The following is a 70313-nucleotide window of genomic DNA, read 5'->3' as shown; positions in this document are numbered from 1 at the left end:
CTGTTGCCTGTACCTGAGGTGAGGTCAGGCATCCTGAACTGCTGGCGGTCTTCAATGTCAGCCTCCACAGGCTCAGACTCTCTGTCTACATCCACCTCTCACTAGCTCAAAGTCACCTGCTGGGGGCGCCACCAACGCATCCAGAACCTAGTCGTCACGTGTCCAGCTTGTGGCCTCACGGGGAGGAGGGGCAATGTCACATTTCCTAGTCGGCTGCCCCACCCTCGCCTGCTGGGCTGCGCCTGCGGCTTCATGGCCGCCCCCACTTCCGGCCCAGGCCCCTTGGGATCGCTGCTGCTTCTACTCCTGCTGGCTACCCCAACTTGGGTCGCATCGATCAGTCACCCACACGCTAAAAGCCAGGAAAATTCATTGAGCAGTGATGTGGGTAGGTCCCCATCCCAGAGTCTGGGTGGTGGTCCTTTCTCCCCGGGTGGAACCTGGGCCCAAAGACCCGGCCTGGCCCCTCCCCACTCACCTACACGTTATCCCCTCCCCCATCCGTGGCCCGCCCCTCCCGTGGTGTGGCCTTGGCGCCCACTCTGCATTTGTTCCTCTCCTCAGCCTGTGGACAGCCAGTTCTGCAGGGCAAGATCGTGGGTGGAATGCCAGCCCCCTTGCAGAAATGGCCGTGGCAGGTCAGCCTGCATTACTCTGGCCTACACGTCTGCGGTGGCTCCATCCTCAATGCCTACTGGGTGCTGACAGCAGCGCACTGCTTTAACAGGTGAGAGGTGCTGGAGCTTTTAGGGGTGACAGCGCAGAGACACAGGGAAAGAGAAGCCTGGACCTTGTGTCCGGGGCGTGGACGGCTACATCAAGCCCTATCCACCATGGCTGATACACTCATTCCCCTGACCCCAAGCTCCGAGCTGCTTCCCATGGACAAGCATAGATGTATCCACCCTGGCTAGTGACAAGGCCAGTACCTAGGCCTGTCCTCTTCAGCATAGCCCTTCTCCACAGACTAGGCTACATCCTTACATCCCTGGGACTCTGGTCCCCATTTACTGACCCCACCCCAGGTTTACCCTCATCCAGCAAGGTCCCCCACACCAGAGGCAGCGTTCTCCACAGTGAGCACAGAGCTTTCTCTGGGCAGATGTCCCTGTTTCCTGAGCCTCATCCGGTCAGGCCCACAGCTGTGGTGTATAGGGGCTCATCAGTTTTTCAGGAAGAGGCAAGAGAGGGCCTCACGTGTGTGGCTATCTGGCTCTAATAGGCACAAACACCTAATGGTCCCCAAGCCTCCATCAGCCCAAGTCAGGACCTCTTTGAGGTCAGACAGTCAGATTGATCTGCACTGGGCTGCAGGCAGGCCCAGGCTTTTCAATCTGGCAGCAGCCCATCGGTGGGCTGATGATACAGTGGGGCTGCAGGCAGTTGGCCTCTATCCTGGTCGGCAGGGAGAAGAGGATTGAGACCTTTGATGTGTACGTGGGCATCAGCAACCTCGACATGGCCACCAGATACACGCAGTGGTTTGAGCTTAACCAGGTGATCAGGCACCCCACGCATGCGCTGTTTCACCCTGCTGGAGGGGACGTGGCGCTCGTGCAGTTGAAGAGCCCCATCGTCTTCTCCGATGCCGTGCTCCCAATTTGCTTGCCACCTTCCAACCTGAACCTCAGCAATTTGTCTTGCTGGACTACCGGATGGGGACTGGCTACCCAGGAAGGTATGAGCTAAGCAGGGTCTCCTAGAAGTCGAGCATAGACTGGGTGTCCCTGACATCAGGGAAGGCGTGGAGGAGAACGACTTGAATCAAAAGATGCAGACTCTAAGGAAATAATCCGCTGCACATAAAAAAAAAAAAAAAAAAAAAAAAAAAACAGCTACCAGAGATGGAAATTCCGTGATGGGGTTTATGGCAGACTTGGGGGAGAATCAGTGACCTCAGAGATAGATAAGTAGAAATTATCTGTACTGAAACAGCAGCAACAAAATATGTGTGAAAGGGGAGCAGAATGATATGAAAAAGAAACTCCCAGGAGTGTGTGAACTGGTCTTCCCTCTGTGGATGGGGCTTCCTTGGGGGTGGTGCTTCCCTGGGTGGGCCAGGCCTCTCTCTTGGTGTTGGGTGGCTCTTGTACGTGGATAGGACTCCTCTTGGGGTGGGGAGTCCTTTCTGATTTGTCCTCTATTGACCAAGAACCCAAGACTATCTCTGGCTCCTGTCCTCCAGGAGCTAAGACTTTGCCGGACTCAGACAGGCACCCTCACCTGGCAGCTCCTTTCCCTTCTCCTCACAGGTGACAGTGTGAAACAGCTACAGGAAATCCAGTTACCACTGATCCCCAAGCTCCAGTGCCAGCTGCTCTATGGATTTACATCTTACTTCCTGCCAGAAATGTTCTGTGCTGGGGACATCAAGAATGTGAAGAATGTGTGTGAGGTATGTCTCTTCTGGATCCGAGCTGGGCTCTGGTGTAGGTAGGGGGACTGTTGGGGTGGCTGTATCCAGGCAGACAGTGTGTGACCACCACACACACTCACACACTTGTGTCAGACCTCCGTGCTGAGGCTCTGGGCTCTGTAACAGCCAGAGAGGGGACTATATGTGTGGGTTTTTTTGGGGGGGGGGCGGGGGGTCGCGAGCCACTCACTCTGCACCTGAGGGCCATACCTGGACTAGTAGATCACAGAAAGCCTCTCTTCCTTCACAGGGTGACTCCGGCGGCCCACTGGTATGTAAGCTGAACCAGACCTGGCTGCAGATTGGAATAGTGAGCTGGGGCCGCGGATGCATCCAGCCCCTGTACCCAGGGGTGTATGCCAATGTCTCCTACTTTTTGAATTGGATCCGTTATCATGTGGAGAACACACCCACTCCTCCTCAGCTGCATCCCTCCTTCTCTTCATCCCCAAGAGCCATCCTTAGCATTTTTGTGAACATGCTGGCTAGCCTGTTGGTGTTGTGAGGACGGAGACACCCACCCGCTGGGGCGGCCTCGTACCCTGTTCCTATCCTCTGAAGCTCTCCAACCCTCCCCCAGGCACCTTGTGCCCTGAAACCAGGACACTTGTCCCAGACTCTTAAGTCTGTAAAAGGCTGAGCAAAAGAAATGGAGAGGGTCAGAGATGGACCAGGAGGGAGAGTTGAGGGACAGCTGGGGTGAGCCAAGAGCTTGGGCTCTACCCAGTCAAACTTATTAAACATTTGTGAAACAAGTGCCTCAGAACTGCTAACCTCGCCTTCCTCTCCAGCCTCATTACAGACCCTTCACTGTGCAATGGGTAGGAGTCCACACATAGAAAGTAGGCCGCTCAGACACTATCAGGCAGTCTCCCACCGTGTGAAAAGAGAGGGGCTGGAGAGATGGCTCAGTGGTTAAGAGCATGGGGCTGCTCTTGTAGACGACCCAGGTTCAATTCCCAGCATTCCCATGGCAGCTCCACAACCGTCTGTAACTCCAGTTTCAGGGATCCAGTGCCCATTTCTGGCCTCCACAGGCACCAGACCCAAGGCACGCGTGAGTTACACAGATATACATGTGGATGAAACATCCATACACATAAAATATCATGAAGTTTAGGGGAGTGGGGAGAGAAAGGTACAAAACAAACTGAGCTTTTCTAGACATGGACCTGGACAGACCTGTGGGCACAGCCCATGGAAGAGGATTTAGTTGATTGCGTTTAAAGATTGTCAAAAAAGAGTTTTGGAACATGGAAATATCCTAAGTGGAAAAGCAGAAAATATGAGCTGAGAATGAGCGGATACAGGGAAGAGGCCAAAAGGCAATGTATAGAAATGAATGAGCAGAAAGCCCCACAGTACCAAGTCTGATGTCTGCAGGACCTGGGCCCCCAGATTCTGTCAGCCTCAGATAGAAAATATCCCCCCGAATTTCATCTCTGCTGAACGTGGACAGACTCCCCAAGCAATGCAGCTTCACAATGATTGGCATAGCAGCTCCACCGTGTCAGGGGTTCTAAGTCACCTAGAGATGGTTTGTAAACATGGAGGAACGATAGTGGTATATGCCTGTAAGTCTGGCACTCGGGATGCTGAAACAGGAGGGTGATAAGCTTGAGGCCAGCCTGGCCTACATAGAAAGACCCTGTCTAAAGTGGAAAGGTACTTGTAGGTTCTACGGAAAGCACATTCTTTTACGAGTATGTGGCAGAGTTCTGCTACCGACCCTGCAGAGATGCCAAGCAACCACTGACTTTCAAAATGTGGCTTTTTATTTGTTTGTTTTGAGGGACAGGGTTTCTCTGTGTAACAGCTCTGGCTGTCCTTGAACTTGCTTTGTAGACCAGGCTGGCCTTGAACTCACAAAGATCTGCCTGCTTCTGTCTCCTGAGTGCTGGGGTTAAAAGCATACCCCACCACCTCATAGCAAAATGTTGCTTTTTGGAGAAAAAAAAAAAAAAGTCAAAAAGTAGGAGGAGAGCAATTATTAACTTAAGATAGAACCTGAAAACCAAAGTCCACAAAAGAAAAGACGTGGAGAATACCTGCTGAAATAGAGGATGTGTAAGAGCTCAAAGAAGGTATTATATGTAATTCTATGCAAATAAATAATAAAAATGTACTTTTATTTAAAAAAAAAAAAACTAGCCCCAGCAGAGAAAGAAGGTTAAAACAGACCAGATTCCATAAACAAATGGAGATGTTTTAGAAAGTGACACCTACCCCCGCTTAGTAGAAGTCCCTGGGGACAGATTTGCTTAGGAGATGTCCTAACCTTCAGTACGGAGATGGTCCAGCACTGCTTGGACTGCTGGGAGCTCAGGTAAGAGCAGCATCCCACTTGCTGCCAGGAGCAGCTTTGGATGAAGATGCACGAACATAACCCAGTGTACAGACAAAAACTCTAACGAGGGGCAGGTGAGATGGTTCCGTGTGGAAAGGTGCTTGCCACCAAGCCTAAAGACCTGAGTTCAATCCCAGGGACCTTCAGGGTGGAGCCAACTGACTCCCACAAAGTCTCCTTTAACCTCTACGTGTGCCATTTAGCACAGGAGCGCGCGCACACACACACATACACACACACACACACACACACACACACACACACACACAAGTAAACAATAAATGTAATGAAAAATAAATAAAACCCTACGGCAAGATTAACAAATAGACCCCTACTTTACTTTTCAAAACAGTGCGCTACAATCAAATAGGACCTAATCTATCATGTGAGATTGATTAAATGTTAGGCTGGGCACTGGTAGCACATGCCTTTAATTCCAGCACTCAGGAGGCTGAGGCAGGAGGATCTATGTGAGTTCAAGGCCAGCCTGGTCTACAGAGCTAGTTCTAGGACAGCCAGGGCTACACAGAGAAACCCTGTCTTGCAAAAAAAAAAAAAAAGTTAGGAAACACATACACATAGCTAAAATTCACCATATCAATTGTTCTGCTGTGGAGACTTCCAGTGAGAAAGCTTTTGACAAATTCAAAAGCCATTTCCAGTTTTAAAGCCAGGCAGGATTATATGGATAGGAAGATGTGTGCTTGGATCCCTCAGTCTCAACCTGGCAGAGTGGCATTAGACACACCCTAAGGCCCGAAATACAGGGAGGCTGGAGCGTCCCCACTCTGCTCCCAAGTCTGTCACCACAGCCACACAGAGGACTCATCCCAGGAAACAGAAGGAACGGTTTGAGTCATCCTTTGTAGGAAAGTGAGAGTTTACCATGGGCACCAGCCACTTGTGAAGAGAAACACTTCAGAAGTGGCTGTGCCTCGGTAGGAAGCACAGGCTGGCAGGGAAGACTAGAACAAGACTCCACGCCTGGAGTCCTAGCCAGCACGTGGAAACAGAGAGGAATCTCTTAAACGCTGCTACAGATGGAGTGTCTCACAAAGAATATGTGTTTCTTTGGCTCACAGTCTAGAGCATGGTGTTAGTACCATACCGTGGTGGATGACACCCTATCACGGCACAGCAGCATTCCAGACAGTGCTGCCCACCAGTCACCCCCTCCTTAACCCACAAATCTAGAAGTTCACGAGTGATTAATCCACCATGAGACCTGTTCCTCAGCATCCAGGCACCTCTACATGTAACTGACATATGGCTTAGGAATTCACTGTCTGATACCTGGGTATGGAGGTCGGTCATAGCTAAGCCCCAGCACCCCTAAAACAGCAAAGAATCAAAGAAAAAGTAGACTTGAGGCTATGGGTGTAGATGCCTATATACTTGCCTAACATGTATGAAGCCTAGGGCTGGATCCCCAGCACCATATAAACCAGGTGTGTTGCCATACACCTCAGTACTTGGAAGATGGAGACAGAAGGGTCAGGAGTTCAAGGTCACCTGTGGCTTAAATTTTTTTGACACAGGTATTGTCTCAAAAAAAAAAAAAAAAAAAATGTAGGTTCTGCCGGGCAGTGGTGGCACGCACCTTTAATTCCAGCACTTGGGAGGCAGACAGGCGAATCTCTGTGAGTTCAAGGCCAGCCTGGGCTACAGAGCGAGTTCCAGGACAGGCTCCAAAAGCAAAACAGAGAAACCCTGTCTCGAAAAAAAAAAAAAAAAATGTAGGTTTTAGGTCGCTCCCTAACGCCGGCACCACCTCTCTCTTGCAGAGCTCCGGCTGAAGGAGAAGGGGGGTAAGTAAGGAGGTGCCCATACCATGGCTTGTACAAAGCAGACTGCCCGCGAATCCACCGGTGGTAAAGCACCCAGGAAACAACTGGCTACTAAAGCCGCTCGCAAGAGTGCGCCCTCTACTGGAGGGGTGAAGAAACCTCATCGTTACAGGCCTGGTACTGTGGCACTCGGTGAAATCAGACGTTATCAGAAGTCCACTGAACTTCCGATTCGCAAGCTCCCCTTCCAGCGTCTGGTGCGAGAAATTGCTCAGGACTTCACAACAGATCTGCGCTCCCAGAGAGCAGCTATTGGTGCTTTGCAGGAGGCAAGTGAGGCCTATCTGGTTGGCCTTTTTGAAGATACCAACCTGTGTGCTATCCATGCCAAACGTGTAACAATTATGCCAAAAGATATCCAGCTAGCACGCTGCATACGTGGAGAACGTGCTTAAGAGTCCACTATGAGGGGAAACATTTCATTCTCAAAATTTTTTTTTCCTCTTCTTCCTGTTATCAGTAGTTCTGAATGTTAGATATTTTTTCCCATGGGGTCAAAAGGTACCTAAGTATATGATTGTGAGTGGAAAAATAGGGGACAGAAATAAGGCATTGGCAGTTTTTCCATTTTCATGGAATTTTTTAATATAAATGCAAGATGTAAAGCATTAATGCAAGCAAAATGTTTCAGTGAACACATTTCAACAGTTCAACCATATAATAATTATAAATAAACCTGTTAAAATTTTCTGGAAAAAAAATGTAGGTTTTAATAGATGATAATATAGTTTATATTCTCAGCTAGGGTAACATGAAGTAAAGTGGGATTTCTTTTGTGTTTTTGGACCTAGACAAGTTGATTTCAATGCTTACATCAAATCACAAGTAAGCAAATGTGCTCAAAATAAATTCAACGTGAAAGCCAGTGACATAGGTCTATCGTAGTGGTGCAGTGGTAGGCACACACACCCTGCAATCAACAAGCCACAAAAGGTGGATAATTCATGTCTGTCCAAAAACAGACCAAAGCCTGAGTGGATAGAGCCTGGAGCGCAGTACTTCAGTGTGTAAATAAAAGTGAGCACGGGCCAGGCAGTGGTGGCGCACGCCTGTAATCCCAGTACTCAGGAGGCAGAGGCAGGTGGATCTCTGTGAGTTCAAGGCCAGCCTGGTCTACAGAGCTAGTCCAGGACAGGCTCCAAAGCTACAGAGAAACCCTGTCTTGACAAAGTCCTCCCCCCCCAAAAAAAAAGTGAGCATGGTGGTATAAGCTTGTACTCCCATCACTCGGAAGGCTGAGGCAGAAGGATCATGAGTTTGAGGTAAGTTTGGGTTATATTATAATATCCTTTAAGAGAAAACAAAAATCATAAATACTGTAAAAGGTTTCAGAAAATTGCCACATGCCAGGTAGTCACACTGGAAAGATAAGAAATAACTAGGGTGGCTGGCTTCTGTTGTCCTAGGTCTCACATCCTGGCATAAAACTGCAAGGAGGTTTCATGGTGGTCTCAGCGGTGTTCACATCATTTCAGTCTATAAAATTTACATCCATTCTGGCAGCGATTGTTTAAGACCAACCGAGAGCACATGGGTTTCTTTTCCCAGCCTGTCCTTCAAAATTCAGGTCCAGCAGGAACCACACAGGTTCCAACTCAGGAGAGGGACTATGGGAGTGTTCAGCAGTCACACTGAGAGCCTGCCCAGTATGGTGCTGACCATGTAGTGTGTGCAGGGTGGACACTCCCCCACCCCCCCATGTCTGGATGTAATGACAGAGCCAGAGCTCTTTCCAGTCCTTGTATGTACCAGGCCTCTCCAGGAGATGAAGGGCTGAGGCAGATGCATGCTCTAAGCAATCCAATTAGGACTCTGCTGTCATCCCTAAGTTCGTAGTTTCTACTGAAACCACACACAGAGTTTCTGCAGTCATTCATACCGGCTTGCCTGAAATGGTAATATTTAAGGGGCAAAGAGGGTTCCCACACCAAGTCTGTGACCATCATGTAGGATAATGGAGGGAATGTTTAAAATGCGTATTACGAGCAATCATTTTGGTGTATGTGTGTGCACGTGTACGTGTTTGTGAGGAGGTGTTCGTATGCGCACATGCATGTGCAGGCACAAGACAACCTCAAGTGTCACACCACGGGAACTAAACCCTTTGTCCTTTTGCTTTTGTTCGTTAGTTTTTAATGCGTATGAGTGTGTTGTCTGCATGTATGTGTGTGCACCACTGTGCATGCCTCGTGACTGCAGAGGCCAGAAGAGGGCGTCAGAGCCTCTGTGACTGGAGTCAAAGATGGCTGTGAGTAGTGGAGATGGAGCCCAGGCCCTCTGAAAGAGCAGCCAGTACTTTCAGCCAAGGAGCCATCCCTTCAGCTCCGCGTCACAGGGTCTTTCACTGGCCTGGAACTCACCCAGTCAGCTAGTCTAGCTTGCCGGCCATCTCCAGGGATCCTTCTGTTTCTGTCTCCCCAGAGCTGGGATTCAAGCACATGCCATCATGCTGGCTTATTTTACATGGTCCTGGAGATCAAACACAGGTCCTCAGGCTTACATTGCAAGTACTTTTTTTTTTTTTAATTCATTTAATTGCCTTCCAGTTTATCTACTGTTTTAGAGATCCAATTATTCTATGTATTTTTTAAATTTCCCAGTTGTCATAATACGATGTGCTGTTTCCGTCATGCAGACCCTGAGCAAACTGAGCATATATCTCCTCCCCCTCAAGCCGGGTGGGCCCCCACCTTTCTTCTCCAATCCCTCAGCCTGTTGTGTTTGTACATGAAAACGCTCATGGCACATTAGGGCTGCTGATGCATGCATTTTCCAAGCTACTGAACATGCCTCCTCATTTGTAGCTCCCAATTTGTGGTTTTCCTCCTAAGACACCAGAGCCTGCTGCTTCCTGGCATCCTGACATCTCCTGCCACAAGGGGGCAGTTCTCTGGCACCCAAGAGTGAGACTTCCCTGGACCCTAGGCCACATGAACTGGCTCCTGTGAGGGCTCCTCCAACCCCACCCCAGAGTGTTTGGAGCAGGGACCTACTCAGGAAGAGGCTCAGTTGTGATGCCTCGCTTGGCTTGGGTGCTGAGGTTGCTGGTGGAGATGGCAGATCGTAACCAGACACTCATCAGCATCTCATTTGTTCTGAGCACTGCAGAGTGAGATCGGGTGTCCCGAAGGCCCAGACCCCAAAGTCACAGGATCGTCCATACTGGGGATGCCATGAGCCGCTTCACACACCAGCCTGGCCTGTGTTCTGCTTTCTCTCCTCCACTGTCCAGAAGGGTGCATGTAGATCATGGACCTAATCTTGGGAGAAGTAGTTGTGATGTCTGACTTGGGGTGTTGAGATTGGTAGTGGGAAGTTGGGGGTGGATCCTGGTGCATGAATCATTGAGTGAAGGTTCAAGAGCCAGAAGGGCCCATCTTCCCCAATCCCATTGCCTTTGAAATCCCCCCAGCTCCGACTCCTCAGGAATCCAAGAGTGATTCAAGAAATAAAGTGTAAGTACCATGAAATGCCATATTATTAGAATTAAGGGGGGCTTGACATCTTTTGGGGGGAGAGTTTCGAGACAGCATTTCTCTGTGTAGCCCTGCCTTCCTGGAACTTGATTTGGAGACCAGGCTGGCCTCGAACTCACAGAGATCCACCTACCTCTGCTACCTGAGTGCTGGGATTAAAGGCGTGCACCACGACCCGGCAGCGTCTCAATTATTAAAACAACAAAAGAAGCATTGGACAAAAGCCAACATCCTTTTCTGATTAAAAGAAAAAAAGCATGTAATAGACTGGGAGTAAAATAGAACATACTCACCACAATAAAGGGTATGTTTGAAAAGCCCACAGCTGGTTCCATGCATAATGGGAAAACAGACAACTTTTCCCTGAGATCAACAATACAGGAATGTGAGATTTCCCCACAGCACTCAGCATCCTACCGAGAGTCCTACCCAGAGCAAGCCGGCAAGAAAAAGGAATGGCAGCCCAGTTGCAACAGGAGAAGGAGCGCTTTCTGTATGGCATGGTTCTGTGCTGCGGACATTTCTAAGACACACACACACACACACACACACACACACACACACACACACGCCTCAAAAAGTTGCAGGATACAAAATCAATCACACTTATAAACATCAGCCTTCAACAGCCCCAAAAGGAAATAAAGAACACCAGATAGAGGTCCAGGACAAGTGCCCAGGGCCCACCCACAGAATCAAAGCCATGGTGTCAAGGCCACAGAGTCAAGCCCACATTTCTGGCCTGCTTCCTGGTACACATGGCTGAGCAACCACGGGCAGAGTCTGGAAGGTCTCGAGCAGCCAGGAAAGCACGCAGGAGGATAGTGAGCTAGGCTCAGTCAAGTCTGTGGCTCCAAGTCTGCGTTCTACTTCCAATCAGCACTGTATACCGTTGGTCCTTAGTGCTCTCTGGGGATGAAGGTTACTGGGACCTTCAGGATGGCCAGAGAAGATCCCTAGCTTCGGAGAGATGAAGAGATACGTAGCAGCCCCTCATCACATGCCTTGTGCCCTGCCCGCCCTCTAAGAAAGGGGCCTTATTGCTAAGAAAGACTGGCTTGGGGGGGGGGGCGCGGCGGCGGCGGGCGGCGGGGGGGGGGGTGGGGGGGGGGAGAGGTTGGGACTTAAGCCCCAGGGATGGGTGGAGGCTATGCTTGGAAAATCCAAACAGCCTAGTCCCAAGCTGGCCTCTCGGGCAGGATGGGTTTTTCCTCCCCTCTCCTCTAGCTGGAAGAGGAGACACTGAGTGCATGAGTCGGGGTAGCCTACAATCCAGAAAAGGAAAGCAGAAGACTCATATGGGAAGTGCCAGGGATGGACAGGTACCTGACCTTCTGTGTGACCAATCCACACAGTCACTGATGAGAACACTGGATAGGAGTGAAGAAAAGCCCAGGAGGTGGCTGGGCAGGGCAGGATACCCCTATGTCATAGAAAGTCGCCCCAGTCACTGGAACAAATTATATACTTCTAAGTGGGCTGAGGCTCCCTCTCCAGCCCCCCTCCCCCCACCCCACCTCCGGCTTTCTCCTACATAACCTCCCCCCACATCTTCGCTCCTCAGCATTTCCCTCCCGGGTCCTTCCCTCCCTAGCCCACCACCCCTGCAGCCCTCCCTAGCACTCCCCTCCCAAGCCTCAACCCCTCCTCCCTAGGCTGTGGGGCCGCCAAGCCTCTCAGCTCCTAAGTGGGGCTCTTGGTCCTTTATGAGTCTCCCACCCCATAAAAGAGATCACAGCTGAGCAGCCCAGAACCTCTGGAAGCAGCCGAGCCAACCACAGCCTTGCAAGCCGGGCCTAGGGAGGGCATAGTGGAAGAAGAGGCTGTCTCGGAGTGGGAAAGGGATACTCCTCCTTCAGACTCCGGTGGCCCTGGCTACTGAGGGGCCTGTTTGGCCTTGTCTTATTCCCCATTGGTCTCTGGGCCCCGAGCCTTCCTCTGCTGGGGCAGAGTGAGTAGGCAGGAGACCAGGCACTGGACAGGCCCCAGCAGGCCCAGCCTTTCCCTGGACATCCGGGGGATCAGACAGGGGTTGGTTTACAACAAACGCCTCCTGATTAATAAAAGTTTGATGGAAATTTCATATGTTGACCAGGGTCCTAAACATTTTCCAGGCATGTCTGGCAGAGGCCAAGCCGCCTGTTTATGTTCACAATGAGAACATTTTTTCCAGTGAGGTCCACAGTGATTGTCTCCTTCAGAACCAGCTTGGGGGACAGACACACTTGGAGTGGGACTCTGGGTTGCTGCTACTGCCCAGGCCCACCCCCTCGAATGGTGACAATCTGATCCCTCCCCAGAAGTAGAAGCCAAGCCCTTCCCCACAGTGGGAGCCTTAGGCCAGATTCTTCTCATTCATCGTCCCTTCCTCACAAAGTTTTCAAATGCCTCCATCTCCACAGAGGGGGGCTTCCTGATGCATGGTCCACAGGTGCACAGCCTTGCAGGAGCTGCTTGTATGGAGCATCAGAGAGGGCCCCTACCTTTCCCATGGAGTGGGAATTGGACTGTGGCCTTTTCCCACTGTGAATGGGACCAACCCTCCCCGCCCCAACCCCTGCTCAGCCTGGATTGGTAGTCTCACTGGGAGGGTAAGAGCACACCAACATGTGTGTGCACAGTGAATGTCTGGGGCAGTATTTGGACTGGAAGAATGGGAGCCAAGCAGGGGTTCCCAACTGTATTAAGCACCATATGCTGGGACTTCTAGAGGAAAGAGACAGCAAATGCCATCCTACCAGAGGTACACCAGGAGGACAGGGCCTTGCTAAGTCCCCCAAAGCACCCCAGACCGCTGGTTCCCGATCCTAGGGCAGCCTCAGAGAGCAACCGTGTGCAGAACTCATGGTTGTGTCTATCTAGCCAGGTTCTAAGGCTTCTACTGCCATGGGGGTCCGGTTTGGAGGTGGCAGCGACGGTACAGTGTGCCAGCTGGGGCTCAGCCTGCCCTGCGGCTACACCAGGCCACCGTGTGTGGTCCTTGTGGGAGACTCTCATTTATTTTTCTTTCTTTTTTTCTCTTTCCCCCCTTCCTTTTTAATAAAATGCATCAGAGCAGAAGCCAGACACAACCTCCATCCAGTGTCCTTATAAAATGTGTGTGCCTCTGTGTGTGTGTGTGTGTGTGTGTATGCATGTGCATGCAAGTGCATGTGTTCATGGCTTGCTTCAGGCAATAACAGGTAGTTCACCTACACCAGTGTCCACCTACACCAGTGTCCACCTACGCCACTGTCCACCTATGCCAGTGTCCACCTACGCCAGTGTCCACCTACGCCAGTGTCCACCTACGCCAGTGTCCACCACACTACACTACAACCCCACGTCCCTGTGTAACTATCTCTCTGAGGACAGAGTAGAGACGGGGGCCAGACCCAGAGCCCAAGCAAGCTCAATCTTGAGGACGGTGGACAGCTTCAGGTTTGAGTTCTCCCTGTTGTCCTACTATGGGCTCTAGAAGACTCTGCCCCTCCTCAGCTCCCCCACAAGGCTCGCAGTGTGCAACTCCCAGCCACAGCTTGCCGGAACCCTGCACCTTTACTCTGTGTTCCCTCACATTATTTTGCTTTCCTTAAAGAGTTTATCTCTGCCACACGCCCCACACTGACCACACAGACACAACTTCTACAAAACCCCTGTGAGCAGGCCCTGCCTAGCCTCTCCCCAGGCCCTTGGGTACCCTCTCCTCACTGTTTGGTGGCACCAAACTTGGCAGACATCAGCACAGGGCCTAGATGTCCTAGGCCCAAGATGGCACCTGCCTAGCGTAAGCTTCCAGCTGGCTTCCCCTCCCAATCCCTTCATACACCCCACACTGAGATGTGGTGTTGCTATCAGTGAGATCCTTTCCTCACTCACTCACAGACTTGTGCCCTTTCCTGGGCCTGGGCTCTGTGTAAGCAGCATACAGGTTGGGAAGCAGAGCATTCTGGGAATGGCAGCCTATGAAGCACCTTCATACTTCATCCCTTCCCTCCTGTAGGCCCCTCCTTTAGCAGCTCTGAAGAGGCTGTTACACACACACACACACACACACACACACACACACACACACACACACACACACACACAGGAAGCAGAGGCAGGGGGACTGGGATTAGGGCTACTCCCCTAGTGACATCTTCAGCAGTGGCAGCATCTGGGAAGGCAGGTGTGGCGAGCTGGAATCCTGGAGGTCAGTGACTTGGAGGTGGAAGGGACGAGGGAGCAGGGACAAGAGAGGGGACTTTAGGGGGAGACCACCCGTGTCCCACTCTACAGCTGGGGGGTTCTCCCAGCAGGTGCAGTCACTAATGCTCCCCACAGTATTGGCCTAGGCTATCCTTGCGACAGGCCCCGAGGTCGGCTTCCAGGCTATGTCCTAAGATGTCCTCGGCAGGAGAGGTCCCCATCCTCCTCACCACTGTGTCCTGCCTGAGATCAGGACCAGGCTTAGAAGCCAAGAAGTTTTATCTTGGAGACTTTGACTTGCCTGGAGGCAGGGGTGGCCTGTGGAATCCACAGAGTGAGGCAGAATTGAGGTATGGCTCTTGCACTCAGCTTCTTCTTGCGAATAACCAACTATCGTAGTGTGGAGAGACCCCATGCAGAAAGACACCCAGACAGACGCACCCTGCCTCCATAGATAGTCACCAGCCATGGTCCTCTCCCCAAGACAGTTCTTCCAGTTCCATCTGACTCTTAGAGGTTTGCTGACTTGGTCAAACAGCTAGTCATCCCTGAACCCTAGCCCACGAGGATCATGGGAGAAGCAACGGCTTGTGATTGTGGAGTAATGATTATGCAGTGTTGGGTTGAACCTCTCAGGTTCATGAGGTCATGATGCAACAGAATACACATTCTTAAGGGTTCTGGGGAACGGTTCTCAGCAGACCTGGAGGGGACCCGATAAGCCTTTCCATAGTGAGTTGTCCCAGACCTGTGTGACAGATGTGCACATGTGTGTCTAGGCAGATGTGCACATGTGTGGCTACAAAGGATGGATGGCAGCCTTGCTGCCCCTGGGGCCCAGAGTTTCACGTGTGGGACCCCATTAGATTCTGACTGAACTTGTTCCTGAGCCAGGATGCAAGGTCACTGCTTCCACCACAGAGAGGATCAGGACCTGGCTTTGAACCCATGTCAGGAGTCTCTGTGACCCTACCTGTGGCACCACATGAGCCCTAACCAGGGGCCTCAGCCAGAGAAGCAGGACCCAGAGGCCAACTGCATTGTTTCTGTAGGTAGGAGAAGTCAGGAAAGCTGGTGAGCCCTGGCCCACTTCATAAAGGGTCCCTTGTCCCCACAGGGCCTGTCCTGGGGAGGCTGAAAGTCCAGCGACACCAATCCACCCCAGTCTACCTTCTAGGTAACTGGAGAGGTCATTGCTCTCCCCCAACCTCCAGCTTATCTGTGACTGAGCCCACCAAACAGCAGAGACGGCCCCTGTGTGCCCATGGGCACCGAGAGCCAGCGAGGAGAGCCCAGCTCCATTTGCTCCCTCAGTTCATGGGTAGAGCAGAGATGCTCCTTGTGGCTGTTTGAGAATGGCCCCCATAGGCTCGTATATTTGAATGCTTGGTCCCTAGTAGAGGACTGTTTAGGAAGGATCAGGAGGTGTGGTCTTGTTGGAGGAGGTGAGTCCCTGGGAAGGGGCTTTGAGGTTTCAAAAGATCACTCAGGCCCAGTCTCTCTCTCTGCCTCCAACTTGTGGGTCAGATGTAAACTCTCAGCTACTGCTGCTGCCTTGTTTCTGGGCATGGCAGTCGTGGGCCGACCCTCTGAAACTGTAAGCAAGCCCTCAATTAAATGCTTTCTTTTATAAGTTGCCTTGGTCATGGCGTCTCTTCACAACAATAGGAAAGTAACTAAGACATTCCTGGAACTTTGAATGATGCCACCTACTTGTCTGACCAGGGAGAAAGACCTCCGCTCCCAGGAGGACAAAAGGGCAGGGACAGGTAAGGCAGGTGAAGGAAAGTCCTGACTCAGCAGGCACCAGGCAGGGAGAGTGCGCCACAGGGAACAGTGCATTCATGAGCACACTGACCTACACAAGTGTGTCTGAGAGTACAAGCGCATATTCATGCATGTAAACAGCACATGTGTGCACACACAAACCTGCTTGTGCACATAAGCATACACATATATGCACATAAGCATACATCTACACACAGGATCCTCCCCAGTCACACATATGAGTACACTTCAATGAGCATACTCATGCACACACACATAAGCACATATCTGTACACACAAACCTGTTTTTTCGTACATAAGCAAACATATGCACACATATGAACACAAGCACATACCTACACACAGGGGTCCCCTCATGCACACATATAAAACCACTCATGATAATACACACAAGCACACACACACACACACACACAAGCCTGCTTGTGTACATATAAACACACACATACAACACATGAGCACATACCTAGACACAAGAACCTACTTGGGCACACGTATGAAAGCACACACTTAAACACAGAGTGTGCTCTCTCATATACAAACACATACATGCACAATGCACAAATGAACATATTCTTGTGCACACATATGTACTCTCACACATGCATGGGTGGGCACACTCATGTAGGCACAAACATGCATCAGGCAGGGTTTCTCACTCCAAAACGGATTTTGCCTTAGCATTTCTGGCCCAAGCCTTCCCAGTCTGGCCTCCCTCCCTTTCCCTGGCTCGGGGAAGCTTTGCAGGAGGCGAGGGGCAGCAGCCAGCAGCTGGACCTCGGAGCAGCCTGAAGCTTGACTCCCAGGAGGACAGCCGCTGGGGTCTGTGTACATGAGTGAGAGGCCAGGCGGCCCCTGCATGGACGCAAGGGTGGACCCCAGGCTTGATTTATGATGGGCTCCTGCACATGTGTCAAACATGCTGTGTTAAGCACTGGCATAAAAATAATATATAGGTTACCACAACGTTTTTATGACCTTCCCCAGCCCTGCCCTGGAATGCCGGAATCTAGCAGGTGAAATAACACACGTTTCAGTGGTTGCAGCCGCACCGGGCGCAGGCACGGAGCCTGGGCAGCGGAGAAGACTTCATCTGGGCCGGGCTCTTGTAGAAGCCCAGTCAGTTGGATGCTGCAGCACCATGAGGAAGCAGACTCCTGAAGGCTGTGGAGAGAGCTTCTGAAGTTTGGAGGGAACGCTGTCCTGAAAGAGGATGCCCAGTGAGGTCTCTGCATATCCCTTCCTGTTCATGGTGCACTTGCTCGATATCTGTCCTGGGGCAGGCGGCAGGAGACCGAGTCTCTCCAGGTGTTAGGTCACAGAGGATGCAAAGGAGGAATTGGTGACAGCCTCAGGCTACAACGTGGAAGGCAGGTGAGGGTGGTCATGGAGAAGCGACAGATGTCCCCTGCATGCGACGCCCATCAGGACACATCACTAGACTATTGCCCTCATGCCCAGCTCCATCACGCAGAGTGTGTTCTCGCTTCTGTCTTCACAGTGGGAAACAGGATCTCTTCTTTCTGCAGATGGGGAATGTCTTAGTTAGGGTTTCTGTTGCTGTGAAGAGACATCATGACCATGGGAACACTAATAAAGGAAAAACATTTAATTGGGGTGGCTTCCATTTTCAGGGTTTAGTCCATTATCAACACGGTGGGACATGGCAGCGTGCAGGCAGGCACAGTACCGGAGAAGGAGCTGAGATTCCTACATGTTGACTGGCAGGCAACAGGAAGTAGTCCGAGACACTGACTTGAGCATCTACGAGATCTCAAAGTCCACCTCCACAGTAACACACTTCCTCCAACAAGGCCACACCCACTCCAACAGAGCCACACCTCCTAATAGGGCCACTGCCTATGAACTTACGGAGGCAATTACATTTAAATGACCACAGGGAAACTGGAATCTTCTACAAGACAAAGGCCCCTGTTGGAGGGACATCTTGAGGATGCAAACCCGGTATGGTGATATACATCTATACCAACACTGGGAGGCACAGACAAGAATCTGAGTTTGAAAGTTTGAGGCCAGGCTAGTCTAGATACCAAGTTCCAAGCTAGCCAAGGCTACCTATTAAGACCCTGTCTCAAACAAACAAACAAACAAACAAACAAACACAAAAAAAAAAAAAAAAAAAAACAACCCAAGCACCATCCTTTGGGATGCTGAAAAATAGGTGTGATGCGGCTTTCTCAGTTGACTGCCCCCCCACCCCCAGCCACATAGACTGGATGAATCTGGAGCCAGAAGAATAGTCAGCAATAGCTAGAGTCTGCTGTGGCTGGGGACTTGGTGTGCAGGGTCACAAAGAGGCAGCTCAGGCTCATTTGCTTGACAAGAAGACATCTCTACCCTCAATCCAGGTGGAACCTTGGGGGCTTCTGGCTAAGCACAGGCTTTGGTCTCCTCTGTTTCCCTGTCCATTAAGTCTACTGTGGGGTACCCCAAGGTGCCTGGATTACTGACTGAATCATTGCCACCAGCTCCTCTTTTACGTTCCTGTAAGGCCCCTCCACAGAGACCTCCTGGGTGGCTTTCCTATTTCACGAAGGGAGTATGATGTTGGGCCCATTACCAGGGCTGTCCCAGCAGTAAGGGGCAGTCACCTTGTGTCCCAGGCAGAGAACTTGAGTGGAAGCAGCCTTGCTGACCCAGGAAGGAAGGAGGCAGGCTCCCCTCCGCTGGGTGTGGCTGGTTGTCCTCACAGGGTGAAGCTAGGGATGCATGGGTGGGGTGGGAGGAAGCCGGCCTGGGTTCCTCAGCAGTATGGTGACCTCTCATCCAGACAGGACCATAGAGCATCCCAGTGAGAGGGAGGCCTGAGGCATCAGCCCCACCCAGAACTTACCTCTCTCCAAAGCAGGTGCTCCATCTCCAGCTTTGGTTTCCCCATCTGAGAGGCAGGGCAGGATGTCACTCACCGAGGCCCTTCCTACCTGCAGCTCAGAGAGTCGGCCAACTGGGCCCGGAATAGCAAGAAACCAGAAGAACAGTCCTGACCTCTTGTCCTCAGAAGCCCACAGGGAGAAACGGGAAACAGGGGCTCCAGGTCAGCTTGGGCAGGTTCTGGAAACACCTTCTCTCAGGCAGTGGAGCCACATGCTGCCCACATGTTTCTCCTACGGGCAGCACAGAGGGAAAAGTAAGGGAAAGGAGTCTGGCTGAAGCTTTTCAACAGCTGAGAATCGAGAATTCCAGCGCAGTCGTTTGCTATGAAGGTTGGTGCCACAGAAATGGCATTCCTTTTATATAGAGATGTTTCATGTTAAATAGCAATGACTCCATGCTGAGGCCTAAGTTGTAGGACCTTCAAATATAACCTTACTCTTTCCCACATATTTTCTGGGGAATCTTTTTGTTGTTGTTGTTTTGTTTTGAGGAAGGATCTTACCTAGAACTCACTCTGTAGATCAGGCTGGCCTGAAACTCAGAGGTCCACCTGCCTCTGCCTCTCGAGTGCTGGAATTAAAGGCATGCGCCACTACACCTGGCTTGAAAATTTACTATTTACTTATTTTAAAATCTTTAATGATTTTTTTGGTATGTATGTTTGGGCTACATGTATGCGTGTACCTCGGATCCCTTGGAACTGGGATTAGAGACATTTATGATTTGCCATATGAACACTGGGAATTGAATCCTGGTCCTCTGGAAGAGCAGACAGTGCTCTTAACCACTGAGGCATCTCTCCAACCCTCTAGGGAATCTTAAAAATAATACTAAACCTTTCTTGTTTGTTTTATTTTATTTATAGTATAAATGTCTTCACTTCCCCAGCAACTCTTGTGACCTAGCAGTGTCTCATCTTATGGACTACAACCCTACACAACACATAGAAACTGCCCTATGATCTCACTTAGGTTCCTTAGCGACCTTTGAACTGCGGCTTTGGATGCTGCCCAAACCAATACATATATACGGCTATGGTGAAGAAAATTAAAATTCTCTTTGAGAGAGCCATACCCATGCCCCTGCATACATCTTGTCTTTCTCCTGAGTGCCTGTCTTTTTATTAATCCCTGTGCATAAAATCCACTTTGAACTTTCTCCTCAATAAACTCCAACTCTATTTCATATTGCCTCATCCTGAAATTATTTTTTGTGGCAAGGTCAGTAATCCAGCTCTGCCACCCACTCCAAGGCTTCGGGAACATCATGGAAGAAGAGATGGAAAGAATGTAAGAGCCAAAGGGAGGGTGGAGTGCTGTGGAACTGTGGACGGTGTCTTCTGAGCATGATGTGGCCGTCTGTGGACAGTGTCTGCTGAGCATGATGTGGCCATCACACTCTTGTATTCACAGCAACTGTAATTGCTTACGCAAGATTGGGCGCATTAACCCTGTCACAGAAAAGGGATTATTAGCTCACGAGGCCTAAACCATTCCCAGTTGATGGGAAAAGGTTATTTTTTCCAGTGCTGTGTAGCCACTGGTAAGTTACCCATGTTCCTGGAAATAATCCCTTACCCATGAGCATGTAAGCAACTCTAATTGAACTAAGTGGGTTACAAAAATAAAAGCCACAGAAAGTAGAAGGGAAGAGGGAAGAGATCGGGGAGAATGGAAGGGGGACAAGAGAGTGTGTCTTAGTTACGGTTTCTTTTGCTGTGGGGAAACACCATGACCAAAGCAACTTGGGGAGGAAAGGGTTTATTTGGCTTAGACTTCCACATCACTGCTCATCACTGAAGGAAGACAGGACAGGAACTCAAGCAGGGCAGGAACCTGGAGGCAGGAGCTGATACAGAGACCATGGAGGGGTGCTGCTTGCTGGCTTGCTCCCCAAGGCTTGCTTAGCCAGCTCAGGGATGGTACCACCCACAATGGGCTAAGCTCTCCCACATCAATCACTAATTAAGAAAATGCCCTACAGGTTGCCAACAGCCTAATCTTATGGAGGCGTTTTCTCAACTGAGGTTCCCTCCTCTCTGATGACTCTAGCTTGTGTCAAGTTGACATAAAACTAGCCAGCACAAAGGGTGAATATAATCAAAATACTTTATATACATGTATGAAAATGTCCTAATGAAATCTGTTATTTTGTATAATTAATATATGCAAATACAAAACTTAAAATTGCAAAAAGAATTTGTCTTTGCCAGAGTGGAGTTCCCTGAAGGATATGGGAATTCCTCAGGCTGCCAGCAGCAGCTCTGGGCTATGTCTTCTGCTCGCCATCCCCCACCCCTCCATTCCACCCCTTCCATCCCCCATGCCTCCCATTCCCCCACCCCCGCACATCACAAAGACATCTGCAAGGATGACATCTTGGCTTTGATTCCATAGGCCAGGAATGTGGCCTGATGAAAATGAGCCTGAGGTGCCATTGAGGCTGAAGAGGCTACTGATGGGTGAAGGACCAGGAGGTGAGTGGGGAAAAATTCTTAGAGATGGGGCTCAACAGGCCTTTTCAGGAAACCTACACACAGCCCCAGGTGCAGAAAGAGAAACTGAGGCTCAGGGTAAGCCAGCTTCAGAAACAATTGTTTCTTCTGATGGGCTCCAGTAGAATCAGGAGACCTAGAGAGATGCCATGACAACCTACCACCACCCTGGCTGGGAACCACATACCACCCCCATTTCAGTCTTTGGGTTCACCCACACACCACCCTTGGGCCACCCTGAACCTGTCAGGCTTCCGGACAGCTGAGGAGCCACACATGATCCGGGGAGTGAGAAATAGTTGAGCGAGGTCCACACTGTTGCCACTCTGAGCCCTGTGGAACCAGCAGGGCACGACAAGACCAGACAGATTTGGGGCCCTGTGGGATCTGCTCTCACAGCTACTGTTCCAGAACACCTCACAACCTCGGGACGCAGTGGGCTGGGTGGGGCTTCGATACTTCTGGGTCCCGTAGTAGGCACAGGGCTCCACTCACTCCACTCCTCCTGATATACCTCTGTCGTCTTCCTCGCCTCCTTTTCCTCGCCTCGCTCCCAATCTCTTATGTTCTCTCTCTCTCCCCTCCCCCTCTCTCTGTCTCTGTCTTGTGTGTCTCTGTCTCTCTCCTTTTATTTCTCCCCTTTGTCTCGGGGTCTGTTTCTCTGTCTTCTCTAATCTCTCTGTTTTTCCCTATCTCACTTAGTCTGTCTCTCTGCTTCTGTTTCCTTGGGTCTCTCCTCGTCTCTTTCATCTCTCCCTCGCTGTCTCTTTTCCTGGCTTTTTATCTTTGTCTTTTGTCCTTATTCCTCTCTATCTTTACTTTTTTTCTGTGTCTCTTTATTTCTGTCTTCCTTAGCTCCATGTCTGTGGTTCTGTACTCATCCCATGGTCCCCTGTCCAGTGTCCGTGTTTCCCCCCCCCCCAGTCCAGAGCAGTTTTCTCAGGAACCCTGGTGCTCAGGATTAGACACCCGGAAGTTTGGCCAGCCTAATGGGTCCTCCTGTGAGTAGGTGGAGAGCATCAGGTTTCCAGTTTGCCTTCCAAAGCAGTCTTCCATCAGTTCTTTTCCCATCAAGACCCAGGAGTGTGGGCTGGGATCTTATAGCCCTGGTGGAGTTCTGAGGGCTGGGAAGCCCTGAGAGGCCAGGCCTGGATCCAACCTGGAGGCTATAGGCCAACAGATGCTGGGAGAAATGCAGCCGCCTGCATCTCACCCAGCCCAGCAAGGGGATTGGGAAGGAATTCCGGGAATTCGCTAGGAGGGAGAGGGAGGGTTGCCAAGGCAGGCAACAGATGCCTGCAGGAGGGGCCGACGTCTCTCTCTTCCTCCAGCTTTCTAAGGTTGACAGACCTGGTATAGCTCAGACCAGCAGAGACCATAATGGCTAATGGTCCCCCAAAAGGCCATTTTCTCCATGCTGGGCACACTCTAGACCCTCACAACTGCAGCCACCTCAGGCTGGCTTCAGGCCTTGTCCTCTGCTCTCTGGGTCACAGCCCAAGCCTGGGCTCATGGACACAATCCCAGCTCCGCCCCTGGTCCTAGAGTATCAAAGGTAAATGGGAAGTTCCCCTCCCAGGGGGAGATATGGGGCTCAGATATCCAATGGGCCAGGTACCCAAAGGGCGATAAGATCCTATCCCAGTGAGGGTTGAAGTGGATCTGCTCCAGTCACCTCTCCTCATCCCTCTCAACATTCAGTTTCTCTTGGAAACAGCAAAGATGAGACAGGAGTGAGGAGAATGTCACATCTTCTCCAGCATCCATTGCCCTCAGAACCTTAGAGAGTTCAATCTGCCTCTTTGAGACACCACCTAGAGGTGCTCGCCATCCCCCACCCCTTCCATTCCCACCTCTTCCATCCCCCCCATTCCCCCACCCTCACACATCCCAAAGGCATCTGCAAGGATGGCATCTTGGCTTTGATTCCATAGGCCAGGAATGTGGCCTGATGAAAATGAGCCTGAGGTGCCATTGAGGCTGAAGAGGCTACTGATGGGTGAAGGACCAGGAGGTGAGTGGGGAAAAATTCTTACAGATGGGGCTCAACAGGCCTTTTCAGGAAACCTACACACAGCCCCAGGTGCAGAAGGAGAAACTGAGGCTCAGGGTAAGCCAGCTTCAGAAACAATTGTTTCTTCTGATGGGCTCCAGTAGAATCAGGAGACCTAGAGAGATACCATGACAACCTACCACCACCCTGTCTGGGAACCACATACCACCCCCATTTCAGTCTTTGGGTTCACCCACACACCACCCTTGGGCCACCCTGAACCTGTCAGGCTTCCAGACAGCTGAGGAGCCACACATGGTCTGGGGAGTGAGAAATAGTTGGGTGCCATTTCTTGGATTATAACAGATTTTTCCCCCCTCTGGAGAAGGAGAATAAACCAGGTAGGGAAGCCACAGCCCTGAGGTGTGGCAGAGGGTGTGCACACACAGATGCACACATGTACGTAGATGGGGCATCCACAGCTCATGATTCTGCACACAGAGTGAGTGTCCATTCCATACTGAATACATCAGACCCACAAGCTTGCACCCAGAGCATGTGGTGACCCAGATGCGTAGTACTTACATGACGTATGAAAATCCCATGCATCGGCCCTTAAGGTGAGGTGTTTATGAGGCTTGATTTCTACACACAAGCCTGCACCATCACATCCAGTGTCTGCAGATGTACCCAATACACAAGGTGTCCAGGTATGATCCTGGGTTTCACAGTGCCCAGGTTGCCCAGTTTCAGTGCCTTCTTGAATTGCTGGCAGAGTCTGAAGCTGGGTGGACGAGGCAGGCAAACATGGGAAATAGATAGTTTAGGAGCCCAAGACTCTATTTGCTTTGGGCTGTGCACACCTTCCTTCTAACAACGCACTTGACAGCCCGGTTCCTTTGCCTGCGTGTACTATGTACACACATCTCTCCCTCTGAACAATGCGTCTAGCAACCCTCACTTCCATCAGGCTACATGTACATCCCTCTCTCAACAATAGTGTAAGTTTCTTGGCCCCTAATAACCATCAAATTTAGAGTTTCTACTCAAATGTATTCCCAGTGTATCCAGGTACTAAGAATGGAAAAGCTAATCTGGCTTGCACTGGCTTGGAGTGCATGAAAAATAAGGCAAACTGGGTCCTCTAAAGTGAATTTTCAGGACTGGCAACATGGCTCATCAGCATTGAACTCACTGTGCTGAGTTCAAATCTGCAGGACCCACAGCGGTGGAAGGAAAAACAGACACCATGAGTTGTCCTCTGGTTTTTATATTCATTTTTGATTATGTACACACACACACACACACACACACACACACACACACACACACCAAGTTAATAAAATTAAGCAACAAAATCAACAACAAAGTCAGCCAGGTGTGGTGCCATGTTCCTTTGAATCAGAAGGTAGAGGCAGGCAGATCTCTGAGTCTGAGGGCAAACTGCCTGAACTATATAACAAGTTCTATCTAGACCAGTACTACAAAGTGAGACCCTATCTCAAAGAAAAAAAAAAAGGAATAAAAACAAAAGTATGCTTTTAAGGAGAATTTCCTAGTTAACATTTTCTGCTTATGCATAATTATGTATGCATATGATTAAAATTAAATGCATTATGAGAAGGGATGTATGCAATAGAAAAATGATTATATGACCTAATCTATCGGTCAAAATAGAGAACCAACCTCACTATGCCCCCTAGCAACCGAACTCCCCTTGCCTTGAATCCCATGCAAGGACTCACCAAACAATGATTGAGAACTTGACCATCCTCATTCATGTGCCTTGCTGTACTCACAGCGCACCCTCTTCAAATCTGTACTATTGCTTTGCTTTTGAATAGCTGTCTTGCAAGCCTCTGTGAACCCTAATTTTTAATTATTTGAATAAAAGGCCAAGAACTGAAAACATCTGACCCTGGCCCTGACCCTGACCACCAGCAACTGCCCACGAGCACCTTCTCATGGCTCTGTCCCAAGCCAGGAGCAATGCCTACTCACATGCCACAGCTGGTATACACAACAACTTCAGAGAAGGATCTGGAAGCTTAGAGCAGGAAAGACGGGTATTTTCAGGGAGGAAGATGACCTTCTCCCCAGAGTGGGAGTCATCTCTCCTGGAATCCCAAAGCTGTCTAGTGCTACAGGTGTGGCATGGAGGCCATTCATGGTGTCCATATAGACAACAGGGTCCTCATTTCCATCTGATGAGCCCATGGGGATCAGGAACACTGCCTGGACTTGCTACCATGCTCTCTGGTAATGAAAATATACTCTTGACACTTGTGAAAACAGACTTAGAGGGCATGTGCATCCCAGTGGGTATCCCAGTTGGCTTCCCAACATGGCCTCACAGTAGGAGAAAAGATCAAGCTGTACCCTGAACATGGTTAGGTAGCAATGACATTCAGGAGCAGGGGAGGTGAGTGGCTGGAGAATGACAGGAGGAAATGTCAGGTAAGGGATCCTGGCCCAGCTCATCTAACAGGGTCCTACTAAGAACCAGCTTGGTGAACAGACAACATCTGGGGCCAGGATTCAAGAACCAGTCATACATGCAGGACACCAGATATCCAGGGCAGGGCTTCCCTCCGAGCTGCCTCAGTAGGCTCTCAATAAACCAGATATGCAAAGGGGTATGTAGGGACACAAAGCCGGAGCTCCAGAGTTCTCAAAGGACCTGAGTACCATGGCCACCTCAGCATGCCTCTTCACGACCAGATCCCACAGGCTGGGTATCCTGGGCTGAGCAGCAACTGGCCCGGACTCCTGAGTCCAAACGTTCCCAGGCTCCACTCCTCTTTCCCAGGAGGCACTGACCCAGGAGGGGCCCCCAGCTTGTGGAGAGACCATGGAGGCTGCCAGTCTCATGGCCCTATGGTTGTCAGCCCAGGAGTACAGAACAGAGGGCAACTGCCCAGAAGTGGCTGGAATGGCTGGGGACATCTATTCAGGGCCAGTTCCTCAGGACTGCCTATATGAGGCCCCTCTGGGAACCCCCTTGGTCAGGGACTATCTCCCAGGAGCTAGATCTTGGCTGCCCACCAGAGTAAGCCAGGGGACAGAGGGCTGCTTGTTCTCAGGTGGGCAGAGATGAGGAAGGTAGAGAAGGAGCAGACTTTGACTACCTGGCCCCTCTGGGCTTCTGAGTCCGATACAGCTGTGGCCAGCTCCCTCCCAGGCCTCAGTTTTCCTTCTCTGTCCTCTTGCCACTTTTTTTCATCTTCCTTTTTACTGAGTGGCCATTTGATCTTGGGCAAGCTCCCTGGGCTGGGGCAGAAGAGACGGCGGCTTAGCAGTTAAGAGCCCAGGATCCACAAACAACTGGAACTCCAGTTCCAAGTGATCTAAACACTGCTTCTGGCCTCCTCTTATGTACGTGGGGGTGTACACAAACTCACAAGAGCACACTCATATACATATAAAAGTATAAATAAGTACCCTTTTAGAAGACCCCTGGGCCTAGTGAGGTGGGCACACAGAGCAGGCATAAGTGGGGTTCAGCACTGTGGGGTGAGCCCAGGGCGGAGAGGCATCTGGGGGTGAGCATCCAGGTGTCCTTCCAGGAAGCGCTATCGAAGGAGGTGTTCTGAGGTGAAGAAGTCTTGTAGATGCTCTTTGCAGTGCGAGCAGAAGATGACAAACCCTGCTCCAGGCTTGGGCTAGGAAGCCAGAGGGCAGGAGGTCTGAGGAGAGTGGCCCTCAGTGGCCTGTGGTCCTGGGAACCCACGCCTGAGGCAGCCAAGCCAGGGGGTTCCAGGGAGTGGGAGCAGGCTCTGGCCCTCCTGGAGTATACACCTGTGTATAGAAACAGTGACCACTGAAGAGCAGATGTGGACACGCCCACCGGAGCTTCCTCGAGTGTGCCGCGGGCTAGACAGAATGTTCTATGCTGTTCTAGAGGAACACCCACCGGGCCTGGTGGATCAAACTGTCTCTTGACTGAGGGCAGGGCCTTCACAGGGCACACGTGAGAGACCCCAGTCTCCTCGCCAGAACACTGACCAGAATGTCAGACCTCAAATTCCCTACCCCAGAGCTCAGGATCCGAACCTGAACCCTTGAATCCCCTCACTCCATGTCCAAGGGCACGCCCCCCCCCACACACACACCAAGAGTGGTGACATATGGCATTTGTCACCTTGCTATATAGCTTTGCTGCCTCCACCCAGCGAATGTCAAGGTCATGGGGTACCACTAACATGTGTGGCAGCTGGCATGGCCTAACCTGGGAAAGAGGGGCTAACCCAGGGACCCACAGTCGCTAATGGAAGAAAGGAGGACTCTCTCTTCCCTGGTCCCAGGACAGTGAGGAGCCTGGGGACTTGAGAAAAGCGGAACCTAAAGGGCACGGGAAGTCCTTTAGCTACCCCAGCAGCAGCCCAGTCCCTGACCACCAGCTGTGTGTGTGTGGGGGGGACTCTCCCTGTCACATCCTTGGCCCCAGGCTGCTGCTCTCGCAAGGTCAGGATCCACTGTCCTCTGTTTCTGCTTCACTCTCTTCCCTTTTGCTTGTCCTCACAGTCCTCACAGCCCGTCTTTGTGACTCTCCTACTGTGTCTGTCTCCCTCTGACTCCCCTGCCCTGCTGTCACCCCGTGTCTCCTCTGTTCCCCTTGCCCGCCCCCCACTCCCCACCCCCATCTTCCTCTGGTCCCACATCAGGGTATGCCAGGCTTCTTCTCCCCAGCCTCTCCAGTGCCAGAATCGCAGGTGTGAGCCATCTGTCCCTCTGTCCCGACTCCTTCTTCACTCTGTCTCTCTGTCTCTCCCTGCAGCATCTCTCTGTGCTCCTGACCCTGACTGTAACTCACTCTCCTCTCCCAGCGTCTTGCTGGCCATCTCCCACCCTCTCTGTCCCTGTCTCTCTGTCTCCCTCTCCCTGTGCTTCCCTTTGTGTCCACCCCCCCCACCCCACCCCCGCGCTCATCTGGACCTTCCTCTGTCTCCCTCTCGTTTCTTGGTATCCCCACCTCCCTGTTTGTCCCCATTTCTCATCTCTGTCTCTGTGCATGTCTCCTGTCTCTGTCACCCCACACTCCCCTCCCTGCTGGTTTCCCAGATGTCCTCTGGGCTGAGGTGGGGGAGGGGGCGCTCACCAGCAGCGCTGTTGTGGAGCTGCTGCTTTCATCTCTGACCAGGAATCCGAGATTGCAGGGCAGAGGGGAGGTCATACCTGTGCTGCCCACCAGGGGCACTGCCAGGAGGAGATGACCTTCAGGTAGGTGGCAAGGGGTACCCAATCCCGCAGTACCTGTGAGAGAGAACATGGCCCCCCATCTAGGGTGTAGCCTCAGTGACCACACACCCTCCTCTTACTGCACAGGTAGGCCATCCCTGCCCAGAGAGAGACTGAGAGCTAAGGTTGGAGCACAGCCATGGGGAGCAGTCTGCCAATAATCTGCCAGTTCTACCACAGACACAGCAGCCAGTGCAGCGGACTGCCTAGTGCCAGCTGATGCAGACCGGCTAGCCTCTGCACTCACCAGAAACTCAGCCCAGACCACATCCCGTCCCCATCCTTTCCTCCTTGTCCTCTTTGGTGACCCATGTGCCCCTCTCAGGGTCCTGTTCCCCAGGATCCGAGGTGACCCTGCACGTCCTTTAGTGTCCCACTCCTCATTCTTTGAGGTGACTCAATGTCCTCTTGATGTCCCATCCCTCACTGTAGTGGTTTGAATGGGAAGTCCCTCATAGGCTCAGATGTTTGAACACTTGTCTCCAGTTGGTGGCACTGCTTGGGGACGGTTAGGAGGTGCAGCCTTGTTGGAGAAGGTGTCCCTGGAGGCACACTTGGGAATTTATAGCAATTTCTGGTTCGTTTTCTCTGCTTTCTGCTTGTGAGTCAAGATGTGAGTCCTCTAACTCTTCATGATAGACTCCTATCCCTCTGGAACTACACGCCAAAATAAGTGCCTCTCTCTATAAATTGCCTTGGTCATAGAATTTTATCACAGAACAAAGAAGTAACTAGTACACTTATTCTCGGAGGTGACCCCACATGTCTTCTTAATGCCCTGTATCACGTGCTCTGTGACCCCACATGTCCTCTTGGTGCCCTGTCCCTCACGCTCTGAGGTGACCCTACATACTCTCTAAGTGTCCATACTTCCATACATATCCATGCAAGGTAAACCCTCAAGAGCCTGGCCATCTGGGTAAGCCTGGTCTGCACACAGCCGCCAGAGAGTGGGTTATATAATGCCAGTGTCTTTGCTGCCTTCAAGGTCTCTCACTAGCTCCCTGGTTTCCAGGAGTTGACATTCTGAAAACTAAGTCAGCCATAGAGCTGCCCTGGGTCCTGGCACAGTTGAAGCACCCTGTCTCTTCCACATCTCAGCCCGTTGGAATGAACCCAGATTGGTTCAGGATGGTCCCTGGACAGTAAGACCCTGACCCTTCTTTCTACGGGCCCTGGAACAAGAAGTCTAAATGTGCCCTAAGCTCTCTGAGCCCTAACAGGGAACCCCCCAGCTGTTCCTTCTGCAGCTCCAGAGATGTTTGTACCCCTGCAGTCCCTGCAGCTGCGGGGCTCTGATGCGATGCCTCTCCTTGCTTAGTTCTCTCATTGAGGCCCTGGTGCAGCCCCAGGCCAACTCAGCCCTCCTGGCCAGCTCCCCAGACCCTGAGCCAAGCAGTGTGATTTCATCTTGGGAGAATCCAACAGCGTATGGCATTTACATAAATAGTCCTCTCGTGTGCCCTGCCCCCATAACCAGGCCAAAAGAAAGGCCTGAGCCCTGTGAGCCAGGCCTCCCTCTGCCGGCTCCTGGGTTCCTCTCTGACTCTTGGCAGCCATCCCTTCCCATTGTCTCTCTCAGCCTGCAAAAAGGATGCATGAAGCTTCCCTCTGTGTCCAGGGACCCTTTCCCTGCAAGCAGCCTCCTCTAGAACACCAAAGACAGAATCCCACCCCTCAGTCCTGACTGAGGCTACCTGTAGGTGGCAGTCTGGAGTCCGGGGAATTGGACAGGAATACAGGAAGGCCTGGAGAGCTAGGACATGGTTCTTGGGCCTCAGGAAGGTCCAGCGGCTGCCCAGAGGAAGAGAGCGTAGGTGGAGCCATTGAGAGGCTGAAGCCCCACGTTTCTGGACTGGGGCTTCAGGGAGAAGGCATGATAGGGGCGGGAAGATGGGGTGAGCCTCCAGCAACAGGTGCACAGTGCCACCCCATCTTCTAGGCTGAGCAGGCTGAATCCCTTGCTCCTTCCTAGAAATGAGAAGCCACTGGATGGGGCAGGACCAGTTCACTTCTGAGTCTCTATCCCCAGGATCTTCCCGTCCCTCTTCCCTACGCCCTCCCTCTTACCCTTTCTCTGTCTCTCTGCTTACCTCCATCTCTCTCTCTGTGTGTGTGTCTCTCTATGTCTCTGCCTTCTCTCTCTCCCCCTCTCCAGCTCTCCTCCCCCCTGCTTATCTCCATCTCCCTGTCTGTCTTTCACTGTCCATCTTTATCTCTGTCTCTCTTTCTGGCTGTCTCTGTTCTCCAGCTGTTTCTGTCTTTGTTTAACCCCTCTCTCCTCATCTCTCTGTCTCTCTTTCTGACTTTTACTGTTTCTCCATCTCTCTGAATCTCATTGTCTGTCTGTCTGTCTCGCTGTGTTTCTGCATCTCTCTCCATCTCTGCCTAGCTATTTCTCCATCTCCATCTCCCCACCTGTCACAACTACCCCTGACTCTCTCTCTCTCTCTCCATTTCTCTGTCTCTGGGTCAGCCTGCAGGCTTAAATAAGAAGGGTCTGGGGAGGCGGAGTGTGAGGATAAAGGGAGGCTGGCCAGCCTGGGACTAGGAAGAGGCCGGCTGTGGTCCCCAGGCCTCACTCCCACTCCCAATCCATGAAGTAATTGTGGTCTTTGAGAACACTGGTCCTGCAGGCCCGGGGACACGTGCTCCACGGTGCTCCGCTCTCCCGCTATGACCTGAGATGGGCACAGCCCCAGCCCAAGGCCCTAGAGTAGGGCAGGTGGGGATGAGGTGAGGAGAGCGCAGACTCATCTTGAAAAGTGATGCAGCAGCAGCTGGGTTGAGCCCCCCTCCCCCCGCAGGAAGGGGTCTGTCTTGTGGCTCATAGGTCTGTGCCACGACACTGAGACAAGGCTGTGGCCATCAGGAAGGGGTAGGCACGACCCTCCAGTGAAGGAGGTGGCTTGAATCCCCACTACCACCATCCTGAAGGATTTCAGCTTTGGGCCCCGAGCGCTCCTGAGAGAGGCAGCTCTAAACTGGACTCTTGGACCCGAGGCCTCCAGAGCCAAGACCTGTCACCCTCCCACCCTCCCTGGGTGTGGCTTTACCCAGCAGCAAGCTGCCCATCTATTTAGACCCTATCAATGTGCCCAAGTGGCTCTCTAGCAGGCCTGTTCAGCCCCTCCTGTCCTCTGCTCAGCTTGGCTAAGAACAGTGGTCGCCCGGAGGAGCCAGGAAACCTATGTCTTCTTTGGGCTGGCCCCTCGCTATCACACGGGCTATGTTCCTGACTGACCCCTGGGTCACATAGCTGATTCTCTGGCTGCCTCTCTAACTTGAAAGTCTGGTTGACCCCTGAGTCACCTGGCTGATATCTATTGAACTCCCAACTGGCCTCACCTGACCCTGGCTGCCTGAAGTGACCCTCTCCCACGCCTCAGGGGTAGCTTAGGTGGAGCGGCGAACCCCTGGCTCTAGTTTCATTCTGGACTCAAGGAGAAATGTCTGTCAGGGTGAGTAAGAATCCTCATCCTTAGAAGGGAGGATAAGGCGGCTGGGCCTGCAGGTTCTAAGGTTACGTGTCCAGGGCACTTGGCAAGGCAGTGTCTACCCAGACCCCAGGTGGGCCACGTCTCGCAGGTCTCAGAATGAGTCAGTTTCCACAGCTACTGTCAACAAGATGGACAGGGCCCCTGTCTTCCTTGTGTCTATTTGACATAAAAGAATGCACTGGACACCACTGTGTCCCAGTAGGCAAACACAGGGAGATGCCAAGTCTGCCCCGCTGTCCTCAGCACAGCAAACAGGGAGTCACACACTTGGCTGCAGTGGGTATAGGTAACTGATGAGGAGGCCTGAGGAGCTCCCTGTCCCATGGACCATGTGGCCAGGGCCCCACAATAAACCCCCTTTACAACCCCCTCTGCCTTCCTGGATTTCACACATTCACTCTCCATGTGTGAGCCCTGCTGAGTTATTTGGCATAGAAAATGTCCCCAAGGGCACCATAAATGTCATCAGCAGTAGATGCTATCAATGACAGTTACCAACATCCAGAGCTGGCCACCCCTGGTCCACAGCTCTGTACTGGGGCCAACTGGGGACTGGGTGGGGACAGCTCATCACTCCGCCCCTCTTGCTGTGAACCTTCATGAAGTTCTAACCCTCTCTGGGCTGGCCTTGCCAACTCCCTTCACCCCCACATGGGGTTTCAGCCACCTTGGCCTGAGCCCAGACACCACAGAGGAATACAGATCTATGTGGATGCTGGGTCACTAAGGACCTGGGCTCTGCAGAAATGAGTCCCAGACAACCACAAAGCTCTAGTTCCTCACCAGAACCACAGTTCCTTCCCCGTGGAGCAAAGTCTCCTACTGGCCACAGACCAGCCCTCATAGTCCCACCCCTGGGGCACCTAGGGCGTTCTCAGTCCAAATCCCAGAAGCTCCTGGGCCCTACTCTAGGCAGCAGCACACCTCAGGAGGCCTCTGGCTAAACTTGAGACATTCAGCACACACCCTACCAGCCTTTACTTCCTCCTGGGAGCTACATTCTTGGCCTGCCTGGGCTCCCCATCTCTCCTCGGTAAGCAGCTGTATGTCTCTGCCCAGCTCCCTCCACATCACTCCTGCCTATCTCCCTGCCAGGGCCCAGACTGTGCATCTTAGCAGCTCACACTCCCAACTGCATGGCTCCAGCCCCTTGATTGAGAAGCAGGTGGCACTTACAGGGCCAGAGGCTTGTTGCAGGCATAACAGACACATGGTCCTCCCTTTGAGCCATTGGTGTGGTTTGAAGGACACCTGGCCAATTGCACAGGCCATGTGATGTTCACACTGCTGTCAGTAGACAGGAGGCTAACATGTGCTCAGACACGCTTCCACGGGAGTCCAGAGGCCATATCCCAGCCAGCTTCCCTGCAGAGCAATGCTTGTAAATCCCCGTTCCCCAGTTTGTCTCTTAGATGCAGGGGTGTGCGTCTGGGGCTGAGCTTGCCTCCAGATACGGACCCCACCAGTGGGAGGGACAGGAACCTCTGGGAGTCCTCCCTGGCTCCACCCTGGGACGAACCCCTCTTAACACGAGGCTCTGGCCTCCCACAGCCAACCAGCACCACATCTTCCTTCTCCTTGGCCAGCCAGTGGCTCCTCAGCTGTATTATGCCCATGGCCGCAATCTTAAATGTTCTGGCCGGAGCTCCCCAGCCAAACCTCACCACGACTGGGCTTAGCTGGGAAATCCTGTCACTGCATCAGGAGACCATACTTCCCCATAACAGATCCTTGTCTCCTGCCAGCCTCTTCCCCATCCTTATCAGGCCTCTCAGCCCCACTGCCTCCACACCAGGAACCCCCTGCAGCAAGATTGGCCTCCTTTTCTCTGCCCTTGTGGCCCCAGAGGGCTCTCCGCCAGGTAGACGGCTTAGGCAGTCAGTTGTCGTCTCTTACTCTCTTTTTCTTACTTACCTTGGACATGGTTTATTTTTTCTGTGTTTGTTTTGTTTTTCAAGACAGGGTTTCTCCATGTAGCCCTGGCTGTCCTGGAACTCACTCTGTAGATCAGGTTGGCCTCGAACTCAGAAATCCAAGTGCTGGGATTACAGGTGTGTACCTCCACCACCTGCCTGGATCTGGTTTATAAGCAGTGGAAGCATCTCATTTGTTGCTTTCTTGTTGCCCCCTGGGGGACTCTGCAGTGGGTAGTATCTTTGGTTTACTGTGCTTTATTATGACTTGTCTACCAAGAAGTCGATTCCTCAGGATCCTGATGTTAAGAGGTAGGACCTTGATGAACCGTGGGAAGTGGTTGAGTCACTGGGGTACTGCCCTTGGAATGAATTAGGGATGTTTTCATGGGATCTCAGTTTGTCGAAGCCAAACACTGTGTTGGGATGGAGTTATGACCCTTCTCATACTAGTTACTCTATAACCACTCGGGACCTCATGCTTGCCAAGCTTGGCCAATACGGCAGTTCATACCTAGTATCTATTTTCTCTATCAGCAGCTTCCCAGGCCTGTGCCATTCTTAGCTGACCCATGATCTGTCGCTCTGACATGTCCATGACTCAGTGTGTTTCCCTGCCATGGCAGGGGCCCCATGTGTCAGGCTCACGGAATCTCTGCTCTTCACGTCAATGTGCTGATGAGCTCTAGGTCAGTAAGCCTCCTTTACCAAGTGGCTTGTGTGAAGGAGTTTAGGGACCAGTGTTCCTCCTGTGGAACACACTTCCCTCCATGAAGTGCATTTTCGGTGCTGATACTGATATCCTTAATCTCGGGATTTGCAGGAGGAGAATGTGGAAGGTTCTTGCTAAGTACTTACCGGATGGATGGGTTGGTGGGTGGATGGATGGAGAAAAGAAGGAAAAAATACAAAGAGAAAGAAAAGTAAATTGAAAAGAAGAGGGAAAAGTAAGAAAAATTAGAGAAAGAAGAAAAAGAGAGGTATATTTTTAAAAAGTAGAAAAGGAAGGAAGAGTAAAAGGCGGCTGGGGGATGATTCAAGTCAGCCTGGCTGAATCAGAGCTCCAGTTCACCGAGAGACCCTGTCTCAAAAAAGTGGGAGTGGAAAGCAATGGAAAAGGACACTGGACACTGACCTCCGGTCTCCACACACTGTGCATGGACAACCACATCTGTGCACAGATATGCAGCACACACATACACTTTGGAGGAGTCTGTCCCTCAAATGAAAAAGAGGGAGAAGGGGTGGAGAGATGGCTTAGTGTTCAAGGGCACTAGTTGCTCTTGCAGATCATCCAGGTTTGATTCCCAGCACCCACATGGTAACTTGCAACCAGCTGTAACTCCGGTTCTAGGGGATCCGATTCCTTCTTCCGCTTCTGCAAGCACCAGGCACACAGATAGTGCACACAAACATTCGTGCACATAAAATAAAAGCATATTTAAAAGGAGAAGGGGGTAGAGAGGTTGCTAAATGCCCAACGACACTTGCCGCTCTTGCAGAGGATTCCATTTCACTTGCCAGCATTCACAAAGTGGCTCATGACTGTAACTCCAGACGCTCTCATCTGTCCTCCACGGGCACTCACATGGCACATACGCATCCATGCCGGCAAAGCACTCGTACGTATAAAATAAAAATAAATCTTAAACAAGGAAAAGGAGAAAGGGGAAAATGGAACAGAGGGGAAAAGACAAGGAGAGAGGAAGGAGAGTGAGATGGAGGAGCGAGATGTGAGAGTGTCTCCTGGGTAAGGGATTTCAGTTGCTGAGCTCCAGACATCTCTAGGAAGAGGATCAGCAAGAACACAGCCACCATCTGCCCCGGCTCCCCAACCTCAGATGGGTCCTCCCTGCACTTAGATGGCCTCAGGCTCCCAGCTCCACCTGCCTTCTGTTCACAACTCACAGCTATTTATCCATGTGTGTGTATGTTACGTGTGTGTGTGTGTGTGTGTGTGTGTGTGTGTGTGTGTGTGTGTTCTCACATACAGGAGTACACAAGTATGATAGTGCTCATACATGTGTGTGCATGTCCACGAGGAAGCCAGAGATTGACACCGGAAGAAGCAACTTTGCTCACCGTGACTTGAGTATTATGGGATGCTTGTACAGAAAGAGCATCGCACAGTACCCTATGAGTATGCATACTTTGTACCATCAATATAAAATGTATGTTGTTTTCTGTTTTATAAAAAGCTATCTTGCAGGGCTGGAGAGATGGCTCAGCAGTTAAGAGCACTGACTGCTCTTCCAGAGGACCTGGGTTCAATTCCCAGCACTCACATGGCAGCTCACAACTGTCTGTAACTCCAGTGCCAGGGGATCTGACACCTTCACACCAATGTACATAAAATAAATTTAAATAAAAAAATTTTTTTAAAAAAGCTCTCTTTGTAGGTATGGACATCTGGGGTGGAAATGGCTGTCCCTTGAGTTATCTAGGTTTGGTGGTGTTTTGGTGTGGGGGATTGAATCCAAAGCCTTACACATGCTAGGCCAGCACTGTACGACTGAGTTACATCTCAGCCCTCCTTCTTTAAAAAAAAAAAAAAATTTATTTTTTTATTTTGAGACAAGGTCTCACTAAATTGCCCAGGTCAGCCTTGAACTCTTGATCTTCCTGCCTCTGTAGTAGCTGGGACCACAGGTCTGCGCCATCAATCTGGCTTCAGGCTTAGCTGCAGCTACGATTTAATTTATGCAACCTGCCTGATGCCCAGAGCTTCATGTGGCCATCCCATAAAAAATGTGTTTTTTCCCCCTCAACTAAATCTACTCAAACAGATAATCTTTTTACATTTTAAATGTCTGCTTGTTTATTTTGGGGTAGGAGATAGTCTCGCCCATGCTAAACACATGTTATATCACTAGCCACACCCCCGGCCAGTGTTCACTTGTCACACATGCAACAGAAGCAAAGGGTAGCGCTGGAGCCCAAGCTTTCTCAAGCGTTCCTCCGTCAGCTTCCGTGTGTGGCTTCCCTACTCGTGAGCTCAAGACAGCTGCTGTGACTTTGCCACCAGATCTCGTGTTCCGGACAGAAAGTGGGTGAAGGGTGAAGTGCTCAGCAGAAGAGCGACCTCTCAGCATCTGGTCTTTGTCTGTGCATTAGAGGAGGGACTTGTCATCCCTCGGTCACGAAGGTGTCCCGTGGTCACTGAGGATGGCAGGTAGCCAAGAGGAGCTGACCTAGTTGTTTTTTTATTTGGTTTCTTAGGCTTTTATCTTCGTGTGTGTGTGTGTGTGTGTGTGTGTGTGTGTGTGTGTGTGTGTGTATGAGAGAGAGAGAGAGAGAGAGAGAGAGAGAGAGATTCAAAGATGCCAAAGCACAACTTGGGAAAATTGGCTCTCCCTGTCCACCTGGGGGCTCTAGGGATTACATTCAGACCATGCTCGGTGACAAGCGCTACTTGCTGAGCCGTCTTGGGGTCCGGAACTTTCTAGAAGCCTATAGGATGTTCAAAAGTTCCAGCTATGGGAGCACCTCAGGATCTCAGGGTCTGAAATTTTCAGAATAGGGATGTTTACTGCATCTGTCAAATGTCTTCTAGTCCAAAACATGTCGAACCTCTGAATACACCTTTGGTCCCAAGCTCTCCAAGTGAGGAGTGCTCAGTCTATGCAGCATAATGAAGGAACCGACCATTAATGACACTACAAAACCAAACACACGGAGTCCTGGAACACAGCATCTGGTCCTGGAGGTGATGGAATTGGGCTTACTAAGGTATGACATAACCTTTACCAGAGCAGGAGGCCCCGGAGGAGAGGGGCTTCCGTATCAGGTCCTCCATCACACAGCCGGAGAAGAACACAGGGAGCATGGCAGTGAGCATCCTGTCAGTGTGCTTCTGGCACATGGGAAGAGGAGCGAGCAGGGCATGGTGCCTAGACCGCCAGCTTCTTTTAGATGGACAGAAAGACAATAGATATGTGTGTGTTCCAGGAGCAGAGACGAGCCCGCCCTGGGCCCAGCGTGGAGGATTTGCTCCCGGAAAGGTAGGTCCTCCACTGGGTGCTGCAATCCTTTGGCTGTCTTCTCCCCCAGGGAGGATCTTGGATGACGAAGTTGGAGGAGCGAGCTGGGCTGTGGTGGCGCACGTCTCTGATCCCAGCACTCGGGAGGCAGAGGCAGGCGGATCTCTGTGAGGCTAGCCTGGGCTACAGAGTGAGTTCCAGGAAAGGCGCCAAAACTACACAGAGAAACCCTGTCTCGAAAAATAAAAATTAAAAAAAAAAAAAAGGATGTTGGGGGAGGCTCTCCTGAGAGGGTTGCCTCCCTATGCCAGTCACATACCCCAAGGTCCTGTCCCCACACCCTTGCCTCACCCCAACCCAACTACCCTCAGCTCCTGCAGGGCTCATACCCCAGGACATGTCTTCCAGGGGCTCTCTCTGCGCCCCGCTACAAGCTCAGGGGCTCTCCACACCCCAGGCCTGACCTCTCTGCACTCTGTGCCTCTTCTCCGCGCCTCCCTGGGACACCCTCCTCCACTGCTTCCCTCCCTCTCTCCCTCTCTTCCTCTCCTCTTTACCCTCTCATTTTCCTCCCCTCTCTTGTCCGTATTCCTGCCACCTACTGACAGACTGCCGCAGGGACAGCCCTGCACCCCTAGTCCCAGCCGTTTCCATGGATCTGGGCCCAATACAAACAGCCCAGGACCCCCCACCTTCAGCCTGGCCTTGGGAGTAGGGTTGGGTGGGCAGATGAGGTCATCGCCACAGGCCCCCCAGCAGGCCAGCCGGCCTGTGAGGGGAGGAAGTGTTTGTTTGCTCTTGTTTCCCTGGCAACTTGCTGGACCCCCTCCCCCACTCCCATCCCTGAGCAGTCCAGCAAGGCTGCCGATAGGACCACTGCCCTTTTCCAGGCCAGACCTTGCGGTGCTGAGACCCCAGGCCATAATTCTGAGCTGCTAGCAAGGGCCCGTGACCCTTAACCCCACTTCCGGAGGTAGAGTTCGGAGGATGGAAGTAAGCCCAGGACCGGCCTGAAGCTCCACCTGCTGTCCCCGGCCGGCCGACAGCACCTCCCTGGGGCAACAGGTTGGGGTCAGCTCCAACCTTCCAGGAACAGAGCCCAGCCATCCCTGGCAGGGATGTAGCAGGACGGGGCAGAACTGTGCCCTGGTGTGGTTAGTCTCCAAGCAGCTCCAGGGTCCAGGGCACCAGCAGGCCCCTCTGAACCCCTGTATGTGAACCCCTGTATGTGCGCCCCGGTCCCTCAAAATCAGCAGCAAGTCCCTTCGAGATTCTCTTGTGTGCTGAGGGATCATGGAGAGCCCCACGGAGAGAGGGGTTCTCCCAGGTCGGACTAGGTCAACTCAGTTTCCAGGAAAAGCTCAGGGGGGCACACGGCTTGTGTGTATGCATATGCAGGCAGGCTAGACCCGGGCCCCAACCCAACCTGTTCACAACTTCCTACTGTCAGTACCCCCCACCCCAGCCTCCCCCACCCTGACACCCCGTGGGAGCTTACCATGAGCAACCTGGCCCAGGAACCGGGGACAGCCAGGACACCTCCTGGGGTCCTCATGCTCCTCAACACATCCAGGGTAGCCAAGGGCTTGCTGCAGGTTGTACGGTTCCGGGGTCCAGCCTTCTCCTTTCCCTTCTCCCAGTCTGTCCTACATCCTCCCCTTCCCCTCCTCCCTTTCCCCCTTCCTCCCTCTCCCTCCTCACATCTTCCCTTTCTCTCTCCCCTCCTCCGCCATTTCTTCCCCTCAGTCCCTCCTCCTCTCTACCTTCATCCTTGGTGTCTGAAGTCAGCCTTACAGGCAAGGCGGGATCCAACCCAATACCTTCCCACTGCCGCACATTCAAGCCTTTCTGAGACATTACCTAAGTGCCTTCTTACCTAATCCCCCAGCCATCTCCCACACCAGCCAGCCCCGCTGGGAGGAGAGCCAGATGCCTGCCCCGGCCCCAGCCCTCGCTCAGCGAGTTGCCTGGTTGCTCTCTGGCTGGCCCCTAGCACCTGCATGTTCTGGGCCTGTGCCCCTACCTGTGAAGGACCCCGGGGCCACACCATTGAAGAATCCCTGTCTCGCGGGACCCACCCCTTGTCTGTGCTCACCTGCCAGCCCTCACGGTTGGATACCCTGCCCTCTAAGAACTGTTGGGGAACCTCTTCTCCAACCAAGAGTAGGAAGCACCTTTCAGGATCAAGGGTGTCTTGTCCACTAGAGGAAGTAACTCAGTGGGAGGTCTTTCTTCCTGCCTCAGTGGCCAGTGGGAGCCCATCCACTGAGAAAATCAGACGGAGGTGGATCTAGACCTCACCATGGTGAATGGCTGTGCATGGCAAAGACCGTGTAGGGGCTAGAGGGTGAGCTACAGCCAGCACTGTGCCCTACTGTCCCCATACGCACACAGACATGCACACAGACAGACATGCATGCAGACACAATGTACCACACATGCATGCATGAAGAGACAAACCTAGGGATGCAGCCATGCACAGTCACAAGATAGAGAGATATGTGGACACAGACGCAGGACACGGCTCACATGTGTACATGCACAAACACAGACAGACCTATGGATAGAGCCCCTCTGAACATGTATAGACATCTGTGGGCACACAGACTTAGGCATACAGACATAAACATACTCTTACTCACTGGGTCATACTCATAGATCCTAAAAGACATCATGCTATATGGATCTTTGTGAGTTCGAGGCCAGCCTGGTCTACAGAGCGAGATCCAGGAAAGGCACAAAGCTACACAGAGAAACCCTGTCTCGAAAAACCAAAAAAACAAAAAATAAATAAAATTAAAAAAAAAAAAAAAAGGATATGGCCTTTAGAGATGTTAGCCAAGACCCTAGGAGAATGACCAGGACCACCTTCTTGGGGCGGGGGCGGGGACAACGATGACAGTCTATGTACCCAGGTGGACACAGATCAGATTGACACACTGGCCAATCCTGCCTGTCCAGCGACTTTGTACAGATGGGATTAAGCCAGTACTCACAGTACTCATCCAGGAGAATGGCCCCACGAAGGCCCCCAGAACCCCAGGAAGGAACCATGATGCCCCCCCCCACACACACACACCCTGCCATTTGTCAGTCACAGGGTCCTGAAGAGCTGAAGGGGAATACAGCTGGTGGGCTTCGGTCTGTGATCGGAGGCTCAGTGAAAGTCCAGCATGGGCATCTTCTTGGAGGCAGGGTTATAGATCTGGACATCTCGATCAGTGGAGCAGATGCTCCACAGTCCTCAGTGGGCAGCCCCTCCCCTGGTGTTTATTGGTATAAACCCCGGGGCAGGGTGGGGAGCAGAACACAGACAGATGCTAAGGGAGCCACTAAGGATCCAGGCAAGGCAGGTCACAGTAGCTGGGGAGAGGTGGGGGAGGGCTGAAGGTGGGGGGGCGCCACTTCGAAGGCACCCCAAACACAGGGCAGGAGGTCCCCTGCCATAGAACAGATAGAAAAGGCTGCAGGAACCCGCCGGGGAGGAGTGGTAGGAACCCAGGTGGAGGTTTTGACAGGCCGGTCCCTTCCTAGGTCACATGATCAGAGAAGGCTTCTTTAAAGTGCGTCAACTCCCACCCAGGCTCAACACCAGAGGCAGAGAGAGACCAGGGGTCTGGGATGGCCACACAGCCTAGGGTCATCAGTCCTCCAGGGTTAGCAAGTCTCTTCACCCCGGTCCTCAGAAAGGAGACTCCTGTTCTCCCCCCCCCCCAGATACCTTTTTCTCCTTCTTTCTCCCTCCCTCCCATGTTCTCTTTCAGCCTGAACCCTCCTCCCCATCTCCAGGTCTTCCTTTCCCTCCTCCCCCACCACCCCAGGCCTTTCCCACATCTTCTCCCTCCCCATCCTTTTAGGTTCCCCACAACCTCTATGAAAGCAGCGGACTTGGGTTGTCTATAATTTAAAATACATTTATTTAGTGTTTCCATTTGTTTCTGGTTTTGTTACACAAAGCTGTTAAATAAATACATTCTCTGCAGTCACTCAGGTTCACACCTACTCGCCACACAGATGAGGTAGAGAAATCACAGGCTGCACAAGACTCCACACAAAGACAGCGCTCCCTGTGTGTGTGTCCACTGCCCTGCCAGACGGGCCAGCAGTGAGCCTCAGAGCCAGCATCCCCTGGGTGGCCGGCTGGAGCAGGGCAGCCGCTCACTTGACTGCCCATAGAAGAGAAGAAGATCAAAGAGGCCCTGGCCTGTGGGAGTTGCTTCATCCAGAAAGACATTCTAGGATATATTTATACAGAAACAAACCAGCCGGCAGACATTTTCATTCTGCCTTGTTTTAAAAAATACTTTTCTGAATATGGAGGACATAGAGCTAAATGTGGTATTCGATAAAAATATTCTTCCTCTGAACTGACAGGCTCCCTTCCCCAGGTCTGACAGAGATGAAGCTCCAGTCTGCAGTGACAGTGGGGCGGGTACAGACATGTGAGAAGTGTGGGGCGCACCCCCCACCCACCAGCCACTGCACACTGCCACTCACACTCTCATCCTGGGAACGTGGCACTCGTTGGTGGGCGATCATGAACCACAGGAGAATAAACTTTGCTATTTACACATCCAAGAGGGACCAGAGGCCCTCCTCCACATAAATAGGTTTCCTTTTAAGACACAGTCTTGCCACCACCCCAGGCTTGGGCATTCGGGACTCCGGGAGCCCCAAGGGCCACTCCCTCCTCAGTAGTTCCTCCCTCCATGCCTGCCACCTGCCCACACTCGAGCCCACACAGCCATGGGATTCCCACGCAAACCTAAGGCTGTGCTTTCTGGGTGCCGAAGAGTCACCATACTGCAGAGGGGCATAGGATGCTGACCGTGACAGCTCAGAGTCCATACACTCACACACTCACACAACCCATGCACACACACTCAACACCAGCTCAGTGTAGCCACCTTTCCCCTGCAAAGACATCAGCGAGACCTGGTGACAGCAAGTGTGTCTACCCCCCCCCCCCAGCTCTCCCTTGGTGACACAGAGCAAGCATGGCTTCCTGAGATGGACTTCAAGAAGCTAGTCCTGCCTGTCACCACGCCCATGCCTCCAGCACCCCACAATCCATATCCAGCAACCTGGTCACTACACCTGCAGGGCACAGAGCAGGGGCCACAACCAAGGCCTCTGACCCCCAGGTAGGATAGAATGAGAGGTGGGTTCCCAGAAGTCCTGGGGGCCCATGGCTAGGCTCCATTGCTTCATTTCTTTCCATCCATGGCCTTGACTTAGTGGTTTCAAACTAGAGCAAGCAGGGAAAGAGACAGAGGAACAGGAAGGTGGGGCCTCCCAGACTGGCTTGGTTGGGCCTGGGGCAGGTCAGAGGGGAAAAAAAAGCCACAGATCAGGAGGCAAGGGGATAGAGAAAATAATAATTACTATATTAGTTAAATAATAATAATTTAAAAGTCACTGATACTCCGAGGAAGTGCTCAGGGTCAGAGGGCCAGAGGCTGGGCCCTGGAGATGGAGTGGCTGCTCTCTCCTAGTGGTTTGGCTCTCTGAAGACAGTGCTGGCATCAGGCTGCTGGGCCAGAAGGGCAGCCATGTGATTACGAAGGTGCACCTGTCCTCCAAGCCTCAGAGGAAGCCAAGAGGCAGGGAGGACCAGTCAACACACTGGTCCCTGACGAGGGCTACACTCTAGGGACTGATGTGTCAGGGACCAGGGACGGAGGCAACTGAGAAAGCATTACTGCAACGCTCTCGGGTCGGGGGAGGAAGCTCGGGGCCCAGGGCATAAGCGAAAGGGTTGAGGAGGCCAGACAGGGGCCAGCCCCGCCCTCTGGGCCTTTGAGGAGGGAGACAGCCAACCAGCTGTCCACATACCAGAGCCCCAGTGTGCTAGGGGCACCTCTCCTTCCTTGCAGACCTTCCATGTTGTTTGTGACACCTGCGCCCCCCACACACAGCAGGACGGGCTGGACCTGCAGGGCTCACTCTATGCAGGTTAAGACCCCTTGCACGATGTGCGACGCCCGCACCCCGGCAGAGCCCAGGGGTCAGCTCCCGCGGGTGTAGCATTCTTCTGGTACTGTGTGCAAAGCCCACACACATCCTCCGCGGCAGGGCCACGGGGGCCTCGGGTCAGCCCTTGCAGGTGTAGACCTCCTCTCGCTGTGTACACTGCCTGCATTCCACGTAGCAGCACCAGCGTACCTGGCATTGGCAGGGCCTGGTCACCACCCGGCTCTGTGTGTTGTGGCCACGGCCACAGCAGATACTCTCACAGTTCTTCTCACGGTGGCACCTGCGGCCTGCAGTGCCAGGGGAAAAGCGGCCAGCTAGGCAGAAGCTGGGAGAGTCGTCCAGGTGCACCAGCTCTGGTGTTCGGGGCAGCGGGTCACCACCTCCGGAGCCAGAGGCCCGGCCCCTCGGTGGGGAGATGGCACCCGCCTCGCCGGTGGCTTCATTGGTGGTGCTGCCCACCTTGAGGGCGGTCTCGTATTTGTGTTTCAGGTGTTTGCCCACCTCGTGGAAGGGTGCTAGCTGCCGCCAACAGGTCCGCACCGTGCAGGAGCCAGACACGCCATGGCATTTGCAGGTGGTCTCCACTCCGGCCTTTATCACCTGCAGCGGGGAGAGGGAGCGTGAGGAGCATGCCAGGAAGGCCCAGAAACATCAGAGGCTGGCACTTCAGCCCACCCTTCTTGCCCACCGTGCAGCCCTCACAGAGACCAAGACCAGAGCCTGGCCAGCAGGGGTCAGCACTGTGCAGCACACAGGAAGCCCAGCAACCAGGATCATAGTCTGGCTCAGTCAGGACTGCCAGGGGACAGAGGCCCTAAGGCCAGCACCTTGACTTCCAGGACAGACCTCTGCACCTCTGTGACACTGGCTGAGTCCACACCCGCTTTGAGACACTTCCTGCCTAACCTTATAACCATCCCTGCCCTACCATTAACAATGACAGAATTGCCAGGGTCTCTCCTACTGATCTCAGCACACTGCTCACTGGGCGGATGAAGACAAGGATCCCCTGGCGCTCTCTGCCCAGGCTGACCACACCCCTCCTGAGCACCGAGCTCCACGTGGTCATGGCAAACTCAAGCCCTGCCCACTTAAGGGTCGGCCTGTGAGGGTGTGGCTGCAGATGCAGAGAAAGGCAGGAAGTAAGCTTCAGGAAAGGTAACTTCTTCAGCAAATGCTGTGCCTAGGAGAGCGGCACCCCTCGGCCCATGGCCACAGGTCGGAGCAGGCATGGCCGAGCACCAAAATTCCAAGTCTGGTAAGCCTCCAGGGAACCCTGGCCAAGGCCTTTCTCTTCTCGGGACTTTGAGGGATCTTCCGCCTGACCTCTCATGCCCAGGGTCCCTCCAAATGTTGTTTCAAACCTTAGAGAGTTGTGGGAGGGAAGAATGTCAGGGAGGGGGGCACCTCGTCCCAGGTGGGCCCTAAGCCACTGCTGAGCTCCCAGGCTGGCCCCCAGGAGCGTCCATTGGAGAGGGATTAAGAAGTGTAGCTACTTCCTCACTCTCCTGCCAAGCAACCAGAGTCCCACTTAACCGCGCTTTCCTGAGAAACCAGGACAGATTTAATTAAAGCGCGGCTGCCTGGGAGCAGTAAGCTGACGGAGCACGTTCACACGTTCTGACTTTTCATTACTAGCTCAAAAGGGTAAGGTGGGGAGGGAGGGTCCAGCAGGAAAGAAAAGAACAGCCTGGCCCTGAAGATTGAATCTGCCCTCCCGGGCGTCCCTCCCCATTAGCCTAGGCCTGGGAAGGCACTGGTTGGAAAGAAGGCAGACCAATCCTTTAATAAGTGGGGGATTCAGAACTCCGATTACTCAATAACAAGGAGCTCAGGGCAGGACGGGCTCTAATTACCTTGCTGTCCTCCCCAGACTGGAGATGCAGAGCCAGGCAAGGGGAGGAGGAAAGGCCCCCAGCTCCTGAGGGAGGTATGGACCCTGCTTTCCCAAGCCCCAGGCTAGAGTTTGGAATTTGGGTCATTCAAAGATGATGTGGTGACGGGGGTGGGGAGTGAGGTGGGTGGGTGGGGGTGTATGTGCACAGGGTTCTGTGATCCCATTCGGCGACAGGTAAACCAGGAGCTTCAGAGTTATAAGTGACATCCAAGACATGCAAGAGGTCAGGCAACTCCAGAGCTTGGCCATGCCTGCAGCCCACAGCTCCCCAAAGGCCTACTAGAGAGCTAATACATCCCCTTTTCGCTTGTTTGTAGAGTCGGGCTCTGTCTTCCAGAACAGTCTTAGCCACAGACAACACTGGGCAGCCTGGGCAAACTGGTCCTGGACCTTGTGCTCTTCCTTGGAACCTCCCGTCTGCTCTGCTATGGCTGCTCTCTACGTCTGTGGTGACTCCGCAGGTCGCTTTGGCACGTAGGATACAAACCGCCAGCCTCTGGGGTGACTGTCCGGAGAGACTAATCCCCAGGTCCTTGACTTGCCAGGAACAGGTGCAGAAAGGAAGAAGACCCTTCCCTAGACTACCATGAGGCACCTCCATGACTAGGGACCCCATCTGTCTCATATCTAAGCAGGATTCCAGGGCCTGGCTGGAACTGATGGCTACAACAGGCAGCTCCTGACTCCTCCCAGCCCCTTTTCTTCTTGGGTCCCAACCACACACACCGCTCTCCTCCAATTATTCACTCTTCCTTCATCCACTCCATGCCCGGCCCCAGCCTCCTTGTACCCAGCCTCTCCCACCTGCCCTGTATAGGTCTACTTAGTGCCCAACCCTAAAATACTCACTGAGGCCCAGCTCCTCTCAGACAGGACAACCTCCCTCATCCCACCCTGTGCCCCAGCCAGCTTGCCTTCACACCCACGAGGTTGTTGTGGAAGTCCACTCGGGCTCGCAGATCCTTGCTAGACCGCCGGCCCAGGAACTCCTTGACAAACTTGCTGCTGTACTTGAGGTTGTCTCCACAGCCACCCCATTGCCAAGCCTCACGGTTTTCCAGGTCAGGCGCCTCATCACAGGTACAGCGCTCCATGCGTCCTGCGCTGCACGCCTTGGCCAGTGCGTGTGTCAGACCCGCGGAAGAGATGGCGTAGAGGAAGGCCGTCTCCTTGAAGCCTGGGGACGGCAGCAGAGTTAGCGCGGCCCAGTGGACAGCCAGGCACTGTAACTTCACAGGCCACCTACCAATTTCACATGTGTGCTAGCTGGGTAGGGGGTGGGGTACCGGGCCTTTGAGGGCCTTTGGCAGGCACCTGGAGAGAGATGCCAAGGTTTCAGTAGTGTAGGATAGGCTGGGGAGTGGTTAAGGCTTCAGAGCCTACTGTGGTACCTCTAGCCTGGTAGTCACAGATCTCATCCAGGTCCCCAATGTCTTGGCCTGTCCCTGGGGTCCTTGACGAATCCAGCCTTAGACCTCAGGTCCTCTACTAACTTGTGTATTATTTATCTATCTATCTATCTATCTATCTATCTATCTATCTATCTATCATCTATCTATCTATCATCTATCTGTCTCCATCATCATCTACCTATCAATCATTTACCTGTATATTTCCTATTATCGATCCACGTCTATATATCATCTATTTATTATCAATCATCTATCATCTATCTATGCACCTATATTGGCAAGTACTCTACCACTGAATTAACCACTATTCCCTCAGGTCTTCAGTTTTTAAGGTTATGAAGAGACTCCCATGAGCTCCTGTGCCCAGCGGAAGGAGGGGCAAGGAGGATTGGGCCTGGGCCTGAGGCTTTCAATCAAAGTTGATGGTATGCCGCCACCTGCGCATACATGCACACATGACAGGGAGAGGAGACCGGAGGGTACGGCTGGCTGCAGGGAAGCAAGCGAGAGCTCACCTCGCTTGAGCAGGCTGGCTCGGTAGCGGCCCTCCAGGGTGCAGTTCCAGCGCTCAAAGCGGAACTGGTACTGGCACTCCAGCGCACTCATGCTCACAGCCTCCACCAGTGTCTCGGCCACACCCGGGTCCCTGCGGCACATGCGTCGCTGCTTGCGCTCCAGCTTCAGCCTGTCACAGGCCTTGTAGTGTGCTTGGGCTGCCGCCTCCGTCTCCAGGGTCAGGGGGAGGATCGTCAGGGGTTCACTGCCGGTTAGCCTGAGGACAGAGAGGAGAGAGTGAGCCCCTGTCACAGGGTGGGGGAGAACCGTCTGCAGGGAAGTGTCTGAGAGTCTCCCTGGGGACAGAGGAACCAGCACACTAAGCCATGTTAGAGGACAGGAGTGGGAAGACCCCAGAAAGAATCAGGCAGTCCATAATAAAGACCTCTCACACTTATCAGCACTGCCCTGCTCCCTACAGAATACAGAGGGACCCCCATGTAGCCCAAGGCCCTCCCAGCTGCCCAGGCCTGGCCTCTCACAGCTATGTAGCTGTCCTGACTGTCCCAGCTGATACCAGCGCTGATGGATAAACACCAGTCCCCAGTCACACTCTCAAGAGCACAGCGCTGTAGGACTACAGCGGGAAATGTAGGCCTGCAGTGGGCAAAGGGCCAGGGCCAGGACCCAGGCGATGTCCACACGGTCCTCCTCCCCAGCCTGGAGACCCATCCCTGTGCTCTGTCCAGCCAGGAGTGTCCTGGGCTCACTTCTTCTCCCCGACCCCCTGAAGCCTGTCTGGATGCCATGTGGTCTGGCTGTGATAGTCTCTCAGCCTCAGAACTGTGGGCACACTGGCCCCTGGAGAAGCAAGCTCTGTTCGCCACATTCCCATTCACGGGCCAGGATAGCGTCTACCCTACTGCATAGGGTCTACTCTAGGAGTAGAGAGGAGGGACAGGGCCTGGGGGGTACGTAAGGGGGGGCAGAGCCTGGGGGGTACATAAGGGAGGGGCAGGGCCTTAGAGAAAAAGAAGTTGTCGTCTCCAGAGGTTGGAGAGAGACCTCCTGGGTTAGGAGGAAGCCAAGAGGCAAGAAGGTCCAGTCACAGAAGCCTTGAATCATCAAGGGCTAGATGTTGAACACAAAACCTTTGGGGTCCTCCAAAGGAGCTGGGCAGAGCATCTCTCAGGGAGCTTTATGATAAAATGCAAGCCTTCCCACCAACTCTGCTTACACAGACAGCTCCAAGCCTCGGCATCTCAGACACCAGATGCCTCAGGTGCTTCCACCAAAAACACAGGGTCAGGGGAAGAGCCAGTGATGCCCAACACTGCAAAAACCAAGAAAGCTCCGAGTGGTGACCTCTGACCTCGGACGGGAATGCCATCACTACTGCTCAGAACGGAGCACAGAAAGACCTCAGCTGCCAGTCTTTACATCACCAGGGTACTCCATCCAAGATGACAACGTCAAGGCCCCGAGAAGGGGACTGGGGACTACGTGTGACATGCCACTGGAGATCTGGACAGGTAGAGGGGATCAAGGAATGAGCAGGAAAAAAGGAAGGAGGAAAAGGGCAGAAACGGGAATGTTGAAAGAGACTGTGCAGCATCCCCTGATGCTTGGACATGTCCAGACAACATCAGTTCATGCCCTGCCTGAGGGGACGGAAGGCAGGGTGCCCCTGAATTCTTGGGCAAACACGTATCACCATGTAAACAGGGACTTGAAGAGATCAGGGTCCCTGTCTGGGCCAGCCTGTCCCTCTACTGTCCTCTGGGGCTGACTTTGTCTCAGAGTCCTTTTTTGACTCTGGATGGGCTCAGTGCAGAGATCTGGAAGGCATGTCATCAGAATGACAACATTCAGGGTCACAGAAACAGGACTAGGATTTGGGGGTTTGAGTGCCTGATTGAGGAGACTTGGAAGGGGGTGGGGATCACCTAGTCAAGGTTCCCAGGAGACCAGCATCCAGTGTAAAAATAGTCCACGGAAGTGTGGAAGAAAGGGTGAAGGGTCCTAAGATCACTCTAGGAAGAAGTGTGTCCTTCCTCGTGACTGAGCGCGGGTGTTAGGGGTGAATGTATCTGAATAGTTAAAAGACTACAAGCCTTTGGGGCGTTGCAGAGGGCACAGAAGTAAGGCAGTAGACCATCTTGGAAGCTGTTTGCAACTTATTTCCCACAATAAACCCAACAGTATGAGTGTGTGTGTGTGTGTGTGTGTGTGTGTGTGTGTGTGTGAGAGAGAGAGAGAGAGAGAGAGAGAGAGAGAGAGAGAGAGAGAGAGAGAATGTGCACATGTGTGTGTGCGCGTGCACACGCGCGTGCATGTGTGACTGTGGACATACATACCTTTCTATAAATGAATGGCCACAGGAAGTAGATGGGAGTAAGAGGTCCTGGTGTGGTGTTGTCTGAAAGTGACACCTAATGCTGTGCTTCCTGCCTCAAAGGTCTTCCCTGGGCTCATGCTTTGCTCTCCAGCGGGGGCATTATTTTGGGAGCCTTCTCCAGGAAGTGTGGCATAGCTGGGAGAGCTAGGCCATGAGGGGGGGGGGCCCTTAGATGGCTCTGCTCAGCCCTTGGTTCTTGTCACATCCTTGGCTTCCTGGCCCAGAGTGTGGCAAACAGCCTCTGCCACACACCCCACCATGCGTCCCCACCATGACGGACTGAAACCCTCTGAAATCCTGAGCCGGAACACAGCCTCCTTTAAGTTGTTTGTGTTGGTTATTTTAGTTATTGGGATGTAAAAGTCACTAACATAATAGATGACAGCAATGTGCTATGCGTCCCAAATAGCTAGAAAGACTTTGAAAATTGAAGAACTGAAGTATTTTAGAAGACCGTGTTTACTCTAACTTCAAAAACAAAAAAAAACCTGCACGTATGAAAACATCGCTGACTCCCCCTTAGTATGCACATTTTTTTTTATGTATCAGTTAAAAAATGAAGAAAATAACCAGGCAGTGGTGATGGCACATGCCTTTAATCCCAGCACACAGGAGGCAGAGGCAGGTAGATCTCTGTAAGTTCAAGGCCAGCCTGGTCTACAGAGTGAGTTCCAGGGCAGCCAGGACTACATAGAGAAACACTGTCAAAAAAAAAACAAAAAACAAAACAAAACAAAAAAACCAAACCAATTCCCAGGAGAGGACTAGTGCAGGGGTCAACGAGATGGCTCAGCAGGTTAAGGGGTTGCAGCCAAGACTGCCAATCTAAGTCTGATAGCCAGAACCCACATGGAAGGAGAGAACCAATTCCTGAAAGCTGTCGTGTGACAACATCCACATGCATTCTGTGACACACATGCATACTCCCCACTCCCAACCCCTGACACACAGACACTTTTTACAAAAGAAAATACAACTGTTCTTAGAACTCAGGTGCTCATATTCACTGAAAACACACACACACATACACACACACACACACACACACACACACACACACGCACACGCACATGCACACGCACACGTGATGGCATAGGCATGTCATCCCAGTCACTCAGGAAGGAGGGTTATGAGTTTAATGCCATATGCCATCCTGGGCCAAAAAGCAAGACCCAGTCAGAAAAACAGAAAGAGGGGAAGGAGAAAATGAGAGAAGAAGAAAAGAGGTGAGGAGAGTTTTGAGCTACAGAAGGTCTGAGCTGGCTAGTTTTAGGTGAGCCTGACACAAGCTAGGGTCACTGGAGAGGAGGGATCTCAATTGAGAAAACGCCTCCGTAAGATCCCTATAGGCAAAACTGTAGGGCGTTTTCTTAATTAGTTATTGATGTGGAAGGGCCCAACCCATGGCGGTGCCACCCCTGGGCTGCTGGTCCTGGGATCTATAACAGAGCAGGTCACGAGGAGCAAGCCAGTAAGCAGCACCCCTCCATGGCCTCCGCATCAGCTCCTGCCTCCAGGTTCCTGCCCTGACTTCCTGATGAACAGTGGTGAGGAAGTGAGATCCCAATAAGCCCTCTTCTCCCCAAGTTGCTTTGGTCATGGTGTTCCATCACAGCAACAGTAGCCGTGACCATGACAATGTCCCCATTTACAAGTGATTTGACAATGGCACAAAGGTGACAGGGATCCAGGAGAGATGGTACCGTGGACTTGCTGTCTGCTCTTTCCTGTGCTGGCCTTATGCAGCACAAAGCTCCTTGCAGCCGGCCCCAGGGTCCTAAGAGGAACACCGATGCCCAGAAGTGACACAGGCCTTCAGCTTACAATGAAACAGGCTTGGTGTTGATTCTACCCCACTCTACGCCAGGCTCCGTGTTCTGAGTGTGTGCACTGGCCTGGCCTGAGTTGGGATGTTGGAAGGGAGGGTATAGTCCATGCATTTTGGGCTTTTACTATGTCATAGGTTTCTCAGGACATAACCTATCTTAAGTCAAGGTGCATTGTGCCACATGGCCCTCCCTTGTGGGAGAATGCAGTGCTGGTGAGTGTTCAAGAAAGAAGTAGAGAAGGGCTGGATCTGCCTGATCTCCTGTGCCCTGGAGTGAGCAGCAGCCCTGTGCCAACACGGAGCCCACCCAACACCCCACAGATGGCATGCCCAGAAGCTTGCAGACAGACTTGGAGACAGAGGAAAACACTGAGGACAGGCCACCTGGGGAGGGAGAGCGAATTCTTTTCTTCACAGCTGTGTGCATCCCTGGGCACAGATGGCTTCTTCACAAACACGTGGCAAGTGCCTGCCTATATGACTCTCTACCCAGAGGTTGTGTCCCTGCAGCCCAGACAGCATCCCCTGTATCCTGTCCTGGCATGGCACAGGCCCTGCCCACTGGACCAGCTGCCTGCCACACACAGAGCACCTGCTGCCAGGCTCAACGCAGCTGCCGCCCGGCCCTGGTGGTGTCTGGCCTAACATGGCAGACAGAGCCAGCTGCACAGTTCAGTACAGCCACCCAGCTGGGCACACACATCCTTCCAGGCAGGGGTGTGGGTTTCTCTTGAGGTCAGGGGCCTCATGCACTCTACATGATCTTCTGGGCAACCAAAGTCCGTAACTCAATCACATACCATATCTATTTCTCTGATTCTGTATCTATCTACACATAGGCCCCTCATCTTCACACACACACACACACACACACACACACACACACACACACACACACTACAGTGGATTAAACAGGGGGGCAAGATGCAGTTCCATTGGCAGAGTACCTGTCGGGCATGCTCAAAACCCTGGGTTCTATAAACCGGGCATGATTGCACACACCTGTAACTCCAGCACATGGGCAGTAGAGGCAGGAGGATCAGAACTCAAGGTCACCCTTGGCTACATAGTGAGACTGAGGCCAGTCTGAGTGACACGAGACCCTGTCTCAAAAGATGGTTCAAGGGTTTAGAGCACTTGTTGCTCTTGCAGGGACTGGGATTCGATCCCAGAATGTACATGATGATTTACAATCATCCATAAATCGTGGGAATCTGACACCCTCTTCTGACCTCCATGGGCATTAGAGGTGTGTGTGGTACACATACCCTCATCAGACAAAACACTCATCCACATAAGATAAAATAAATAAATGAAGATGACCAAAAGTGGATTACAATGACCTAAACCTTAGCCTAAACTAACTACTAAAAACACAAGGAAAATGACTGATCTTGGTAGTTTTGTTTGTCGTTTTCACATGGCCCTAAAAGCACACTGAATGGAAGTGAAAAACAGAGAACAGGGCTGTACCGAGGTAAGATGCTTCTCCAGGGCAGGGAATCAATCAACAGAGAAAGAGACCCTTGCAGAGGAGGAGGAAGCACTCTGACAAGGGGTTAGTGTCCAATTCAGTGGCAAGAAATAACCCCTTGAAAACCAGCCAAGGCGGGCTGGAGAGATGGCTCCGTGATTAAGAGCATTCTGCTCGTCCAGAGGACCCAGGTTCAATTCCCAGCACCCACATGGCAGCTCACAGCAGTCTGTAACTCATCTCAGGGGATCCAATGATCTCTTCTGGCCTCTGTGGGCACTGCATGCACATGGTCCCCTAACATACTTGCAGGCAAAACAACATTTGTTAAAACCCCCCCCCCAAAAAAAACCCAAAATGAATAAACAAAACACAACAGCAACTAACCAAGGAGATGACTCTGAATCACTAGGGAAATGCCAATCAAAAACTCAATAAGGTATCACCTCACCACAGCATGTGGAGCTCTGATCACCACTGGAAGGAATGGAAATTAGTACAGTTATTGTGGAAGAAAGTTGGGGGGATCCCAAAGACAAAAATAAAACTAGAACTATCAGAGATCCACCATCTTAATACTTTTCTATTGCTGTGGTAAAAAAAAAAAAACCATGACCAAGGCAATTTATAGACGAGTGTATTGAAGGCTCACAGTTCCAGAGGGTGACTCCATAATCATTAACGGCAGGGAGCATGGCGGCAGGCAGGCAGGCATGGTGTTGGAGCAGTAGCTGAGGGCTTACATCCTGAGACACAACCATGAGATAGAGAGCTAACTGGAAATGGCGTGGGGTTTTGAACCGCAAAGCCCGCCCCCAGTAACACACCTACACTTCCAACAAGACCACACCTCCTAATCCTTCCCAAACAGGTCCAGTTGGGGACTGGCTATTCAGACAAATGAGCCTAAGGGGCCATTCTCATTCAAAGCACCGCTCTGGCGACCATATTCCTGGGCATATATCTAAAGGAAATGAAGTCACTTTGTCAGAGACGCCTGCATCTGTGTCTACTGCACTGTCCCAAGAACAGACAAAGGGAAGCATCCTTGGTGTCCATCGACTTGTATATAGACAACGACATCACAGCACACCCACATCATGAAGGAGTTCACATCATTTATGGGTTATTCATGAGGAACTAGAGATTATTATGTCAGGTGAGTTAGTCAAGCACAGAAAGACAAGTTCACTCTTAAGAGCAAGGTGAGAAAGCTCAACTCAGAAGCAGTGGACGGCTGTCACCAGGTGTGCTGGGGAGGAAGTTGGTAAAAAGATACAAAATCTCCATGAAACAGGAGGAGGAAGCTCCAGAGGTCTATCTACTGCACGGTGACCATTTGAGCAGCTTGCGCATAGCCAGTGAGGTCAGCACAGGACAGAGAGCTGGACAGCGCCCACCCTCAGAGAGTGTGTGGGAATACAGGCTCTTGAACACATTGAGTTCACTTCCTTTGAAACATCCAGAAGGGGATGGCTGGTTCTACTTTTAACTTCCTCAGGAATGGCCTATTTTATGCTCCCACTAATTGTGCAAGAATCCCTTTTCCACCCCAATGCCATTTTTTTCCCTTTGCTTCCATATAGCAGTGACAGCCCTCAGCACAGTGACGTGGCATCCGCTGACTGTATCCCACACTCAGCGTCCCTAGCCTACATTACTGTGGCCTTTGGCTAGCAAAGAGCTGACCTGGAGCCCTGCAGTAGGTATGAAAACACACAGCCAAGCCTCCTAATAGCTGTCAGAAATACAGTCAAATCAACGTCACAACTTTCTCATCCAGCTGCAGCCGGCCTGGCACAAGGATGCCCCCCAAAGACAATAGAGGACAGAGAGGCAAGAGCTGAGACAGGTACCCACACATGTGCCAGACTTTGGACTACTACATGAGGGAAACCAGGGGCAGCTGGCATCATCTCAGTGTATATGGGGTGAGCCAGGCATTCTGTGCCTCTCTGGCACATCAAAGGCCAACTCTTGATATCACACCATTCATGATGAGAGCCAGACGCACGGGACAGGGTAGAACAGCTCTCTGGGTCTCCTTTCAGACTCTCAGTGGAAGCCACTCATAATCAAATGTTGCCTCTCTGGGGGAGTGAGCATCCGCCTGTAGAGGGGAGACACAGCAGCCCACAGCTTTGGCCTTGGTCAGGGTGGCTCTGCCTTCTGCGTGGCTGGGTTCTGACTGGGGGTCTCACCTGTGTGCCCCTTGCTCCTCCTATTGAGTCTCAGTGTGGAGTGAACCTTCTGCTGGTCTTCCCTGGAAGAGCTAACATCAGATGGAAGAGTTTAAGATCGTCCTGAACCGAGCCTTGGAGACAGTTCTCACCCGACTCTGCCGACCCTCGTCACTGTAACACTGACTGGGGTATCAATCAACTACCGTTAAGCTCACACATTTAAAGACTGTCGAAGACATATGTAACAATCATCAGCATCAAATTCAGGACTTCCTCCATAACTGGGTGTGGGGTGCACACCAGGGTTTGGGAGCCAGAGGTAGGCAGATCTCTGAGTTCAAGACCAACCTGATCTATATAGATCTAGTGCCAGGACAGACAGGGTTACACAGTGAAACCCCGTCTCAAAACAGACAAACTGACAGACAGACAGAAACACCTATCTAGGGGCTGGAGAGATGGCTCAGTTGTTAAAAGCATTTATTGTTCTTACACATAACCCGGGTTCAGTTCCCAGCACCTGTATGGCAGCTCACAACTGTCTGTAACTCCAGTTTTGGGACACCCTCTTCTGGCCTCCATGGGCACTTTTATGTATGTGGTACACATATATGCATGCAGGCAAAACAGTAATACACATAAAATGAAAATAAATTAGTTTTTAATTTTGCCGGGCGATGGTGGTGCACGCCTCTAATCCCAGCACTCGGGAGGCAGAGCCAGGATGATCTCTGTGAGTTTGAGGCCAGCCTGGGCTACCAAGTGAGTTCCAGGAAAGGCTCAGAGCTACACAGAGAAACCCTGTCTCGAAAAACCAAAAAAATACAAAATAAAAAAATTTTAATTTCTTTGGGTGTGTGTGGAGGCGGTGGTGATGTCTGTGTGCCACGGTGCATATGTAGAGGTCAGAGGACAACATGCAGAAGTCGATTTTTTTCCTTTCCACTACGCGGGGGATCTTGGGCTTCAAACTCAGCCTTGGCAGCAAGCGCCCTTACCTGACGAGAGCCATCTTAACAGCCCTCCTCCGCCTTACGTTTTGAGACAGGGCCTCTCACTGAATCTAGAGCTTGCCAATGAGGACGCTGCCTAGCCAGCGAGCCCTAGGGACCTCCCAGTCCCTGTGTCCCCAACCCTGGGGTTACAGGCATACATCACACCATCACACCTTCACACCTGTATTTTTCCATGGGTCCCAGGGGGTCCAGGCTCCTGTGACTGCACAGTAAGCACTTTGAGCCACTCTGCGTGCTTCCTATGAATGGAGCCAGGCGACAGCTGTCCATTGTGACTGTTTATTTCCCTAGGTCACACGCTCCTGGCTCATCCACATAAAGAATATGAAGAGCCCTTTCCTTTAGCTGGAAACATTCCCCGGTGCGGAAGGACATTTTGCTTGTTTACTCATTGATGGATGGGTACTTGGATTGTTTCTGCCTTCCAGAGATCATGTGGACCTGTTTTGTTTCTTGTGGGTGTGCCCCTGGGATGGGAACTGCTGGGTCAAGGACCTTCCAGGAACTGTCAGCGTGTTCTCCAAAGCAGCTGCCCCACCTTACATCATCAGACAGGGTTTCTGAGTTTTCCTGGCCGCCCATCAAGGTGCAGTGTACTGGCTAGGTATACAACATTGCTACGGTGGCCAGTCTCCCCGTGACCGCCTTTGTTTTGGGCTTAAAAGGCTTTCATTCCTTCTGAGGGGATTCTGCTCAGTGCTTCCAAGCCTCGCTCCACCTCAAACTTAGGCACAGAAGGCATCAACCACCATCATCCCAGTCACCGCTAACCTGCAGCTTCATCCCCAGCCCCAGGCGGCCGCACAGAGCCTGAGTCACACACAGCCTTAGAGTATCACAAAGGGTCTGAGTCAGAAGAATATAGATCAACACAGAATCCAACTCACAACCTGAGTTCATCCTACAGAGCCCAAGTCATGACTTCAGAAAACCATACAGAGCCCGAGTCTCCGTCTCGGGTTTTCATATAGAATCTGATCTCCAATTTCATCAACAGGCTGAGCTTATGTTAGAACCCCGTCCTCACTGTCTCTCCGCATTCCTCCACTGTCTGTGCCTGACTTGGTATGTTTTCTCTCATGCTCTCATCTCCCACATCCACATGTTTTGATGGGTGTCTCACCAGGCGCCTTCATCACACTGCACTGGATCGCTGGCTCTTTGCTCAGCCTTGCCATGAAGTATTGACCCTATAAGGGCAAAGGCCTTGGCTTGCTGGGGTTTTTTGTTGTTGTTGTTTTGTTTTGTTTTCTTGGTTTTTTTTTTTTTTTCATCCAGTCTGTGGACCATACCTGCCCATTTTAAACCTTCTCTTTATTTCATTTTAGAGATTCTCCCCCAATTTCCCCTCTACTCATTTAGAGTTTAGTAGTTAATAACACCCCCTCCCATTTTCTCAGCTCTCCTTGACAGGAGGCTGTCACTCACCGAAGTCCAATGCAAGTGTAGGTCACCTGTTCACATTCTTGCCACCAATGACATGCTCTCACGTACTTTAGGTCCAGCTCAGGGCCAAGGAAGCATCATGTCACAGTCACTCCACAGAGGCCATTCTCTCTGTACTTCTAGGGATGGGCAGGCAAGCTGCCAGAGTGAGTGTCAGCCCCTTGGCTCCCATGAACATCATGTCATCTGTGTCTTGTTCTCTCTGGCTCCTCTCGCAACTGTCTTCAGTATTCACAGATGTACCATAATTGAATAAATTCCTGTGAAATCCACTCATCCTCCGTCTGGGCTTTACCCATCCACTGGTTCTTGACTCTTCTGTAGAGCTCTGTTTCGGAAAGTCCTTGCCCTTTCAGAACATCAGCCCTGTGCGTCCCTCCCCTGCTCTGGACCTTCCCAGTAGGGAGGCAGCGCCCCTGTCCCACATCTGTCTGCCTCTCCATCAGCTCTGGGTAATTTCTTCTGACCGGCTCCCAATGTGCTAATTCCCTTCAGCTGTTTTGAATCTGCTTCTCAACCCATCTGTCACTGGCACTTTTCCCCCTGGTTGTTTGGTGTTTCCAAACTGCTGGGTCAGTTTTTTTGTGGGTTCTCTCTGTACAGAGATTCCTAGCCTATCTGCTTTCATCGGAACTCCCCCACCCACCCTCTACTTAGAGCGCAGTGAGCGTGAGTGTGCGCTCTAGAGCCTGCTGGGGCTGGGGCTCTTTTCCATGCACGCCTGTGTGCTATGCACGCCTGCTCACCCCGGACTGTGTGCTGGTTGCTGTCTTTGACATGAACAAGTTGAAATATAGTATAAAACATGGAGATGGGGGTACATGGTGACCCCACTAGATAGACATCGACCCAGAGCCTCAAGGAGTCATCTGGAATCTTTGCAGGTAACATGAAGATCAAAGTCTTGAAGTCCAGGCCCCTGAAACCAGCAGAGGGTGTCCTTGTAAGAAAACAAACAAACAAAAAAAAAAAAAAAAAAAAAAAAAAACGAGGAAGCGTTGGAGACTCAGTGGGTCAAAAGCTGACTGAACAAGCATGAGGACCTAAGTTCAGCACTCCAGCACCCATGTAAAGGCCTGGCATGGTGGTGTGCATCTTCAACTCCAGTGCTGAGCAGGTGAGGCCGAGATAGGTGGATCCCTAGTCCTGATGGCCAATTTAGCTTAACTGGTGAGTTTTAGGCTCAACAAGAGGCTGTCTCAAAACAATATGAAGGAAGAAGTCTGCTGTGGACATCTGGTCTCTACATGCACATCCACATGTATACATGCACTTATGTGTGCACACGTGCAAAGACACACCATGAGAAAGAAAGCAGTGAGGGTCCCAGGAGTTGGAGGAGACAGGAAGGATTTGCACAGGAGCCTTCAGAAAGAGCTAATACTTGAATTCAGACTTCTTTTTTTTTTTTTTAAAGATTTATTTATTTATTATGTATACAGAAGAGGGTGCCAGATCTCATTACAGATGGTTGTGAGCACCATGTGGGTGCTGGGAATTGAACTCAGGACCTCTGGAAGAGCAGCCGGTGCTCTTAATCTCTGAGCCATCTCTCCAGCCCCCTGAATTCAGACTTCTAGTCTCCAGAACTGACAGAGAACAAGTTCTTGCTTCATTAACACACCACACGGGTGTATAGTCACTTGTACAGACCAGGATCCCACAACAGCCCCCTACCTAGCCTACAGAAAATGTTCCCATGTCAAGTAGCCAGGCTGCTGTAGCCATGGTAGTCCCAAACTCAGAAGAAGTTAAGTCCAGGCAAGGCTAGACCCTGGACTGTGTGGGAGACTCAGGCCACCATCAGGTGTTCTACAAGCTTTGGAGCCCTGATGGCTGTTGGAAAGTCTCCACCGAGTGTTCCTTGCTATAGCAGGCACTGGCCTCTGCTGTCCTTTCTCCTGGGAGAGGCTCCAAGCCAACGCTGTCATCTCTACGGGTCTATAGCTATGGGCTTCACTTGATTGGCCTTGGACAGTTTCAACGTTAACTATCCTCATACACCTCATATACACGGGTAACCCCTACAGAAACATGCACACAGGTGCATTCACACACATGCCAAGACACATACAACACAAACACATTTACACAGACACAGACACAAACACTCGCAAACTTTCACACATGCCCACAGATGTGCATGTATGTGCACAAGCGTGCACAGACAGACAGACAGACACACACACATACACACACACACACACACATACACACACAGCTTCAACTGTTTCCAGCTCGACAATGACGACATAGGTCATCGTTACTGTAACTAAGGTCCTTACACCACAGATGTTCTCATTTTGATGGATTGGTGGGTGTTTTTGCCACCCACATAAGCAGGACTCTAAAGGGCAGAGGCTAACGTAACGTGGCCAAGACTGCACTGTCTAGAAGGAGAAGCCAGATAAGACCAGAAACCAATAGCAGCCCCAACCCAGCCCACAAGCAAGCCTGACTTACGATTGCTTCCTTGACAAGAAGCCCAACATAGTCTCCAGGGGATGCCCACACACCCCCAGTAACCCAAGCCATCCCAAGCTGGCTCTCACACCTTCTCCATCATTCAAGCAGCAACCACTCCAGAAGATGTAAGACCAGCTGGAAAGAAGGAAGAAATCTGTGGCACACGGAACCACATGTGACAGAAATGCTGTTCCAACCCTCAGAGTCCCACGGAGTAGAACTGACTTGGGACTGCTGACCCCCTAGGATGCTGAGAGAGGGTACACCGAGAACCCCAGCCCCTCACTGATCTGCAGAAACTTAGCAGAGACCCTTTTAGCCCTTGAGAGAGATTAGAGCTGGTGACTGCGCCTGAGTCCTGGACAGGCCTCAGGCTGTGACTGCTAAAGGACCCAGACACCTCCCTGGTGTACTAGCTAGGTGATCAAGAGCTGAGGATAGCTCAAGACGGAAGTGTACCCCAATCCTGCAGCCCACGTTGTCCCCCACAAAGGGCAGGCAGATGGGCAGCCCTTATGACAGCAAGCCCCCAGAGTTGCTCCCACAATCCTCCATCCCACCAGTAAGTTAGGCCACCCCCCCACACTCCACACCCCACCCCGGCCACCCTGCCAGGGAACCAGCTCTCCCCTGGGCCAGGGTGGAGGGAGCCAAGGGTGCAGTTCCAGAAGCCACAGAGCCCAGCCGAGGAAACCTCAGCTCCACCAGACAGCATTTAATTTCTGTGTGAAACAAAATCAAAACAAATTCCAGCACTGAGAGACGGAACTGAGATTAACCCTCCACCCTCCCGCAGTCCAGCTTCCAACCCGAGTACCTCCGTGTCCCTGGGGGTGGCAATGCGCCCAGGACAAGGCCAGGGATGTTTTCCACAGAGACACTGGTCAAAGGCTGCAAATGGGCAGCCATCCAGTCTCCCTCTCTCACTGCCCACTGCCCCGGAGGAGCCAAGCTCCTGGGGACTGTGGGATAGACAAGCACCATCCAGCCACCACCCCAGGATCCAAGGTGCTGTCCAGCAGACCCCATCCATCACAGGCAAGCATGCTGTGGTGCCACAGTGCTGCATTGGACCCCTGGGAAGAAGATGGGAGCAGAACTTCCCAGAACCGCCACCTCTGTGTCCAGCAACAGTCTTCACAAAAGGCCAGCCATAGTCTTTAACACTAGAAGCAGGCAGATCTGGGGGCCTCTCAGCAGCCTCCAGCACGACCCTGCACAGCAGTCCTCCCTAGAGGACTCTACCCCTATTCTGACAAGGGGGCTCCCATCTCCATATCCCCATCTGCCAAGATGCAGATGGCCCCAATGTCCTCAGGCTCCCGGAGCTCCTCGCAAGCATCTTGTCCTGGGCCAGACCTCCAGCCCACTTCCCCTGGCTGCTCCGACCTCAGGTATTGAGATGAAAAACAAACGCAGCTTGCGGCTTGCCTTTTCCATCGCCTCGTCCGGCTGCCTGACCCAAGGTACTTAGGCTGCCAGCTGGGCAGCTGGGTTTCCTCCTGTGGGTAGGGGCATAGGGCCAGCAGGGACCTTGCCAGAGGGGCCAGGCCTGTGGGTCACAGGGGCAGGGCAGTCTGGAGCCACCCAGATCGGCAAGTATGGCGAGCCCGTCCCCAGGCACCTGCCATGGGGGCAGTCAGCCATAGGTGGACTTTCTGATTGACCCAGCTGGGCTCACACTGCATGGCTGCCCATGAGTGCTCATCCTCATGCACAGGCCCCTTCCTCATAATGATCTCAGACATGCCAGAAGGTAGGAGGGCATGCCAGCTGGGGAGCCATGAGCTTGGAGCAGGCACCCACACCTCTTCTAAGATGTGTCTAGTAGGTGAAGTCAGGACTCCAGGCAGGGTAGTAGACCAGGCTAGACAATGAGATCAATAAGAAATGCAGACACCGCCCCCCAGGGGAAACAGAGGGTCCTCCAATGGCTGGTAGCAGCCTTGAACTAGGGGACACTGTGCACAGCTAAGAAGAGACTCATAGAAGACCCTCCTGTATGCCTCAGAATTGAATTAGGGAAAGATGGGCACAGCTGGGCTGTTATGGAGGCAGTCAGCCAGGCAGATGCAGATTTCACCCCCACTTCCCAGCAAGAATGCCCCCAAGACAGCCCACTTATGCAGCCAGGGGGCCTGGCTCCATCCACAGGCACCTAAGGCTCATACCAGAAGCTTCCCAGACTACACAGACAACTGTGCCTTGTCCAGAGCCTGCTGCAGCCAGCCGGGCACCAGCAGGGCACCCGCCACACGGCACAATACACAAAGGCAGGCAGCGGGTGCCCGGCAGGCTGGACTGGAGGGCAAGTGCAGGAAGCCTGTCAACAGGTGTCGTCTTTCCAGCAAGGAGCCAGGCAGGCCTGGCTGCCCCCCTCCACCTACCCCTTATCAGCTCATCACCCTCCAGGGTTCAGGGCCTCCCTAGGAGGAATCTATCCTTGTACATTCCTTCCTAGGGTACAAATTACCTGCACACCTTACCGATGATGGCCAAACTTGGGAGTTGGCAGAGAGGCAGAGGCACAAGGTGCCTGGGGCCTTAGGCCACCTAGATGCTGCCTGGCACTTACCAGGTCCTGCCCAGGACAGGCACCCCGAGCCACAAGGGCAGGAGGCAGAGCGTATGGTGAGGACAGGAACAAGATTAGGCCAGCTGTCTCCCCGTCCAGACGGCTGTCGGCTGTGAGGAGGACATCTGCTCACACAGCTGAGGGGCCAGGTGGCCCCGGGCTGGCCTCACCTTAAATCCCACCACACTGCTGCTAAACACCACTTCCCATTCCCTCAAGGCACATGAGGGACACTGTGCACCCTAGTCTGGGGGTCTGGGCTTGACCAGGGTGCGTGTAGGGGTCCAGGGAAAAGTCGTCCCCCCCCCAATTCCAGGAACTTGCAGATGGAGACTGAAGGGCAGCTGGAGTGGAGGGCCTGAGGGGTCAGGGGTTGCTAATGCAGAGTGAAGGCAAGCAGCTCCTACCTGGGCTAATGCCACACCTGCCACATAGCCTAGCTGGGAAGCCAGGCAACTCCAACTTCAGCTGGTCACTTGGGGGGTGGGGGTTGTTCAGGGGCGCGGCAAAGGAATGCTGGCCCCACCTCCATCTCAGCAGGCCCCAGGGAGCTCTCCTCCCCTCACCCACCTCTTGGTTTCTCCTAATCCTCTGCCAAAAGGTCTCACAGAGCCCCTTGGCGGAGGCCTCCAAGGCCAGCCTGTCTGCTCCCATTGCGGCTCTGCAAAGCCCCACTGCCTGGGTGTCATACTTTGCTGACCTTCCAAAGGCCTGCAAACAGCCTGGGGTGTTCTGGGCCCAGCAGCTCTGTGGATACACCTGACCCCAACTGCAACCGCCACTCCTGACCTATGCCTGACCTTCCAATCTGTCCCTAAGCCTCCACGGATTCCCCAGCTCATGCCTACTCAGCTCCTGGCTGGACTCAGACCCCTGATGTCTTCTTCTTCTTTTTTTTTTCGAGACAGGGTTTCTCTGTGTAGCTTTGCGCCTTTCCTGGAACTCACTTGGTACCCCAGGCTGGCCTCGAACTCACAAAGATCCGCCTGCCCCTGCCTCCCAAGTGCTGGGATTAAAGGCGTGCGCCACCACCGCCTGGCCCCCTGACTTCTTTGTAGTCTCTCTTTGCGTCCCAACACACACAGTGAAGGCTCCATATAGCTTGAAGAGTCTGTGCTCTCAGACCCAGCATCCTGCCTGGAACCCTTCCCAGCCTTCTCTGACTGGAGGAGCTACCTGGGCGCCCCTTGTTCAAACAGCCATCGGACTTGGGCAACTGGCCACAGGGTATTCCCATCCAGGCTCCAGAGTAAGAGTGAAGGATGGGACAGTCTCCTCCCTTTTGACCTGAGGGGATCCTCCTCTAGTTTCCTGAATACCCAGAATTCTCATAAATAAAGGATGTCCCCTCCACTCTTACAGTCAGGCTGGGGCGGGCACAAGAAAGGCAGCTACCACCTCTGGGTATGTTCTCCAGTCAAGCAATAAAACTTCTCTCTCTAGGAGAGATCCAAAATATGTAAAGAGCTCTCACATAACAACAACAAACCAAATAACCCAGCTTGTAAAAGGCCAAAAGAACTGAACAGATGGTTCTCCGAAGGAGGTGTGCAAAATGGTCAAGAAGCCTGCAAAAGCCATGGCCTGTAATCCCTTCCATCTCAGCACTCCAGAGATGTGGTCAGGCAGATCTCTCTGCATTGACCGCCAGCCTGGTTTACATTAGTGAGTTCCAGGACAGCCAGGGCTACATAATGAAGAGACCCTGTCTCAAAGGAGAAAAAAAAAAAAATCACAACAAAACCCAACCAACCTAACAAGAAGCCTACGAAAGGTGACCAATGTCATCAGCCTCCAAACCCACAAGGAGACATGCTTCACACCCACTAGGATGGCTAGAATTAAAAACAACAATGAAAAAACCAGAATGCGTTTGGTGATGACATGGAGAAATTGGACCCCTGTACTTTTATGGGAGGGATATAAAATATTGTAACTACTTGGGAAAACATTTTGGCAGTTCCTCAAGAAGTGTAAAGTAGAATTGCCTGAGGGCCACTTCTCGATAGGCACTCCCCAAGAACCGAAAACACAGATATGGGGGTGGGGACCGACATTCACAACGGCATTGCTAGAAATAACCAGCCATCAACCGACAAACAGGTTTTTTTGTTAAAACTGTTGTATAATCAATTCGGTCATAAAAAGGAGTGAAGCACTGATTCATGCTACAACACAGAGAAGACTCCAAACACATGACACACCGAATGAGAGAAGCCAGACACAAAAGGCCACAGAGCGGATGGTCCCACTTCGACAAGGAGTCCAGAAGAGGAAAATCCATAGAGACAGAAAGATTAGTGGTTGCCAGGGGCTGGAGGGAGGGGGGCGACTGCTGAGTGGGTATGAGGTTTCTGGGGTGAGGAAAATGTTCTGGAATTAGACAGTGGTGATGGCTGACAGTTTTGTGAATATACCCCAAACCGCGGAGCTGGGGGAAGTTTCTCGGGATGTGAGTTAGATTCAATAACAAAAAGAGGGCCTTGGTAGGTCCTGATACCACTCAGCCCCAAACAGTCCACAGTGGTCTCAAGTGAGGGTGCCTTTCAGATGGGGACACAGAGGCATTCCCTGGGAGACATCGGATGCCTATGGCCAGAATAGAGAACTGAAAGCCGGTCATAAGGTTTATAATGCACCTTCCTAGTTCTTTAAAAGACAAGAGGGTGAAAGTCTCTGAGCTCCCACAGTCCTCTGCTGGAGAGCTAGCTCACTGCTGCAGTTCTTAATCCCCATCTCCACTTAGTCTGGGGCCTCCTTTCCAGATGCCCCTGCAATCTAGCAGGGAAACAGAGTCACACAGGTCTGTGCCAGACTTCCGCGGCTCACACCAATCCTCTCACCTGCCAATGCCCAGAGAGGGGCAGTGGGTGAGGGAAGCAAAGCCTCCCTCCAGAGGGTCTGTGTCTGTGTCCCCAACCCACATGTGACCTCCGACTGGCCTCGGGAGCAGCAGGCAGCAGCTCCAGAAGAAACTAATGGAATTGCCACCTGCTGATCTGCTGAACGGACGGGGATGCGAAGCCGAGCCAAGGGAAGAAGAGAAGGGAGCCCCTTGCCCGTGGCTGGTGGCCAGCCTGGAGGGGTCCAGCAGCAGGGTGGCCAGAGGCCTCTAGAAGGGAAGGGCAGCCAGAGCTGTAGGGTTGGGTTGCATGCAGCTCAGGGAGGGGGTGGGGAGGGCTCCTGTAGCCACGTGACCCTCCCCCGGGCCAGCCTCTCCGCTCTGGGTTCCTGGGCTGTAACTGGAGCCGTGTTCCTGCCTGGGAGCCTCCGTGCCAGGCAGAGCTTTGGAGAGGGGGAAGGGAGAGGAGAGCCCCAGATTCCAACTCCTTCTCCCTACTCTCCACTCCCTCTCCAGTTGGGAAGCACACCACATTCTCACGGGCGCACCCTCAGGCTCTCCCCCTCCAGCTCCAGGCCTGCTAGGCCTTTCAGGGTTTCCAGGCTCATCTCCTCCCTTGGTTGAGGCAGGGGTGGGACCTCTGGACACAGAACAGCCTAGGACACATCTTGTGCCCCCAATACACATTCATCCAGCAACAACATCCATCCAACAACAACATGCCTACTCCTCAGAAATCAACTCGAGAGAGACCCAAGTCAGCTAGCCCGTCCTCCCAGTTTCCCCTGGCTCTGGGTTCAACAGGTATCCACTCTGCCTATCTTTGGGCTATTAGAGTTCTTCCTCCACACCAAGAAAGTGGGTCTCCAGGGCAGCTGCAGGAAGGGAGCATTCACAGGCAAGCTCAGCATTCCTCCAGGGGCTCTTAAGGGCAGAGAGCTAGGAAGAAGTTGACCCAAGTCATAGCAATCCTGACGTCTTCCGTACCTGCTTGGGAGCCCGCTGTCCTGTGCTTAAACCCTGCCTTAGAATCAAAGGGTGTCAACATCCCTACAGTAGCCAAGCTAGAGGACTTTCCCAAGACGCAAGGTACAGAGGCAGCAAAGAGAGGGTGAGAATGAGAGACGGATGAAGGACAGTGCAGCTAGTATCCTAACCCCATCATCTGTAAGTGCTGAATCCTGGGGCCACAAGGACAGCAGCAGAGATCCCAGAAGGAGCAAAGTGGCCGCTCATGCAAGCCCAGGGCGTGTCAGAAGCCTGACTGAGCCAGAAGAGAGGAAGGCACAGCTGGCTGATGGGCTGCTGTGACTCACCGCGGACCTGTGGCCAGACGGCCATCCTCAGCCCTCCCTCTTGCCCGCGGGTGAGGCTTAGGGCTGCACAGATGGCGTGCAGGGGCGTGCCAGGCCAAGGCCCAGGGGCTGGACCCACAGTGGAAGCCAGGGGAGCCAGGGCAGGGGAGACCCTGGGAACCGAGACATGGAACTGACCCTGGAAGACAACCCAGAAGAAATGGACAGATGAGGAGAAAGGAGGAGAAAGAAAAACACAAAGGGAAAATTTTCCCATGAAAATATTTTATTTTCTTTGAGAACAGGATACACCTGCAGGGCTCCTCGGCCCAGCCGCCTCTCCCTGCCCTGGCGGGTGCCAGATTCCTGGACCAACGGGGCCCTCTGCCGGCCACACCGCTCCGAGCGGACACCGCAGCCAGGGGCGAGGGAACAGGTGACCGGCGAAGGGCGGAGGCCCAAGAGCAGTCCAGGGCACCCAAGACCAGGACTGCGACCCGAGGGGCCAACCAGGGCTCCCAGGGGGTCAATGCGGGGGTGAGAAGTAGGGAGAGCGGGGAAAGCTGGGACGCTGCCTCTCACTGGTGCCACCCAGGACCTCGGCGAACTCAAAGTGCAGAGGGTGTCCCTCTAAAGATCGCTGGGTTCAGGCATCCCAGACCTGGGAAAGGGAGTAGAAAGGGAGGACGAAAGGAACTAAAGGCGAAGAAACGCGCCCAACAACACGGCAAAACTGCTAGCGCAGAGACAAGCGAGTGCGGGCAGCGACCCCGCGGGACAGTGCGGCGTTCACCCCCCGGGCCAGGTCTCCCAGACGTGTTCCCGAGGGCCGAGGTCGGGGCCGGGCTCGGGCGGGCGCCAGAAGAAAGTGCAAGAAAAATAAATTTCTCCAGCTTGGAGGGTTTTTTTTCTCCCCTTTGGGGCTCAGTGCAAGGAACATCTGGATTTTGTACGTGTTTTTTTGTTGTTGTTAAATTAACTTTTCCAGGAGAGAAGGGGGGTAGTGGGCAGGGGCCAGGGAGGCTCCAGCCTTTTGGCAGGAACACAGCGGCCTAAGGCGGCGGCGGCGACTCGGGAGTCACCGTGGACCGCGGCCCCGCACAAGCCCGTCGGGGACACCGGCCCCTCTACCTCTAGGGCGCACGGCGGGCAACGACCTGCGGAGGCGAGAGGCGCGCTCGCTGCCAACCAACAACTCCAAGCCACCCGTGTACCCCGCCGAGCACCTGGCGGGTGCTGCCCCGGGCTCGATGCCCCCGTCCGGCCCCGCCGCCCTCGCCCGCCCTCGCGCGGCCGCCCGCCGCGGGCACCTACCCGAAGTAGGCGGCCGAAGGGCGCAGCGCGGCGAGCAGCAGCGTCAGCCCGAAGGCCGCGGCCAGCCAGCGCGCCAGAAGGGACCCATCCAGCATCTTGCCGCGCCGCGGCGGCTGACCATCGCGCTCCGAGCTCCGCGCAGGGCGCGCCGCGACCGCCGCCCTCTTATAGCGTCCGCAGCCGCGGCCGCGGGCGGGGCGCCGGCCAGCTGGGCCCGGCCCCCGCGCCCCGGAGGAGGGGTCACGCCGGCGCCGGGGGCGGGCCGAAACCCGAGCCGCGCGCCCGCCGCCGCCGCCGTCGCCGCCGCCGCCGAGCGGCTCGGCTCGCGGGGCGGGTCTGGGGCGCGCCGTGGGGAGGACTGGGCACGTGGCGCGGTGGGAACCTGGGACGAGTAACGGGGCCAGAAGGAGCGGCGGGGAGGGGACCGGGAGACCGAGCAAGGGTAGACCCCCCGGGGCTAAGCGTCTGCAGCCGGGACCCAAGTGCGAGCTCCCGGGAGTCTCCCGACAGTTGGAGCTGGCTGTTGGCCGCCGGGAAAGGCATCCGAGAGCCGAGGAAACTTGGACGACTGTACTTGAGGGGTGGTGACTGGATGTCTTGGGGGCGACGTTAGCCACCGGATTACAGCGTTGGGGCGTGAATCCACTCGCCGCCGGAGATGTTGCCAAGAGGGAGCCACTGTTAAAAGCTGGGGTGCTGTGGCTGGAGGAATGGAAAAGCGATCCCTCGCAGGGAGACCAAAAAGGCATTTCTGCAGAGCGGGCGCTGTGAATAACTTGGACCAGAGAGTGGGGCGATAGGGTCCTTAGGGCCCCTCTGACTGCCAGCTGCAGATATCACTGACACCTAGGGACTTCATCCCCCAAACAGGGTGGAAGATGAGGGACTGCTGGCCAGGATGGTGACTGGTGTGTGTGAAAGCCCAGAGCTGTGAGTCATCTTCATGGACTGCATTGTCTGATAAATGAGACCTGAACTAAGATGCAGGGAAACACAAGTGCCCAGGGCACCCAGGAGACTGCTTACAAGTTCCCTGGAAGGGCATGGTGGGGCTTATGCGGGGACATACAAAATGCTGGAGCACAGGACTGAAGGGTTGGGTCCTGTAGGTGCCTACCATGTGTCTGCCTCCCATGCTAGAGATGCACTTTTGTGCAAGGCAGTGACCTCACACACACCAGAGCCAGGCTGACAAAACTCAGGGGCCACTAACACTAGGAGCCTCCCTGGCCTGGGCTCTTGCAGGGGCAAGCTCTACTCTGGAGGAAGGCAAACCTCCTTACAGGCTAGGACCTTCTGAACTTAAAGGGGGCTGATTCCGGATCAGAGACTTCCAAGTCTAAGGGTTGGAGCTCCTCTGGGAGGCTGGGCTGTCTAGCTGGGCACAGCAACTGCTCGGCCACCTGTCACGAGAAGGTTGCTCCAAAGGAAAGCAAACGAGGAAATGAGAGAGAGAGGGAAAAAAAAAAATCACATCATCCTTCAGAGTGGTCAGAGCCAAGCAGGTTACTCCTGTGGGCGTGGACCACCCAAGTGAATATGCCGTGTCCTGACAGAAGAGCTTCCAGATGTGGTGGGTGTGTGGCTGGGTGAGGGGTGGGGCGAGCCCATCACTTCCTCTCTGAGCCTTGGTTTCCCC

At 52.8% G+C, this 70313-nt stretch overlaps 3 protein-coding genes across 3 annotated transcripts in view; 2 read left to right on the top strand and 1 right to left on the bottom strand.

Annotated features, from left to right (window-relative positions):
* Prss38 (serine protease 38) overlaps window positions 1-3137 on the top strand; it is a 3559-nt gene extending 422 nt beyond the window's left edge. The window contains exons 1-5 of the mRNA XM_028857181.2: window positions 1-388; window positions 565-727; window positions 1407-1678; window positions 2253-2395; window positions 2667-3137. The exon at window positions 1-388 is cut by the window's left edge and continues 422 nt beyond it. Coding sequence (XP_028713014.2) covers window positions 253-388; window positions 565-727; window positions 1407-1678; window positions 2253-2395; window positions 2667-2921 — 969 coding nt within the window. The 5' untranslated portion in view covers window positions 1-252 and the 3' untranslated portion in view covers window positions 2922-3137. The remainder of the gene's footprint in view (window positions 389-564; window positions 728-1406; window positions 1679-2252; window positions 2396-2666) is intronic.
* Window positions 3138-6565: 3428 nt separating this feature from the next.
* On the top strand, window positions 6566-7097 carry LOC114682996 (histone H3.3A-like). The gene has a single exon (XM_028857151.2). The coding sequence runs from the start codon at window positions 6595-6597 to the stop codon at window positions 7003-7005; it is 411 nt and encodes a 136-aa protein (XP_028712984.1). The 5' UTR covers window positions 6566-6594; the 3' UTR covers window positions 7006-7097.
* Window positions 7098-41960: 34863 nt separating this feature from the next.
* Window positions 41961-68839, bottom strand: Wnt9a (Wnt family member 9A). The gene is made up of 4 exons (XM_028857168.2): window positions 68675-68839; window positions 47858-48114; window positions 46845-47107; window positions 41961-44633 (listed from the first exon to the last, which is right to left on the bottom strand). Exons 1-4 carry the CDS (start codon window positions 68767-68769, stop codon window positions 44151-44153), a joined length of 1098 nt encoding a protein of 365 aa, XP_028713001.1. The 5' UTR covers window positions 68770-68839; the 3' UTR covers window positions 41961-44150.
* Between the last annotated feature and the right edge of the window lie 1474 nt (window positions 68840-70313).

The sequence above is a fragment of the Peromyscus leucopus genome, chromosome 8b (genome assembly GCF_004664715.2).
Source record: "Peromyscus leucopus breed LL Stock chromosome 8b, UCI_PerLeu_2.1, whole genome shotgun sequence".
Taxonomy (NCBI): domain Eukaryota; kingdom Metazoa; phylum Chordata; class Mammalia; order Rodentia; family Cricetidae; genus Peromyscus; species Peromyscus leucopus.
This window is presented reverse-complemented; position numbering and strand designations above follow the sequence as displayed.

What these genes read in the sequence shown, in the direction of transcription:
- LOC114682996 (XM_028857151.2), top strand. Translation starts at nt 6,595, where the DNA reads ATGGCTTGTACAAAGCAGACTGCCCGCGAATCCACCGGTGGTAAAGCA.
- Wnt9a (XM_028857168.2), bottom strand. Translation starts at nt 68,769, where the DNA reads ATGCTGGATGGGTCCCTTCTGGCGCGCTGGCTGGCCGCGGCCTTCGGG. An exon ending in AGCCAGCCTGCTCAAGCGAG is followed by an intron (nt 47,108 to 47,857) that starts GTGAGCTCTCGC and finishes TGCCGTCCCCAG; the next exon opens with GCTTCAAGGAGACGGCCTTC. An exon ending in ACAACCTCGTGGGTGTGAAG is followed by an intron (nt 44,634 to 46,844) that starts GCAAGCTGGCTG and finishes TCCCCGCTGCAG; the next exon opens with GTGATAAAGGCCGGAGTGGA.